This window comes from Gossypium hirsutum, chromosome D13 (genome assembly GCF_007990345.1).
Source record: "Gossypium hirsutum isolate 1008001.06 chromosome D13, Gossypium_hirsutum_v2.1, whole genome shotgun sequence".
Lineage (NCBI taxonomy): Eukaryota > Viridiplantae > Streptophyta > Magnoliopsida > Malvales > Malvaceae > Gossypium > Gossypium hirsutum.
The window spans coordinates 5,174,685-5,243,683 of record NC_053449.1 but is presented as its reverse complement, the minus strand read 5'-3'; the positions used below and the strand labels follow the sequence as shown (position 1 = coordinate 5,243,683).

General features: G+C 31.9%; 10 protein-coding genes and 1 long non-coding RNA gene across 13 annotated transcripts in view; 4 read left to right on the top strand and 7 right to left on the bottom strand.

Annotated features, from left to right (window-relative positions):
* LOC121225682 (QWRF motif-containing protein 2) overlaps window positions 1-5,391 on the bottom strand; it is a 5,857-nt gene extending 466 nt beyond the window's left edge. The window contains exons 1-5 of one of the 2 annotated variants that reach the window (XM_041110084.1): window positions 3,597-5,391; window positions 1,972-2,091; window positions 1,041-1,157; window positions 826-915; window positions 60-170 (exon numbers count right to left, since the gene is read on the bottom strand). In XM_041110084.1, coding sequence (XP_040966018.1) covers window positions 60-170; window positions 826-915; window positions 1,041-1,157; window positions 1,972-2,091; window positions 3,597-5,069 — 1,911 coding nt within the window. In that variant the 5' untranslated portion in view covers window positions 5,070-5,391. The remainder of the gene's footprint in view (window positions 1-59; window positions 171-825; window positions 916-1,040; window positions 1,158-1,971; window positions 2,092-3,596) is intronic. The other variant, XM_041110083.1, reaches the window with a different exon arrangement.
* A 3,643-nt stretch (window positions 5,392-9,034) lies between these two features.
* Window positions 9,035-10,851, top strand: LOC121225683 (uncharacterized). The gene is made up of 3 exons (XR_005923540.1): window positions 9,035-9,171; window positions 9,284-9,371; window positions 10,490-10,851. It is a non-coding gene; the product is annotated as an uncharacterized lncRNA (long non-coding RNA).
* A 1,150-nt stretch (window positions 10,852-12,001) lies between these two features.
* Window positions 12,002-16,891, bottom strand: LOC107943400 (QWRF motif-containing protein 2). Its single transcript, XM_016877153.2, has 6 exons — window positions 14,937-16,891; window positions 13,844-13,963; window positions 13,044-13,160; window positions 12,823-12,912; window positions 12,528-12,635; window positions 12,002-12,444 (listed from the first exon to the last, which is right to left on the bottom strand). The coding sequence occupies exons 1-6, from the start codon at window positions 16,410-16,412 to the stop codon at window positions 12,364-12,366; spliced, it is 1,992 nt and encodes a 663-aa protein (XP_016732642.2). The 5' UTR covers window positions 16,413-16,891; the 3' UTR covers window positions 12,002-12,363.
* A 6,334-nt stretch (window positions 16,892-23,225) lies between these two features.
* LOC107943398 (40S ribosomal protein S29) lies at window positions 23,226-24,557 on the bottom strand. Its single transcript, XM_016877150.2, has 3 exons — window positions 24,310-24,557; window positions 23,946-24,045; window positions 23,226-23,646 (listed from the first exon to the last, which is right to left on the bottom strand). Exons 1-3 carry the CDS (start codon window positions 24,369-24,371, stop codon window positions 23,638-23,640), a joined length of 171 nt encoding a protein of 56 aa, XP_016732639.1. The 5' UTR covers window positions 24,372-24,557; the 3' UTR covers window positions 23,226-23,637.
* A 2,935-nt stretch (window positions 24,558-27,492) lies between these two features.
* Window positions 27,493-29,478, bottom strand: LOC107943404 (FAD-linked sulfhydryl oxidase ERV1). Of its 2 annotated transcripts, XM_016877159.2 has the most exons (6): window positions 29,285-29,478; window positions 28,967-29,041; window positions 28,844-28,891; window positions 28,594-28,658; window positions 27,945-28,022; window positions 27,493-27,727 (listed from the first exon to the last, which is right to left on the bottom strand). In XM_016877159.2, the coding sequence occupies exons 1-6, from the start codon at window positions 29,462-29,464 to the stop codon at window positions 27,613-27,615; spliced, it is 561 nt and encodes a 186-aa protein (XP_016732648.1). In that variant the 5' UTR covers window positions 29,465-29,478; the 3' UTR covers window positions 27,493-27,612. The 2 variants fall into 2 exon arrangements, with proteins under 2 accessions (XP_016732648.1, XP_016732647.1); XM_016877158.2 differs by having other exon boundaries at window positions 28,844-29,041.
* Window positions 29,479-29,656: 178 nt separating this feature from the next.
* Window positions 29,657-31,923, bottom strand: LOC107943403 (PXMP2/4 family protein 4). The gene is made up of 4 exons (XM_016877156.2): window positions 31,416-31,923; window positions 30,418-30,646; window positions 30,113-30,237; window positions 29,657-30,025 (listed from the first exon to the last, which is right to left on the bottom strand). Exons 1-4 carry the CDS (start codon window positions 31,764-31,766, stop codon window positions 29,936-29,938), a joined length of 795 nt encoding a protein of 264 aa, XP_016732645.2. The 5' UTR covers window positions 31,767-31,923; the 3' UTR covers window positions 29,657-29,935.
* A 1,393-nt stretch (window positions 31,924-33,316) lies between these two features.
* Window positions 33,317-35,134, bottom strand: LOC121203626 (uncharacterized protein At2g23090). Its single transcript, XM_041110082.1, has 3 exons — window positions 34,850-35,134; window positions 34,655-34,695; window positions 33,317-33,644 (listed from the first exon to the last, which is right to left on the bottom strand). The coding sequence occupies exons 1-3, from the start codon at window positions 34,923-34,925 to the stop codon at window positions 33,525-33,527; spliced, it is 237 nt and encodes a 78-aa protein (XP_040966016.1). The 5' UTR covers window positions 34,926-35,134; the 3' UTR covers window positions 33,317-33,524.
* Window positions 35,135-35,439: 305 nt separating this feature from the next.
* On the bottom strand, window positions 35,440-38,940 carry LOC107943399 (probable prolyl 4-hydroxylase 9). Its single transcript, XM_016877151.2, has 8 exons — window positions 38,548-38,940; window positions 38,350-38,469; window positions 37,508-37,665; window positions 37,202-37,304; window positions 36,537-36,632; window positions 36,057-36,122; window positions 35,840-35,956; window positions 35,440-35,649 (listed from the first exon to the last, which is right to left on the bottom strand). Exons 1-8 carry the CDS (start codon window positions 38,656-38,658, stop codon window positions 35,563-35,565), a joined length of 858 nt encoding a protein of 285 aa, XP_016732640.1. The 5' UTR covers window positions 38,659-38,940; the 3' UTR covers window positions 35,440-35,562.
* Window positions 38,941-53,284: 14,344 nt separating this feature from the next.
* LOC107894971 (uncharacterized) lies at window positions 53,285-54,344 on the top strand. Its single transcript, XM_041110081.1, has 2 exons — window positions 53,285-53,431; window positions 53,883-54,344. The coding sequence occupies exons 1-2, from the start codon at window positions 53,388-53,390 to the stop codon at window positions 54,160-54,162; spliced, it is 324 nt and encodes a 107-aa protein (XP_040966015.1). The 5' UTR covers window positions 53,285-53,387; the 3' UTR covers window positions 54,163-54,344.
* Window positions 54,345-57,852: 3,508 nt separating this feature from the next.
* On the top strand, window positions 57,853-61,622 carry LOC107944184 (probable E3 ubiquitin-protein ligase RHY1A). The gene is made up of 3 exons (XM_041110080.1): window positions 57,853-58,248; window positions 58,855-59,153; window positions 60,706-61,622. Exons 1-3 carry the CDS (start codon window positions 58,039-58,041, stop codon window positions 61,103-61,105), a joined length of 909 nt encoding a protein of 302 aa, XP_040966014.1. The 5' UTR covers window positions 57,853-58,038; the 3' UTR covers window positions 61,106-61,622.
* Window positions 61,623-63,446: 1,824 nt separating this feature from the next.
* Window positions 63,447-66,573, top strand: LOC107944185 (probable protein phosphatase 2C 63). The gene is made up of 4 exons (XM_041110079.1): window positions 63,447-63,950; window positions 64,668-65,041; window positions 65,649-65,885; window positions 65,977-66,573. The coding sequence occupies exons 1-4, from the start codon at window positions 63,683-63,685 to the stop codon at window positions 66,247-66,249; spliced, it is 1,152 nt and encodes a 383-aa protein (XP_040966013.1). The 5' UTR covers window positions 63,447-63,682; the 3' UTR covers window positions 66,250-66,573.
* The last annotated feature ends 2,426 nt before the right edge of the window (window positions 66,574-68,999 follow it).

Here is a 68,999-nt window from a genome sequence, read left to right as displayed (position 1 = left end):
ACATGAGCAGATGAAAGCTGAGAAAAGCTTGGAACATAAAACAAAAACACCATATTTACCTGAATGGCTGCTAACGAGGACAAAAAATCCTTACAATGTTCAAGCAAAACTGTTTCCTTTGCAGCCAAGCTCGCAAGTTCAGCCACCAAAGAATTCATTTCCTCCACCTGCTAGGGGCAAATGAGACATAGATAATTAGGGTAGATTTGCCCTTTTCAAAGAGCAAGTTCAGGACAAACACAAATAATTTGTTTATTAATGGAAATTACTAAATATCTCAGGATCGGCAGTAATAGTCCCTTGTGACAAAAATGTCTGATCCAAGTTTTAGATGGAAAAAGCAAGGCAAAGAATACAATCAGCTGCAAGGGTTTTTTCCACTAACTATTCCTATTTAGCATTACCTTTCAGTAAGCAGTTTTCTTCTCTTTCCCATGAAAGAAGCCTCCAAAATGGAGAGCGCACTGCTTGTAAAGCGCACTGACAGATGGTAATATATATTTCCATTGCCTATCTAACCTCGAGACTCACTTAAGGTTGAGTCCTATAATCTCTCATTTCAGAGAACCTACCTAATGTGAATGAAGAGCCTTCTCCGGCAGCTATAATCAGTTTATCTAATGTCAATGAAAAGCTTGCTATAGAGCTTATTTTTTTCATCTGATGTCAACGAAAAGCTCGCTATAGAGTTATTACGAAGTCTTCACAAGATACAATTGGTTTGTAAAGAACTCAACGATTACAAATAATTACCACAAAAAAAAACAACTCAATGGTCTTTATTTTGGAAAACTAATCCCACAAGATTGAATTAATGAATTTCACCTTTGATGACAATGAGCATATTGAAGATGCCATTGCCTGCATCATCTCAACTGCTGAACTGATAGCATCCTTCAGATTTTGGATGTCTGCCTATTATGAGAGAACAGAGAAAGGGAAGAGAAACAAACTATTTTAAACTACATTAATACTCATTAATCGAATCATTGACGCATCGTATGTGGAAAATAGGGGAAAAGAGAAAGGAAGAAACTTACTGTTGCTTTTCCAACAATTGGAAGCCGAAGAGTACTAGCCTTTAAAGCTTCAGTTGCTCCTAGCAAAGAGCTAGAGTGGTCTCTCTCCAGGAGGGCCCATGCTTCTAAATGAGCTATCTACACTCACCAATTATTAAAAAAATTTAGTCATGAAGTGTGCTCATGCTATAAAAGCCAGCATCTTGTAACTGAGAATGTAAAGGATAGGTCTGTTCTAACTAGCATGCAGTAAGAAGTGAAGTTCAAAGTATCAAATCACCAACCGCCTTTTTTCTTTCAGGAATGAAATACAACAGTACAAAAGTTTTCTCTTCTCGACTTTCCTTGGGTTCTTATTTGCTCATTTTCTTTCTGACTTCCTTTTAACTCCAGAAGGTGCACGGAGTTTGCAATAAATCAAACATTGACCATTCTCCACAGCAGACAAGAACAGTACATCTAGTTTTCCATTTTTTGGTGTTTTATGTCTTAATTAGCACCAATTTTTAAGCACCTACTCATTTTAATGATGCAAGTGGATTCTGACTACTTCCAAGCAGGTATCTAAGCAGATTATTAATTATTAAAAGCCAGGCAGCCCCGTTACCATTGCAAGAAACTAAAGAATTCCTCATTATAAGACCAGGTCCTAGTTTGATGGTTTCATTCTCATCATACTAATTCCTAACAATGTTGTCTATGAAAGCATGGATATGATTTAATAAATTCGAAGCTAAAACCATGATCAGATAGTTGAAAACAGTTGTCTATGAACGAGTTTGATGATTTCATTCTCATCATATTAATTCCTAACAATGTTGTCTATGAAAGCATGGCTATGAATTGATAAATACGAAGTTAAAACCATGATCAGATAGTTGAAAACAGTTGTATGAACGAGTTACAAGGATTTGGTTCAATACTTTGAGAAACTTGAAGTTTTGAATCTTACTTGTCTTTTCAGGATGGAAGTGAATTTCAACTTTTGCCTAAGCAGCAGCAACTTTACTCTCTTGAGGGTCACAGAATGCCGCAGTTCTGATGTTGTTACCCATGCATTCCACAGATTTTTCTGATACAAAAGAAGGAACATTAGAACCAGACTTCGACTATCAAGTTAAACCTCAACTCACGATTATTATTTTCTTTTTTAGATCAAACTGATAATCACACCAATCAGTTCATAAAATTTCAGTTTATCATATAGCAAAACCCAGCAGACCAATTTTGACCCAACATTGATCGCTGTTACCAGAGAAGTGATGACATCCTGAAGAATATTAGAAGCGGGGCTCTAGTTCTATTCTACCAGTTAATCTTTGAATAGGCCTTTTTAACCGATATAAAGTCAGCATCATTCACTTATCTCTTGCCAAGAACAGATTAAGAGCACCATGTCCAATTTACAACAGACACTAATGGAACCCAAAAACATCCAAATAATTCCTCGCCAGGCATAACTTTAATTTTGCCTTTTTCCAACAAGTCCACTACACATTCCACTAAGCAAATTTACAACAGTATATACATATATAGATGGAATATATATATAGAGAGAGAGAGAGAGATGGAAAGAGCTTGAAAATCTCTTTATAAGATCAGAATTAAGACTAGATTGACACACAAGATCAGCCACAATTCATCTACTTTGACATCACATATCAAATTCATACAGTTTTATGATCATTTACTACTAAACACTCACTCCATGTTGACCCCATATACCAACTGAAATACTCAGAATAGGTTTTCAGTTCTTTCAGATAATTAACCTTTCTTTGCCTCTAAACTTAAAGAAACAAGGACCATTGGGGAAGCGACACAATGACAATAAGGCCAGAGTAAAAATAATTATTGGAATCCAACCTAATGACTATGCAATGTCCATTATGGACGATGGAAACTTCCCAAAGAGCAACCTTATCTTACCCAATGTGATAAAATGTCTACATCTTCAGCCTCTCAGTAACAACAAGAATTCAAAATGTTACTCAGGGAAGTTTAAGCAATTATAGTTTATCAATTAATACTCTAGTAAAAGAATGGTATATGGGAAACGAAGCTGCTCAATAATATTAGTAAGTATGTATTTCTCAATGATTTTGCATCATCTTGAGCCAATAAGTACTGTGCCAAAGCTGCCTAGAGTACTAACTCTTACCTTCAGCATGGACCCAACTCACCAATCATCGATCACATCAAGGATTTTACTATTCAAAAGTATGACAATATATTGCCTTAAGATCCTTCTGTCACTAAATCTAATCTCTTAGCAAATATAAAAAGGACAACTGGCATGCTTTTCTCAGGAACTAAGGGTAATTCATGTAGCACATAAACAAATTATGTGATAACATATTGGAGAAGACTACAAGATACTCTCCAAAGGGTACCATAATGCAGGGACTGAGCTGCCACTTGCATTATTGGCAACCTTTGCCACAAACTAGTTGGGTTCAGCTTGTTTTCCAAACTAATACTGGCGAAATAAGTTTTAGAATTCATAAAATATATGAAAGCATACATGTACGTTGAACATATTAAGAGCAATGAGAAGGAAAGGGAGGATAACCATACCTCAGCGCTCAGTTTTTGCACTATGAAAGTTGCATCTGCCCTTGCATTTGCAAATCTCCATTGCAAGTAACCGTTATAAAAAAGCCTCAATGCATGAGCATCGAAAATTAGATCCTCTCCCTTCTTTCCTCTCCGAATATCAACGGAAAAGCTGAGAATTGAAGGGGTATTAACAGCATTCCCAATCATCTCTTTACCACCAACTGCATTTCTAACCCGACCAGGACTTAGTCCCCTCGATGGAGTTGGAGATGAAGCCGAAGATGTCCAAAGCTTACTAGGAGAAGCAGGTCTTATACAACCCCTAATAGGAGAAGCCACTGCACCATCACAAGAAACCCTTTTTGGTTGACTAAACTTAGCTGGTGAACCAATTCTAGAACCCGGGCTCGAAGACAAAGGTGAACCTGGGTCCTGCAACCGCCTTAACCGGCTATTAGTTTCCTGCCAAAACCTTGCAGACACAACAATATTACGGGGTCCATTCTTCCCTTTCAAATTCCCACTTCTTCCAGTTCCAGAATTGGTGCTCCCAGATGATATACTATCTGTATCAGATGCATTGAGTTCATTAGAAGCCTCAATTAAAGAATTGGAATCTGGGTTTAGCTTATTAGCTTCTTTTAACAACTCGGAGCTACCCAAATCCAAACTCAATCTACTACCATCAAAAGAAACCCTTTTGCTACTCTCATCAAGCATCATTGATTGTTGCAGTGACTTAGCCAGCACTGCCCCAGATCCAAAATCCTTCCTTTCACCACTATAATCAAAGCTCCTAGACAACAGGTTTGAACCCGAACCCGGACCGGAATTCCCTTTCCGGTTTCTGGCCGGCCAGAGTTGCTGATCCGCAGGCTTCGAGTTCTCCCCGTGATCTCTCACCGGAGTAGCTCTACGCCTTTCGGGTGTTGCTTTCCTTATCAGAGTAGAACCGACTTGAGCCTTAGCCTTACTGATCGGAAGCGAATAGGACTCGCCTTGAAACGAAACCGACAAACTTCGCGTTGAAGTAATCAACATCTTGGTAGCTGCTGACAATTCCGTGGAGCCATTAGCATTGCTATTTCCCGGCGGCAATTGACTCCCCGGCCGCCTCCGGTCGACGGATTGAGACCGTTTAGGAAGCGAAGACGACGTCGTACTAGCATTCGTTGAACGAGAAACAAGCGGGGAATGGAATCTCGCAGCTGCTTTGTTCCCCGTCGACATAGTATTAGTGGAACGAGATATAAGGGGCGAAGGAAATCTCGCCGTTGGTTTGGCCGCCGATGAAGTAGAAGAAGTGGAAGAAGACGATGAAGGAGAAGGAGACAAATACCTTGAAGAAACTTGTCGTCCTCTGGACTTTCTCGTAACAGTGGAGCCATTGTCTTTGAGAGGGGGCTTTTGATGGGTACTATTTGTTTCTTTCTGTGGTTCAACAGTGGGGCGTGAAGGAGTTGGTGGACGAGACAAGGCAGCCACCATCATCAGAGACTGCAAAGGAATCTACGTTGTTTTCCACATTGCCTTGAAAGAAACTTTCGTTAATGAGTCACCATTTCCATGGCTGAAAACCTGGGGGAAAAGAGGATTTTTAGGCGATTTTGAGGAGAATGGCGGTGAACACATAAAGGGTTTTTGAAGGATTCTCCATTTTAACTTCAACAATAGTTAACAGTTGTGAAACACACAGAGGTTTTTTCTGGGTTTCCAGAGAAGAGAAGGTTGGGTGTGGTGAGATTTGGGAGAATAACAGAGAAGAGAGGGAGAGAGATTCAGCTGGGGCTATTTTTGGCTTTGGGCTTTTATGAATCTTTTGTAAGATGTTAGGTTAATTAATTAAATTACCAAATTTCTTAGACTTTAATCTTTCTCTATAATGGTACATTATGGTGTAAATGATATGCAAATTCATTCACAAATGTCTTCTCATTTGATTATCTCATCATGGAGTTAGATTTTATATTTTGTTTTCTTTACCAAAGTAGTCCCTCTAGAATTCTATTTCTCCGGTTAAAAATTGGTATAAGGAATAACTAGATAATTACATATATATATATATATAAAATGATCAGTTTTTTATGTAGAATAGACAATATGCAATCAATTCCCATAACATGGGCCTCCTAGTTATTTGTTAAAATTATTGACATTTGATAAAGGATAAGGATGATAAAAGCACCATGGAGACCTTTGTATTAAAAGTCAAATTATATTTTGCCCTCTTTAGTAAAAAAATGGACAAATTAGGCATGTACATTATATCAAAGAACAAGTTGGTCATTCTATTAAAAAATTTTTCAATTTCTATTATTAAGTGATGGCGTATTACTATCTAGTTGCTTGAATTAATCCATCCATATCAACATGAGGTACACATAGCACGCCAAGTGTCACTGTCTAGATGCTCTATCAGCAGCGTCAGCACTTAACAAAAAAAGTAAATGAATTTTTAAATAAAAGACTAGTTTGCTCTTTGACCTAATGCACAAATACTAATTTGTTCGGTTTTTATAGAAAAGGGCAAAATATAATGAGAATCCTAATACAGTAGACTCCATAGTACTTTTACCCATAACAACGTCCTACAAGAGGATACAAGTTCGGTTTTTTTTAAATTATCCTACAACTTTAACTACAAACATACATCATCTTTCCAATTCAAATTTTTTTAAACTTATTTTTAATTTTTTGTTCATCTATCAACCAACAGAATACAAAAGATTAATTACTGGCTTGTTATATCTTGTGAAATAAAATATATATTTTTTAAAAAATACATTTTATATTAACATTTATATATTTAAATTAAAAAAAAACTATCACAAAATTTTCAAAATAAAATGAGAATAAAATCTTTACAACTAAGATTAATATCTTTTGCTACAATTCACAATCTCTCGATCTATTTTACGTTAAATTAAACTTTCATAAACCCTAAACCAATGATTAGGTTCAAATGTTTATTGAGATTAGATTGAGATCTAAGTTCCATATTTTGTAGGGAAGGAAAAAGGGTTTCAATATCAAATTTCATAATTCTATTTTATGTCATTCTATTTCAATTTATTACATTTTGATCCTCTTTCCTTATAAAACGTAAGATGTTTGTTCAATTCGGTAACCTTGTTAAACCTTATCATTAAATCGCTTACATAAAAATCAATAGTTCAACAATCTATATGTAATGAATTAAACATTTCCAATTCGACAATTTATATAAAACAAATAATGAAAATCAGCAATTTAAATTCATATTTTATCGATAATTAGATTAAGGGTAAACTATCAAAATAATCACTTTTGTTTGCCTCAGGTTACATTTTAGTCATTTATATTTGAAATGTTATGTGACACATTAAATCATCATTTCAAATGAAAATTTTAGATTAAATTATACAATTGGTCCCTATATTTTTTTCGTTTTGAGCAATTTAATTCTTTTTTTTATGTTCTTTTAACTTTATTTTTTTTCTTTATTTTCTGTTTTCTTTTGCTTCTTCCTATGTTTTCCTCCCTTCTCCATTTTTTTAAACGTAGTTTTTCTATGTAATCAAGGATATTTTGCTTTAACAAATAAAGAAATAAAAATAAAAAAATTAAAATGTTCAAAAAAATAAAAGTATAGGGACTAGTTTTAACAGATGGAAAACATAGAAAAACTATGTAAAAAGAAATGGAAAAGTGAGGAAAATAGAGGGAGTAGCAGAAGAGAATGAAAAATAAAGAAAAATAAAGTTAAAAAACATAAAAGAAAATATTAAATTGCTCAAAACAAAAAAAAAGTATAGTGACCAATTGTATAATTTAACCTAAAATTTTCGTTTGAAATGATTATTTAACGTGTCTAAAATATTACAACACGATAACGTAAGTGACTAAAACGTAACATTTCAAACATAAGTGGCTAAAATGTAATCTAAAACAAACAAAAGTGACTATTTTAGTAGTTTACCCTTAGATTAACTTCTTAAAGTTTTAAAGTGGGAATGTCAAAATTTTGACAAATTAAAGTATGAGGTTTAACTTCTTTAATAGAGTAAAAAGATATGAAATTCAATATCAAACAATATATATCTATAAACTTTCTCGAGAAACAAACAGCAAACAAGAATTATCAAAGACAGAGTACCTTAGAAAGAGGAGGGACATGAAAAAAGCTTCCAAGCAACAAAGAAGTTGATGGTATCAAATGAAAATTATTGCAAAAAAAACTCCAAATATATTATTATTGTTATTATGAAAAATTAAAGTCAGAAGACAAGAAAAATGGGTTGTGATTATTGGAAGCAAAGTTAAAACCCATTAAATTAAATTAAATTAAAAAATAAAATAAAAAAGATGGAAGGTCTATTTTCAATGTCTCTTAAAATCTCCATTTCCCTTGTTTTCAACGCATATTTGTATAAACCTCCAATTTCAACAGCTACCCATATACCCTTGAATTCTCAGCAGCACGAAGGATTATATGAAATATATATACATTAGTGTTAAAGGAAGTCTCGATTGGACTAACTTGAATGAAAGTGAAGAGTATAGGGTCTAATTTGTAATTGTTCCATTTTACTGAAAAATGACGTAAATGTAATTTTTTACATGAATAATCAATAATTATGGATGACAAGTATGAATTATGGAAATCTTGATTTGTTAAGTGTCGTGAATGGAAATTTAAAAAAATGTAAAAGTGATAAAAGGGTTAAAGTGCAAATTTTCATAAAAAAAAAGTATTTTAATATTTTTTCATGAAATTGTGTTTAAAATATTATAATAATGAGATGTTAAATTGTTGGGTTTGATTGTGGCCACTGGATGAGTATAAAATCATTTGACTTTTGACTTTGACTTTTGACCACCCATTTAAAAATGGGATAAATGAGAACAGAAATATGAGATTTTTTTAGAGTGTTCAAACGGTTAACCGAATCGAATTAATATTTTAACTGAACTAAATTTTTTTTCAAAAAAATTAACTGAACTGAAATATTTCGGTTAACCGAATTAATCAAAATTCATATATTTTGGGTTTTTTTTTTGTTAAAACATGTCTAAAACATATCAAAAAAAAATAAATGGATAATGTTCATTTGACTGAATTTTCTAAATTAACCTAGTTAACAGAATTAGTTATAGTCTAATACATATAATATATAATATTATTTATTAAGTTAAGTTAATTTATTTAATTACTCGATTTCGAATCGAATTAATCGTTTTCAAATCCAATACAACACCTATGGGTACATAAGAAATGTATTGAATCGATTCATTAAAAAGAATCAATCCGATCGCAACTTCGAATATGAAATTTTAAAAAACTTTTAATCAACTGTCTGAACTAAATCGATTGACCAGCCGATTAACCAAATTAGATAAGTTCAATCGGTTAATTTGATTTTAACCAAAATTTGAACCCCTACTAAAGTGTGCCGCCCTCCCTCTCTTGTAGGAGAAAAAAAATGTCTCTTTTCATTCTTCTCATCTCCTCTTTAAATCAACCCATTCCTGCCATCATCTTCTTCATTAAAGTCTAGGGTTTCATGGTTTAGAAAGAGAAAACTTCGACTAGAGAGAGAAAGTTTCGGTAAAGGTAAGAAACATGTTTTTCAGAATTTTCACCTTCTTTATTTAAGGTTGTGTTTAAAACGTGATGAGCATGCTTTGATAACTTGTGTATATTCTTGTGTTGGGTGGAGAAAAAGAGAAAGAAGAGGAGAGAAGGGTTCCAAGCATGGAGAAAGTGAAAATGAAGGGTTAGAGAGAAGCCTTGTTTTGTTAATGATTACCTAGGTAAGTATACTTGAATTTTCTTTCTCTTAAATAACATAATTACGAGTTTGAATAATTAGTAAAATGAAGGGTTGAAGTGATTATGTGTATTATTATGTGAAAAACCATGGCTTGAAATTTGTCATTAATAGCAAGAAAATTCCAGTAGTAATAAGCTTTGACTTTAATTACATAAAAAAAAAGAATTATTAAAGTGTTATGAAAATTTTAATGTCAGTAGTATATTGAGTAAAAAAGGTGTTCTTAAAAAATAATAAAATGTGATTAATTGTCATAAATTAGCAAAAAATTAGCCATGCAATACAACGAAGAAGATGTGATAAATTGTGGAAACTGAAAAATGAGAAATGTGTTACATAAGATGCAAATTTAAATGTTGTATTGAACATTGAGATTTGAGAATGAGATATAGTGATAATATATGTAAAATGTTGCTAGAGAAATTGTGAAGTAATGGCTAAAATACCTTGTTGAGAAATGGATATTGAAATATTTATATATATATATATGAATGTGAATCAGTGATATAACTCACCTAAGTGATAAGTGAATAAGTGAAAAGTGTATATATTGTTAATGAATGGTTTTATGAGCTCTGAATTTGATAATTGAAGAACGATAAGAGTTTAAAAATAAAAATCTGTGAATGTGTGTACGTGATGTGTATATGTGCATGAGAATCATCATGTAATATCGATTTTAATTGATTAAATAAGTTGATCTGGTAAGCTTAGTAGAGCAATTAAGATACAATTGGCATGCCATAAGGATTAGTTTGTGCGCTTTGGAACACCGATGTGATGCCTTACACCATAGCACTTTAGTGCATCTTGGGTCATTAAACGTTTGGTGTGTTTAGTTGGATGCATAATTGGTGCAATATGTGTGATGTGATCATTTAGAATAGTAAATATATGAGTCTCATTCCGCTAGAGTTTACTAAGGACTAAGTGTTTATTATTAATGCAATATCGTTTCATGAATATGATATGTATTAAAATAAGCATAAATAAAGTTGCTTGGTTAAAATGTGAAAGGAATGTTGCCTCTAAATGGGCCTAAATGTGAAATAAAAAATGAATCGATGAATGGAGCTAAGTCTTTATTTCTTGTCGTAGAAGAAGTTTTTCCCATCCGTTTTTGACAAAATCCAAGGCAGATTCAGAATTGAAGAGCGAGATTCCTCTAACCGGGTGGAAGATTAACGGTAATCAAATCCGCACGGCCCTATAAATGTTTGTAATTCTATTGACAAAGCTGTCCGAAATTTTTGGTGGAAGCACAAGGCAGACAAAAGAAAGATTCACTTTCTCAGTTGGAAGGAAGAGAAGAACAACCTACATTCTAACTTAGAAAGAGATGAATACATAAACTTTAGTTTAATGTGTAATTGTATATATGAATTTTAATTTAATGTAATTATACACATGAAACTTTGATTACGGTTCGAATATATACATGAAGCTTAATTTTAATTCAATCATATGCATTTAAAAAAATAAATACATCAATTTATTTTTATATTGAATAAATAAAATTATTTCTTATGCAATATATAAACATAAACTGATGTTATAAAAAATTACACAAAATCAAATTCATGTAAAATAATTGCATATAAAATCAAAGTTCACATATAATTTTGAGATTTATCCCTTCTAGAAACCCATACAATTTAATACTTTATGAAATCATATAATGGGACATTATTATATGTGAGTTCACTGAATTTTAAAGGAAAAAAAAACAGCTAATAAAGTGTGTCAAAATCTTTATTTGAGCATGTCTGAAATGGCTTTATCCTTAATCGACCCATTTTAAAGGTTTGATTTTGATATGGCCTCAAAAGTTGTAGCTAAAGATCATAATACTAATATTTGCTCCACCATAAAACACTCAACCCCATGTAACTCTGCTGAAATATTGCTGCTCAATTAAGCCACCTTTCCTAAACCTTGTTTCTCTTTTCTTTCTATATATTCATTACTCAAAAAACAATGGTGAATCCCTCACCCTCTAAGGCATTATTTGTGTGGTCAACATCAACTTAAGGCCTAACCTTGTTCTTTTACTTTGTGCCATACTAGGTGTCTCTTTCACCTCATTTTGGCATAGAAAAAGTTAAAACCAATGGTCATTAGTACCCCTTTTGACATTCATAAGGAAAATGACATGGTGAATGCCAGGCTGATTGGCATATTTCTAAAGTAAAATGAAATGAAAATGGTAAATCCTGTCAACCAAGGGTTAGGTTGATCCAATTGATTGAACAAGCACCAACATTTGATTCTCATCAGCAATATATCATTTGATGGATACTATGCAAGTACAACTATCAGCCCTCTATGAAACTAGTGGCACGCCCTGATCCTAGATTGAGATAGCCTAAGTAGGAAAACAAAACAAATACCAGCATGACTGAAACACTAATATGGTATTTGCTCCATCCTCTAGACAGAAATTGCCCCCTTCACAGTTCTTGAATGGGGTATATAGCTGTTTCCTCAACAAGGCTTAATCAATTCAGATAGGAAACATGATTTGTTTTTGTGCACTCGAATCATGCAACACCACATCAATGTGTATGCGGTTCAATGACTTTAGAGACGATGGAAAAGGGCAGTATATGATTTAACAGGCATCAACAAGATCATTCTTAGATGATTAATCAGTGTAGATCAAGAAATACATAATAATAGGTTATCAGATGAACTTACATATATATACAATGCTTTCTTTTACCTAAAAAGTGGGAAAAAAAACCAAAAAATCATGGGGTTCTTGTATACAGAAATGAGAAATCAGTTGAGAGGATAAGCCACTTGATCATGAAAGACAACAACTGGTTCTAGAACTGCTAAAATGAGAGAAGCCAAACCTAGATATATTCAGTCTGCCGTGATTTTGTCCGGTGCCGCCTCTGCCTACTGTAAGAAACATAAGCTTGGGGGTAATGTTAGCGTTTAGGGTGAGTTGTCAAATAAGATCAGTTCTACACACGTGTGGTCAGGTTGTTGGTCGCAGGTACACACTTTAGTTGTATTATATGTGACCTCAAGCTACAGTCCTTAACCTGTTGAAAAGACTTCTAATGAGCCACATGAGCAGATGAAAGCTGAGAAAAGCTTGGAACATAAAACAGAACACCGTATTTACCTGAATGGCTGCTAATGCAGACAAAAAATCCTTACAATGTTCAAGCAAAACAGTTTCCTTTGCAGCCAAGCTCGCAAGTTCTGCTACCAAAGAATTCATTTCCTCCACCTGCAAGGGACAAATAAGATTTAGATAATCAGGTTTGCCCTTTTATTGATGAGCCACAATCAAGCCACCACAAGATACAACCAGCCTGTAGAGAACTGAACTATTACAAATAATTACCATATAAAACAACTCGATGATTTTTATTTTGGAAGACTAATGCCCATGAGATTGAATTAATGAATTTTACCTTTGACAACAGTGAGCATATTGAAGATGCCATTGCCTGCATCATCTCAACTGCTGAACTGATTGCATCCTTCAGATTTTGGATATCAGCCTATTATGAGAGAACAGAGAAAGGGAAGAGAAACGAACAACATTTTAAACTATGATATAGTCACGAATTGAATCATCAACACATCGTATATGGAAAATAGGGGAAAAGAAAAGAATAAGGAAGAAACTTACTGTTGCTTTTCCAACAATTGGAAGTCGAAGAGTACTAGCCTTTAAAGCTTCAGTTGCTCCTAGCAAAGAGCTAGAGTGGTCTCTCTCGAGGAGGGACCATGCTTCTAAATGAGCTATCTACACTCACCAATTACAAAAAAGTTAAGTCAAGAAGAGAATTCATGCTATAAAAGCCAGCATCTTGTAACTGAGAATAGAAAGGACAGGTCTGTTCTAACAAGTATGCAGTAAGAACTGAGGTTCGAATTTTTTCCTTTCGGAATGAAATATAAAGTACACAATTTTTCTTCTCTAACTTTCCTTGGGTTCTTATTCACTCATTTTCTTTCTGACTTCCTCTTAACTCCAGAAGGCGCACGAAATTTTAAAAAACTCAAACACTGACCCATTCTCTACAGTCAACAAGAATAGTACATCTAGTTTTCCATTTTTCTGTGTTTTATGTCTTAATTAGTACCAATTATTTGAGCGCCTACTCATTTTATGCAAGTGAATTTTGACTACTTCAAAGCAGGTATCTAAGTGGATTATTAAATATTAAGGGCCAGGCAAAGAAACTAAAGAATTCCTCATTATAAGACCAGATCCTAGATTGATGATTTCATTCTCATCATATTAATTCCTAACAATGTAGTCATTTTTTCTTTTAATGAAAGCATGGATACAGACATGAAATACGTGTATGATATGATAATATGAAGGTAAAGCTATAATCAGATAGTTAAAAACAGTTTTGTCTATGAAAGAGTCTACAAGGATTAAGTTTAACACTTCGAGAAACTTGAAGTTTTGAATCTTACTTGTCTTTTCAAGATGGAAGTTAATTTCAACTTTTGCCTCAGCAGTAGCAACTTTATTCTCTTCAGGGTCACAGAATGCCGCAGTTCCGAAGTTGTTACCCATGCATTCCACAGATTTTTCTGATACAAGTGAAGGAACATTAGAGGCGAACAAACCAGATTTATTATCAACCATCATGTTAAACCTCAACTCATGATTATTGTTTTCTTTTTAATATCAAACTGATAATTACAGCAAACGGTTAGTAAAATTCCAGTTTATTATATAGGCTGTTACCAGAGAATTGATGACATCCTGAAGAATTTAAAAAGCAGGGCACTAGTTCTATTCTACCAGTAAATCTTTAAATAGGCCCTTTTAACTGAAAATACAGTCAGCGTAGTTCACTTATCTCTTGCCAAGAACAGATTAAGAGCACCATGTCCAGTTTATGACAGACACTAATTGAACCCAAAAACATTTAAATAATTCCTCGCCAGGCATATCTTTAATTTGCCTTCTTCCAATAAGTCCACAACACATTCCACTAAGCAAATTTACAACAGTATATGCATACACATATGTATGTGTATATATATAACATTCATAAGTATGTATTTCTCAATGATTTTGCATCATCTTGAGCCGATAAGTACTGTGCCAAAGCTGCCTAGAGTACTAACTCTTACCTTCAGCATGGAGCCAACTCACCAATCATCGATCACATCAAGGATTTTACTATTCAAAAGTATGACAATATATTGCCTCAAGATCCTTCCGTCATTAAATTTAATCTCTTAGCAAATATAAAAAGGACAACTGGACATGGACATGCTTTCCTTAGGAACTACAGGTAATTTATGTAGCAGTAGCACGTAAACAAATCATGTGATACCATATAGGAGAAGACTACATGATACTCTCCAAGGAGTACCATATTGCAAGAACTAAGCTGCCACTTGCATTATAGGCAACCTTTACCATAAACTAGTTGGGTTCAGCTTGTTTGCCAAACTAAAACTGGTGAAATAAGTTGAAGAATTCATCAAATACACATAGGCATACAAGAACATTGAACGTATTAAGAGCAATGAGAAGGCAGGATAACCATACCTCAGCACTCAGTTTTTGCACAATGAAAGCTGCATCTGCCCTTGCATTTGCAAATCTCCATTGCAAGTAACCGTTATAAAAAAGCCTCAATGTATGAGCATCAACAATTCGATCCTCTCCCTTCTTCCCTCTCCGAATATCAACGGAAAAGCTAAGAATCGAAGGGGTATTAACAGCATTACCAATCATCTCTTTACCACTAACTGCATTTCTAACTCGACCAGGACTTAGTCCCCTCGACGGAGTCAGAGTCGAAGCCGAAGATGTCCAAAGCTTACTAGGAGAAGCAGGTCTTATACTACACCTAATAGGAGAAGCCACTGCACTGTCACAAGAAACCCTTCTTGGTTGACTAAACTTAGCTGGTGAACCAATTCTAGACCCTGGGCTCGAAGACAAAGGTGAACCCGGGTCCTGCAACCGCCTTAACCTGCTATTAGTTTCCTGCCAAAACCTTGCAGACACAACAATATTACGGGGTCCATTCTTCCCTTTCAAATTCCCACTTCTTCCAGTTCCAGAATTGGTGCTCCCAGATGATATACTATCTGTATCAGATGCAGTGAGTTCATTAGAAGTCTCAATTAAAGAATTGGAATCTGGGTTTAGCTTATTAGCTTCTTTTAACAACTCGGAGCTACCCAAATCTAAACTCAATCTACTACCACCATCAAAAGAAACCCTTCTGCTACTCTCATCAAACATCATTGATTGTTGCAGTGACTTAGCCAGCACTGCCCCAGATCCAAAATCCTTCCTTTCACCACTATAATCAAAGCTCCTAGACAACAGGTTTGAACCCGAACCCGGACCGGAATTCCCTTTCCGGTTTCTGGCCGGCCAGAGTTGCTGATCCGCAGGCTTCGAGTTCTCCCCGTGATCTCTCACCGGAGTAGCTCTACGCCTTTCGGGTGTTGCTTTCCTTATCAGAGAAGAACCCACTTGAGCCTTAGCCTTACTGATCGGAAGCGAATAGGACTCGCCTTGAAACGAAACCGACAAACTTCGCGTTGAAGTAATCAACACCTTGGTAGCAGCTGACAATTCCGTGGAGCCATTAGCATTGTTATTTCCTGGCGGCAATTGACTCCCCGGCCGCCTCCGGTCGACGGATTGGGACCGTTTAGGAAGCGAAGACGACGTCGTACTAGCATTCGTTGAACGAGAAACAAGCGGGGAATGGAATCTCGCAGCAGCTTTGTTCCCCGTCGACATAGTATTAGTGGAACGAGATATAAGAGGCGAAGGAAATCTTGCCGTCGGTTTGGCCGCCGATGAAGTAGAAGAAGTGGAAGAAGACGATGAAGGAGAAGGAGACAAATACCTTGAAGAAACTTGCCGTCCTCTGGGCTTTCTCGGAACACCGGAGCCATTGTCTTTGAGAGGAGGCTTTTGATGGGTACTATTTGTTTCTTGCTGTGGTTCTTCAACAGTGGGCTTTGAAGGAGTTGGTGGACGAGACAATGCAGCCACCATCGTCGGAGACTGCAAAGGAATCTACGTTCTTTTCCACATTGCCTTGAATGAAACTTTCGTTAATGAGTCTCCATTTCCATGGCTGAAAACCTGGGAAAAAGAGTATTTTTAGGCGATTTTGAGAAGAATGGAGGTGAACCCATAAAGGGTTTTTGAAGGATCCTCCAGTTTTGCTTCAACAACAGTGAAACCCACAGGTTCTTTCTGGGTTTTCAGAGAAGAGAAGTAAAGTGAGATTTGGGAGAATAGGAGAGAGAGAGAGAGAGAGATTCAGCTGGGGCTGTTTTGGCTTTGGGTTTTTATGAATCTTTCCGTAAGATGTTAGGTTAATTAATGAAATTACCAAATTTCTTAGACATGAAAATGGGAATTCATTTACAAATGAATCCTCAATCTTGTATCAAATGTCAACAATTCTCCCCAAAAGCAATTTCCAATTTTTTAAGGCCTCAGGTGTCTAAACATTGCTTCTCATTAAATTTGTAGCTTATTCTAATCCAATTTCTAAAATAGGCCAACCTCTCTTCCAATTTTGTTTCTTTTGTTAATTTGTTTTTTTAGATAAAAGTAGTGATTTGACAATTCCTGTGATAATTCATCTATCCTGATAGTTGTAGGATTTTTTTTAAAAAATTAAATTATTTATAACAACTAATACATGATATTCTTGTTATTCATCAATTTCACAAATTTTTTTTCATTTCTACTAAACATTTAAACTAAGTAATCTAAGCCTTTTAAGTACATAAAAGTTATCTAAATTTCTTTGGGTTTGTATTAATCATCCTCGGAAGATTATTATCCACTCACGATATTAGGAATCCCATATAAAATTAATAATCTCAAACCCATTCAATAAATAATTATGAATTTTGAGATTTTAGTGAATGGAAAGAGATTCATTTATTTTTATATAAATAATTTATTTTATAAAATAATTTTTTTCAAAAACTTTGGTGGGTTATTTTTAAATTTATGTGGGATCAAAAAATTTTGTGAGGTCAATTTTAAATTTTTTTTTTGTGGATTAATACATCAATTGTATAAAAACAAATTTGAAAATTTATAAGTAATATTTTTTTTTGTGGGGTCATCATCATGGCTCTCCATTCTTCACGTCAACCTCATAAAAATTCAAAAAAAAATTCAACAAATATTGAAAAATATTTATAGAAATTAGAAAGCATATTTACGTCTATAATGAAGTATACGTAAACTGTCGTATGAACTGTCACTAGACCTGTCCTTGGGTTGGGTCATTCAGCCCGAAGGCCCGTCCAAAAAGTGAGATAATTCAATAAATAATTTTTATTTATTTAATTTTATGGGAATAATATAAAATAATAGGATGATTAATATTTTCGGATCTTTAACTTTGCTTGTATGGTTTAAAATAATAAGGATTACATGTTATATTTTAATTGAATACTATTTTTGACTAAATTGACATAAATTACCCATAGTCTCTCTCTAACACATAAATAGAAGGATAATGCACTTCAACGCACTTAAATTTACGTCCTTCTATAATAACAACAATGCTCATGTCAAAAATTAATCTTTACGAGTAAAAGATATTCCTCCCACCCTTAAACCAATCTTTTTTTGAAATAATAACTTTAAATCACAATTTTTTTCAAACTGTAACTTCAATTATATCGTAAAACTATTTATATATCATATCGTGTCAGGTCGAGTCAAGTCGCAACTCAATATCAAAAAATCATGTTCAAAGCTAAAGTCTATTTTTGGGTCATCATCAATATATTATTTCATCATTAACTTTTTTTCTCAAAAACAACTCAAAATAAAAATAGGAATACAACTAAGATCAAGATCTTTTGCTATAATCACAATCTGTAGATCTATATTACGTTAATCAAAACTTTCATAAACCTTAATCCAATGATTAGCCACAACATGATCCAAATGTTAGTGTGATTAGATTGAGATTTAAGTTTGATAGAAAAAGGGTTTAATTATGAATTTCTATAATCACAATCTGTAGATCTATCTTTTTTTTTTACTAAACTTTCTCGAGAAACAAACAGCAAACAAAATTTACCTTTGAAAGTGGAGAGACATGAAAAGAGCTTCCAAGCAACAGAGAAAAAGAAGTTGATGGTGTAAAATGGAAAATTATTGCAAACACACTTCAAGTTTTTAAATACATATAATCATTACCGTTAGGGTAAATTACATCCACGATCACTCTAAAATAGGGTTTATTCTATTTTGACCATTCTAATTTCTTTTCTCAATTTAGTCATTCTAAATAAGATAATTGTGTGAATTAGCCATTGACGTTAAAATTTCCGTTTTCTTTTAACGGATTGCTGATGAGGCACATTAACACATTGAGTGACTGACACATGATATTTTTTGTCGACTTTTGACTAAAGTTTAGGGACCTCCGTATAATTAGTCTAATTTTTCCCCTAAACTTTATAGAGAGGTCCTTAAACTTTAGTCAAAAGCAAACAAAAAATGTCACATGTTAGTCATTTAATGGGCTAATGTGCCACATCAACAATCTGTTAAAAGAAACATAAATTTTAACAGTAAAGATTAATTCGCACAATTATCTTATTTAAAGTGACTAAATTGAAAAAAATTAAAGTAAAAAAGACAAGAAAAATGGCTTGTGATTATTGGAAGCAAAGTTAAAATCCATTAAGTTAAATTAAATTAAATTAAATTAAAAAAGATGGAAGGTCTATTTTCAATGTCTCTTAAAATCTCCATTTCCCTTGTTTTCAACGCATATTTGTACAAACCTCCAATTTCAACAGCTACCCATATACCCTTGAATTCTCAGCAGCACTAGTTTTAGCTTGAAATAGTAGGGTCAATTATGTTACAAGTCATTGTACTTTTCATACATTTAGAATTTAGTCTTTCTGATTTCCGGATTTAAAAATGCAAGTATCATTGTTACTATTGTTAATCTTTTTTGGTTAATTTCAATATCGTTACAACGCTATTTTTGTTGCATGGCTATTAAGTGAGGTGTTTTGTTTTTAATTTAAAAATACTACACCAATGGATTTAAGAAAAAAAAACTTTAATATGATTAATAATTGGACCTGAATTTTGAAATTTAACGAGCGAAGAGAATAAACTCTTGGAAATTAAAAAATTTCCAAATGTACAAAAAAGTAGTGGGGACTTAGAACCTATTTTAGCCAAATATTAACTTTAGGGGAAAAAAAGCCTTAACTGAAAATAAGTACAATTATGCAAATATTTTTGTTTTATTATAATTTTCTTATTTGCATTAGAATAGGTAGATATATATATACATATTAAATTATGATACAGTTATGATGTGAGTGAAAAAATATATATATCTATAAAACTAATATAAAAAATAAACAGAGGCTTCGGTTAAAATTGTAAAGTTAAGATATTAAAAATCAAAATATTTTAAGCTTAAATACATTTTTTACATTTTTTCAGAAATTTACTTAAATATAAAATTATAAAAATATCCTCATAGTAAAATTTGATATTTTATATAAAGAATGTTTTTTTTTGTAATTTTTCAACTGAGTGAGATCCATTAATAAGCAACAACTCAATCAACCCTTTAATAATAGTATAGATATGTATACTGATAGGAATAATACTTTATGTACCATCAGTGCATGAATTTTATGCACCATCAATAAGTAATAACATGATATTGCATAATTAATTATAAATGTGTGGAATACTTCTAAATAAATATTAGTAACTTTCGTGTTTATGGTGTTAATATTTATGTGCAATCGTTTTTTAGTTAATTATGTTTAAATAAAATTGTTTTTATTCATTTCTAAGTCCTCCACCACTTTTTGTTCTATTCAACAATGATATTTCATATTATTATTTATTGATGATATGTGAAACTCATACGCTGGTAACGCATCAAATATTATCCTAAACAGCAAATTTCCCATAATTTTGTTAATTTTTATAAGATCAAAAAAGTATAAAGAAAGTGACCCATTTTCATTTTCATTTTCTCTTCTCTCCCCATAAATTTTCTTCAAATGGAAAGTACCTTTATTTATTTATTTATTAGTATATTATATAGTAAAAAAATGATTTTTGATCCACCATGTGTTTAAAAACAAAATGCTGTTTCAATCATATAATTTCCAATTTTTCTTTTTTCATTCTCATTGGTCCTCCATTTGGTTGCAAGGCTTACATCAAATGCCCTCTGTGTTTTGTTCTATTGTATATAACTCTCTTTTACTTATTTCCCTTTTGATTCTTCAATTTGTACTCAAATATAGGTAGAAGGGTTAATTACCTTAAGTGCCCCAAAACTATAGTTTTATTCTAAATTGATCCTTAAAATTTCAAAATATTCACGTCTTTGTTTACTGCGTAAATAGCTTGGATGTGACATTTTTTAAAAGAATAAAAAATATACATAGTGCTATTAAAATTTATGAGGAATATATTTTTCATATGGCACGTATGATCCAAGTTGCTTACACAATAAATATACACATGTTTTAAATATAATACACATAAGATCTAAACCGATAAAAATTAAAGTATTCTTATGCATTTAACCCTTAAAATAATAATGAATCTTTACTCTTTTTCCCCTTTTAGGACCTATATTGAATGCAGCACTTCAAAGAAGATACATATAGTTATCACACATATGCTATTCTTTGCATGTTTTTATTTTTATATATCAATTGATGTGTCATTAATAAGTGCTGTAAAGTGTAGTATATGTAGAGAGCCTAGTAATAACAACAAATATTATGAATACATAAATAATAGAAAGAACCCCATTGTTAGGTTGTGGATATGGTATGAATGGTTGAGGATAATAAATTTTGAGATCCATCTCATCTTATGTAAATGTGTGTTTAGTGCGTATAATGAGTGACTCTTATTGAAACCGTCGGTATAATTGTAAGTTGAAACAGTAATAAAATAAGGGGATAAATAATGAGATGATGCTAGTTAAAACTTTTGTAGCCATGTGACTTAGAACATACTCCATAGAATAAATTGGTGTAAAAGGAAGAACAACCCATATAAGTGATGCTTTGTTTAATTAGGGGGGGTTGGGCATCACTTATCCCACTTTCCAAGTGATTATAAACTTCAAAAAAGAGAATTCTTTTGTCTGCACCCACACCTTTCCAACATTGCCTCTCCATTCCACCATGTTCCTCACTTTTCCTTTTGATAAAAGTGGCCACAATCTTGGATAAGAATGAGTTCCAAATATTAAAATTCAATTTCTAGATTCTGAATTTGTTAATTAGACAACTCAAGTTGGTTTTAAATTAGATTATTTTAATACTTAAAATATTCAAAATTCTAGATTTTAGTCATCAAAATTCTTTTTTATATAATTTAAAATTCGGGTTCATTTTAGGGTTTAATCATTCAAGTTATTTATTCAAGCCTTAATTCAAAATTTAATGTACTTCATATTTGCCTCATTTCAGAGTTCAGATCTATTGACTTTTTATAATTAATTAGATAGTCATACTCGAGGTGAAATTGATTGGATTAGATTTTAAGGTTAGAGTCAAATTGAAAGGTTGGTCAGTCCTGCATGGTTCGATTTTTTGGCATGATTTCATTGGACTACATTTTTTCTTAGGAATAACATCAAGGACAAGCTTTGGTCGGACTCAGTGCAGGAATATAATGAAACATATTTTGACGAATAGGAACTTGAAGTGCAACGTCTAGATGAATTCTTAGAGCTATTGATCTTCTAGCTTAATTGAGATTAATTACGGAAGATGGGATAAAGCTTGAAGAAGAAATCTAGACAAGCAAGTTGGTAACTTGGATCATTGCAAGACTTTATGTGTTGAAAACTTAAGCTCTTTAACTAGTATGATTTATTGGTGAAGCTGACTTATCACCATGGGTCTAAGTGTTCAGTACCAACATTCATAAACAATGAAAATAGAATGATGATGATGAACCAAGTCCAAGTCCAATTGGCAGAAGGCCAGAAATAAATACCATGTTAAAAATAGAAAATAAACTTTTCTCCTAATGCCATACTATTAATATGCAAAATAAATTGAAAACATGGAAGTGGCTGTACAAGAAAAGGATGAACAAGGTTGAAATAAAAAAAAATGCCAATGCAAGCCTAATTGATTCTCATGTTTAGTTCACAAAGCATTACTAAAATTTGGATAACTATGGGCTACAACATGCGGGTCATTAATTTACTCAAAATGCAGTGAGCTGGTTGATATACAAAGCAATTCCTTCCTAATTCTACAAACATGATACTTCATTTTTATCTGAAACACACACCCACATGATAATAACAAGGGTTAATATAATTTTTTGTTTTAAACTTGGCAACTATATTCACTTTAGTACTTATACTTGGCAACTACGCCAATTTTGGTCCCTGAAAAACTTTTTATATTTTTCCAAGTTCAAGGATCAAAATGGATTTCCAAGTTCAAGTACCACAGTGAACCTAGTTGTTAAGTTGAAGGGGCAAAAATTGCATTAACCCTAATAATAAAAACAAAGTTTTATTTACAAAATGATGCTTGCCATGATATAGCCTATACAAACCATACTTGTTTATGGCAGTATACTGGTTATCCAGCCAAACAATGACAAGTCTCCTAAGACACTTAGGAAGCAAAATGAAAAGCATACTGATTATATAAACTCAATCTGCATTCATTCCTTTTTTTTCCCAAATCAATGAAAATGAAAAGCCTTAATTGAAGTATATAAAAAGCAAAATCCAATATACAAGTTTGAACCCCAAAAACAACAACAGAAACAAAAATGGAACAAAGCATATTTCAAACACCAGAACTACATTGGAAGATGCATTGAATCCACGTACAACCAGTCCTTGGAGCATAATAAACAAGACATAATACTAAATAACAAGAATCAAATGTGAATGTGGACAAAAGCTTTGCCCCCAGGTTTCAAATGTATAAAAGACTCAACCTCTAATTCCATTTATATTAACACATGAAATGCTGTAAATCAAACAGGACCATCACATTACATAGACAAATTAATAGCAAGCTAGCATTAACCTTTCATTGAAAAACAACAATGTACTCCTTGTAAGACACTTCAATGTCCCATAATAGATTCAACAAAAACATTTTCTTAGAAGTTTTTCTTTGAATTCCAAAACCTTACTACAATAGCTCATACTTGGACAAATTCCTTTCCTACTTCACACCATATAAATTCTTCAACGGTACTGCAAACAAAACCAAAAAAACAAAAAGATACCCAGAGGTCAAAAAGCTGATATGAGAAATCATTAATTATGTCACTAAGACTAGGATGTGAGTGTCAGTTATGGGTATGTATCCGACAAGAGTATAATTAGACTATTTATGGCTTTACATATGTTGGAAGATCATCGGAAGTCATATACTTGTAATCATTTTATCGGGTACTTCGAGAAAAATAAGGGATCCAAGCAACATAGATAAAGGGCCATATCCCCATTTAGTTGTATGGGACACAATTACTTCAAGAAGTCGTTAATGTTACCTTAATGAATCCAATTTCCTTGGCATTGCTACGGAAGCACTGTCTGCAACACATGAGCCCATACTTCCTTATGATGGCATGGGGGTTTCCACACACGCGACTATATTTAAAAACAAACAAAAAACCCAATAAATTAAAAAAAAACTAACCAAGGCAAAACCACACAATTCATAACACAGAATGTTAAATCGTTACACATAAAGATTACAATGTTTAATCGTTAGATCAGGCGCTCAAAAATCAATAACCCAGAATTTTATTGCAGTTCGTTAAACGTAAGTGATACACAATAAAGTGTCGACAATGAAATAATCTAATTTGAAATCTGGAAGCAATCAAAAGAAATGAGAGAAGATGAAGTTACCAGGCGCGAGAGCCAGGCCCGTAGGTCTTAGGGTGAGAATTCCAGACGTTTGAGTGACCCATGATCGATCAAAGCTCTGAAAGGCAAAAGGAGGCTTTAGAGCTTATTGAAAACCTAGGAACTTGACGATGGAGTTAAAATTGTGGGAAAATAAGGTATTTATAGATGGGTTCCAAAAAACCCTAGTTTCAACATTTTGACCCAATTGTTTTCTTTTGGTCAAATGATGGTTTTAATCCTGATACTATACTCAGCTCATGGATTTAGTCCTTATATTTTAATTCCACATAATTTGCTTCGGTTATTGTACTTGATTTTGATTTTAATGTTTAATTTTATACCTGAGAGTTTTTTTTCAATTTGGTACCTAATTTTTTTTCAATTAGATACTTGAGTTTTTTTTATACCAACTAAGTACATAAGTTTAACTTCAACGTTCAATTTGATATTTAAGTTTTTTATCTCCCAATTCAATACTTATATATATATATTTACTATAGCACGCGTGTCAAATATTAATTGGGCTACATGATACCCTTTGCTCTAGGCACCAAATTAAACCTTGAAGCCAAACTCATGTACCAATTTGGAACAACAAAAAAACTCAGATACCAAATTAAAAATTGAAACCAAACTTAAGTACTAAATGGTATGTTAACCCACTTGCTTCCACTACTACTACTACTAATATTACCTTAATTCAAATAATATCATTAAAAAATTAATTTAATCAATAAGGGTTAGACGCAATAGTTCGACACATTACACTATCTAAGGGATGATTCAAGTTTAAACTTTAGAGATACTATCATTGGGAGGGACAACACAAATCCCGATATGATTAGTTTTTATGGACGGTAAAACGGACATAGAACATATCTTGATTTTACCCAAAAGAATTATTACTTTGCTCATATAAAACTTCTCTAAAAAATAAGCCCAAAACAAATTAATGACAAATAACTATTTTAAGTAGATTTAATCACACCCAATGAAAAAAAAATATTTTATGTTGAAAATATTTTCTTTTAAAATTTATTCAATACTGAATATAGGTAGAGTAATAATGATATAAAAAGTATAAAAAGATAAAATGTTATTATAATAATATTGTTTATAACTTAAAAGAATGGATAATTTTATAATTTCACAGTTGAATTTAAAACTCAATTAAGAGTGATACTTACTCGATAAAATGCTTAAATATAATTACTAAATAATTAAAACTTTACCTTTAAACAACTTGGAAAATGTTGAGTTCTAGGTTCCAATTTTTTAAAAATTTTATCACTGGCTAATGAATTTTTTAATGAAGTTATAATGACCAAATATAACTTAAAAAGGTATTATAAAGATGACAATTATAACTTTAAATTTGATGTTGGTTAAAATTTAATTTTCACATTAGTTTGTCGTTTGTGGTTTTAATGTGAATGGTCAAAATGATTAAATTATGTAATGTGGATGTTTAAATTGTAATCTAAAATGAATTTTTTATTGTTATAATTGAATGACTATTTATATAATTTACGATTTTGAAAATATAATCACCAAATATAAATTTAAATATGTAATGAAAAAAAATCCTAAATTAAACATATTATAAAGATGACAATTATAAATTTAAATATAATGTTTATTCAATTTTAACTGATGAAGAAAGTTGTTGAAACACAATGTTTAGTTTTAAATTAATTGTGTATAGTAATTAAAATATATTATATTAAATTATTAAAAATTGATAAAAAATTTGATGAAAATTTAAAAATAATATAAATATTTAATTTTAATAACGATAGTTTAAATCTATGACTGAGTGTGTACATATTTATTTTTTTCTGTAATCTATAACTAAATCAATTATAGCAATGATTATTGACAAATATGATCCTTGTTATTTGAATGGGTATTCAATATAGATATATTTTTATAAAGAAATTATATTGAAATAATATTCATTTTAAACTTTAATCGACAAAGACACGTAACAAATAACTAGTGTGTCAAATGACAGTTTCTTAATTGTGTCATATTGGAACGCTTTCCTTAGTTGTAACTTCAAATTGCTATAGTATTTATATTAGATTAGGATAACGGATGAAAGTCGCACGGTTTGAAATCGTGTCCAACAAGTGTCTACAAGTCAAAATAACTTATTTAATATCTTTTAATTTTAAGGCTTAAAGAGTAGAAATGTCACTAAACTTTGACAAAAAAAATTCAATTAAGCCTTTCTGGAAAAAAAATGCACTTAATTAAGCCTTTAAACTCTAAAATTACATCAATTAAGCCATTTGATTAATGTTTTCCGTCCTTGACCATTACGTAAGTGATGTGGCCATTAACAACGCTGGCATGATGATCCACGCTAACAACAATTGTTGACGTGACAGAGTTACGTCATAAAAAAATAAAAAAAATATTTTCTTTAAAACAAAATTTAACCACCTGTCGTTTTTTTAAAATTATAAAAAAATTATAAAATTGTAAAATATTATTAATATTTATAAAATTGTTAATCAAAATTAAAAATTAAAAAAATAAAATTTGTCTAGAGTTAGAGTGAATCTGAAAAATTATATGTCCAAACTATATAAAGTTTTAAAAAATAATATATTTTTTTTAAACGAGAATTGTAACAATGTTTTTATTCTATTAGTATCTTTTAGACTATATAAAAAATAAATTAATAAATATATATATAACTTTTTAAAAAAATTTATTAACTCTACTCAAAATTTAGGCTATATAAAAATAATTTAAAAATAAATAAATAAATTTTATTTTATCAATTCTACTTTAAAAGTTAAAAAAATGTGAATGTATACAATTATTTGTATACCTAACCATAAATAAGAGTTCTCACAATTTATTAAAATAAAGTAATAAACTGGTTTTATGAATTTTTTAATTGAATATATTATCATACAATTATATGTCTAGATTGAATCTAGAATTAATTTTTTAATATATTCTAAATTTTATTTAACATTATTATATTTTTTAGTAATATTTTATAAATTTATAATTTTTTTAAAAATAAATTGCGTCTCAAATAAATCTCGACAAATGATTGTTCAAGTGATTTCAAACATAAAAATTTTAAATAATTTCTATATTTTATATTTTATTTTTTTTGGTGATGCGACAATATCAGTGTTATTAATAATCATGTCAACAACATAACAGTAAAAAATGAAAAACTTTTGCAATTTGAAAGTTTGAGTACTTATGCATTTTTCGTGAGAGAGCTAAATTGATTTTTGACGAAGTTCGTAAATTCTTATAACATGTCGTATCAATTCAGAATTCAGTATGGTTCATTGTAGTTCCCTGTAAATCACAGGCTCGCTGCTCGCACTCAAGCTTGCCCCACCTCGCATCAACTCGCTCACATGGGAATGCCACTTTGCCAAGGCTGTTGGAAATGACCAATGTCAACTAACTAGGATAAAGCTAAGGAAAAAGGGTCAATCTAATATGGTTTGGAGCTTAAGAGTTAAGGTACATGCAGTTCGGAATAGTAGGTAGGGCACACCGGCACAGCCGCGAAGGCAAATATGCCAATTGACATGCAAGCATTGAACTGTTATTTTATATTGGTGCATGCATAACTGAGAAGATAAAATTTTTACCTTCGGTTAATGACATTGTGCACATGACAGAGCCATTGAGAAAACTCTTCATGTGATCCAGCTTGTACCGGGTTTGCTCTGAGAAGCATTCATGAAGAAGATATCCATCAGGAAACATTAATATCATAATATCACAGGAGTCTTTGCAAACAACACTTATAGGAAGAACCTCCAATCCAAAACTTTTATTGATTGAAATCAGAGCAAATCTGAGACATTGCAGAACATTATGAATAAACCGGACAATGGTTAAAATGACCGACAGCCTTCCTCTCCTTTCCTCACAAATGAATGACGGAACAACTAAATGAAACCAACAAATTTATCAATTATAACAGCTAAAACAACTGTAAATATTGATTTAATGAGGTCTTGGTTTGGAATACTTCATATTTCATTAGGTCGTCCCAATAACACCATGACCGGATTATGCCTGTTTTCTTCTCCTTTTAGTTTTAGCTTTTATTGCATGCTACTTCAAATATCAAACATGGATGGGGTGGGAAAGCAGAATAGCTTCCTGGTGTTACTTAAAAAGTCCTTTTTGATCATACAATCTAAAAGAAAAAGGTAACATAAAATGGTAACCGGAATTCTTTTCCCGGCATCTACTACCAGAGAAAGGGCTGTGGAGAAGACAAAAATATACCTTAAAACTTCTTTGAAATGATCTGCACATTCATTGCAAGGGTACATTCGGGATAATATTGACATCTGCAAGCCAAAAACCTTATAGTTAAGCTGAGCAGCAGTTTGACATCTTTTAACTCAACTCAGTTCATTTTTAACCCAAATCTATAAAACTTGGAACTTCATTGAAGCTTAAAGATATACAAAATAAGGAGATTAAGATATGAGAATATAACAGATTTTAAGCAAGAGTGGGTGAGGCAACATACCAGCTGTTTTACATCCTTCTTTTGCTGCCTTGTTGGACGTTCGGGATACTGAGAAAAAACAATGGTTAAATCATATAGACAAACAAACAAAGAAAGAAAAGGCAAAGGTATAGATGTGAAGACCTGGGCGGCAAGGGTGTGAAGAAAAGTCCAAGTTGCTCTTCCAAGTTCTTCTTTAGTCACCGGTGCAACAGGCTTCTATTTAATAAATAATTCAACCAAGCGTTTTAATTTCAGAGAACTACAAAATGGGTGTCCGAAATGATAAATAGATCGTCAATATCAAGTTTGTCCACTAAAAAACAGTGTGACATTGACATTTTATCAAACAGTTAGTGAGCAACGTCATTTTTAAAAATTTAGGAGCCTTCGAGATCGATAAGCAGGTAAATAAGCATGTAATTGATGAATATATTGGGGGAAATGCAAGTAGGGAGATACCTTGACGAGAAGATGGGTAGTGGTGACAGGTGAACCGGCGTTTAGTTTCGACGGAGGAGGAAAGGTGAGAGGGGGTTTCTCGGTGGGTGATGAATGGCTAACCTTTCGGACGAAATTGGCGATATAGAAACTTTCAACTGTTTGGAACAATGGTTGGAATGGGTTCGGATTTTCAGTCATCTTCTTGCTTGACTGAGAATGCCAATGATGGCGGAAAAAAAAAAGCAGGTCGGAATTTAATTTTTATATTTTGAAGATTCTTAACAATGCTTTAATAAAATTTAATCATATATATATTGAATTTAATCTTAATACACAATCGATGTGAGATTGATGGTCGTCTTCGGACCGAAACAAGGCCTGCTAGAGAAATGAAAAAGAATTTTCGTAGAATAATACTCTCCAAAGTTTATAACAACAAATGAGTCCTTACAAAATGCTTCATATCCTTTCTATTACTAGATTTTGCACCAAATTTTAAACCGAGGGGAAACAAATTTTCACTACTATAACATGATGCTTCCCTAAGCCTGCTTGCACTACAAATATCGGGACCGGATTCCACCGAATGCATAGTTTTTTTATTCAATCCTCAGTTCACCGTGGAAAAGCCAGGATCTTGAACACGGGAAATCTACGGTAGCAAATCACTCAGCAGGTAATTGACACCGGTTTCTCTAGACTTGCCATGTATGTCATATAGACAGTCCATAAATATGAGAACGAATTGCTCACCAACGGCTGTCAAAATGAATGCCACTGCGAATAAGTTTCACGAGGAAGAATAAAAATAAAATAAAAACGAAGAGGGAAGGAGATCAACCATACCTGCAAATGAACTGGGACGAACCTGAAAGTGATGAAGTCGCAAAAGGGCCAGTACATTATACCATTTAACATCGTAGGAAGTAAGTCACGCTTTAATCTGGAAACAATTTCATCACCACTTTCACCTGTACCATACAACCACTCACAACGGCTCAGTGTGGATCCAAAAAGGTTATACATGAGCAATAAAAACATCATACGTTGATGCAGTTCGATATACCTTGCAGTACATCATAATTCAGTAGCTAATGAACTGCAAAGCCGTGTTCATCTAGCAACATGTAAGGAAAGATTGTGCTCTTTACCTTGTAGACGAGCGTTCAAGGAGAAGAAAACAGCAGTCATGGTAGGTCCGTAAAGTAGTTGCCCCATGGCCATTTTCTTCAAAGTACTGATCAAATCTCTCTTAGGAAAGAGTTTCGACATCAAGTTGAACCAAAGATGCAGTGATGGTCCTAATATTAACAACCCGTATCCCGCCATACGCGAAGTCCTCACCAAATCGTAAGGTTCTGAAGATGACTTCGAAATCGTCTGACCATAGAATTCCATATTAAAAACATACACAAACAGGATTTTGCATGTATCCAAAAGTGCATATATATTTCATAATCAAATGCAGGAAAACCATGGTTCATAATGTTTTTGCATACACCAAAAACACCGGTACAAAACCGAGACATTTACTCGTATGAAGAGTAGTCCATAGTCCATGACATTAGGAACAATTTACCCCAAACCCTAAAAGTAATCACCAATCTCATTATGAGCAGAGCATGATGTGCAAGTGAAATTTAGCAACTGAGGAAAGAACTAGAAGTGAACTGCAATGAAACAAGTTTAAACAGGCAATAATGCATGGTCCATGAAGCATGCATTTACAAATTGCCTAATAATGGTTCATTTTAGAGCTTGGCGGGTTCACACAATGAAAGCACCTCATAGTGACAGAACAGATAGAACTATATAGACCATTAATAGGAGAGCATAAATGACTTGAAGTCTTGAATAGAAGAAACTATGACAAAATTGAAGAATTTGTTCATGGTCTGACAAACATGTTTGACTTGTCAAAGAAACATTCAAATATAGACTCCCGTGTATTTGGTGTGAAAAGGCATCCTTCTCTTTAAAAAAATAAAAAAAGGTGAAGTTTCCAGAGAACCCCAGAGGATTTTCGTTCATTTTTCTCCACTTTCTCACCAACCAAACAGAAGGCAAAAATCAAAATACAAAGTTTTCAACTTCAATCAACCAAAAACGAAAAACGCTCTTTAAATTAAGAACCAAAAAAAGGGATTACCTGAGAAGACAAATCAGCAGCTACATAAATAGCCGATGAAGTAACGCTCTTGGTTAAAACGGGCCACGACTTCACCATTCCTAAATACCACCCAACAAAACCCAGCTTCCCAAACGACGCCGTTGAAGACGAAGAGGAAGAAGAGAACGAAGAACTGAAAAGGGAGGGGGAGATCTCATATTCTCTTACTTTCCGTACAACATTTGGGAACCGAACATACTCCCTGGCTTGGGTCTTGGTTCGGTTCTTTAGAAACGGGTGGATTCTGTTGATCGGGTCAGCCAAGTCGGCGAACGGTTGCTTCTGTGACAGGCGGGTGATGGCAGCGAACCTACGCAAAGAACCGCTCATTATGTCCTTTCTTTGGGTTTCGTTTTCTTTTCCCTCTTCCAATGGCGTCTCTCAGCTTTGAAAGGGTTTTGGTGTGGTTTTTGATTTGCTTTTAAAGACAAAAGGGAAAAGAAAAATGTGTTTTTTTTTTTAAGTCCTAACTTTTATTTATTTTTGGTGGTCGGAAATTTCTGGCTTTCTTGTTTTGGTTTTAAGACTGTTTTCGCGAGTACCAATTGATACTGTACTCGCACCTGTAGCACTTGAGGTATTGAAAATGGATGGACAAAGCAGCGAGTAGATGGGAAACGGGGTGAAGCGCGTAGAGGAAGGGGGTTGGCGTGTTTGACATATAATTCGAATACTCTCCAGAATTTTGGCATATTTTTATGTTTAATTAATTAATATATTTCCGTGACACGTCAACGTCTCCTTTCTTTGAACGCCACGTGTCGTATAAATTACACGTAGCAAGCCAGTCAACCTTCAAAATCCCTGAACTTTTGGCTAGTTGTCTCCATAAAGCAAATGATGATGATATTAATCCATCGAGTTAAGATAGAGTCAAAAAGTGAATAAAATTTGATTGGATTTAAAAAATTTAATAAAAATTAAAAATTAAATTAAATAATTTTAAATTAACCGAATAAAAAATTAAAATTTTCAATTCATCTTGAATATTAATTATACAATTTGAATTATCTAAAATTCTGAATAATAAAAAATAAAATTATATCATTCAGATAAATATTTACTCATTAAGATAAAAAAGATAAAACTATTATATTATTTATGTAATTAAATAATATGTACTTTATTTACTAGTTAAATAATCTATCAATATAAATTTAACATTAAATATTAATAATAAAATTCGTTAACTCCAATTAAAATTTTTTAACTCAATCCGATCAAATGCTCAACTCTATTTCTAATAACATTTAGACTATATATATTTATAAATAAAAGAATAATATTCAATCTATTATATTAGATTTTGTCTATTATATTTATTCCGAATATTACTTATATAATAATTTTTTCATTTTTATTATTATTTCAATCAAAATTCACATTGAACCCATATAAACTCACTGTTTTAAGATATATAATTTTGAACCATTAACATTTTTATATATTTAATTAGCTTTTTTATAATGGTCAAAATATTATTTATGAGATAATAATAATATTTTTTTTGAATAATCTCATTACAGATTCTAACCATATCAGTTGTTTTTTTAACACAATGTCTACCCATAAATAGAAGTAACAATATTGATGTTCATTAAAATCTTGAGAACTCATCAATGGAAGTAACAATATTTATATTAATGAAGCTCCATGTAAATCACACACATCACTGTGAAATTCAAGCAATTTTTAACTCTTTTTTTCTTTTCATTTTTCAAATAAGGGGTGAAGGTAAAAGTTGTTTTAAAAGAAATGAACTTCTTCCAATTTTAGGAAATGGTTTTCCTTATAATCTTTTTGTAAGCATACACGTCACATGCATTTAGGAATCATTGGCAAAGTGGCAAAGAGAGGTTAAGGAAAAACAGCACCACAGATAACACCACAAGCTTTACCACATTAATCATATCAAAATCAAGCAACAAGCAAGTATCGAGACAGAACACGACACGACAATTGCATCATTGAAATCACCAAGTGAGAGCTTATAGGGCTTTTGTGAGAGAGATTTTAAGAAGTTACTCATACAGTATCAATGGGACAAGATAGATGCATGCTACAAGCCATCTACACTTCCACAGTGTGCTACTTTTTAAGGTGAGGAAAACATGTGTATAGGTCGGATTTAGGATGCTTCGCCTCGGCATGCTCCCGGCATTTCACTTCTGTTGTAGTACAGATGAATGTTTGCATGCACACCTTGCACTATACACAAATCACCACCATCCACCAGGTACAATATCAATGAAGCGAACAAAGAAGATAAGGCAAGTAACACTTCCATCAATGGACTTAATAAAATGAGTCTAACTCGATTCAATAATATCAAACTAAAGATATATAGTGACTGAATGGAAAATCCAAAGTCTTCTTTTATCACCATACATCACACAAACCGAACAAAAACATGGTTTTTGCTATCAATTATCTTTTCAAGAAGGCTACAGATTGTTGTCATCAAAATCGACAATCGGCAATAGCTCATGCAAGATAAGCTAACACTCAAGTGTCAATTCCACAGGGTTTCCAAAAGGAAGAAAATTGAGAAAAACCTTACAACAATGCAGTACTGATAGGTGATAAACAGCAACAACCATAACTATAAGTTGGTTAAAATGTGCCATCAATCCATATACTAGAATGCGGTTTGCGATTTAGTCCACATACTTAAAAGGTTTAAAATTAACCCTCTTGATTTTTTCCATTTAAAATCTTAGTCCAATCATTAACATTGTTAGTATTTTCTATCAAAACTTGCCATCAATACACATGCAATCATATCAACTTCATAAGTAAACATGATGGTAAACAACTTTTGACCCAAAAAAAACCCAGCATCAACTATTGGACTAGAAATCTTAAAAGGAAAATGACGAGTATTTAACTTTTTTAAGTAAATGATTAACTCCCAAACTTTGATTTGGACATCAATTTTTAGCAGGGAATCCAGGCAAATAAGTTCCAGTAGCTGTACAACTTAATGTAAGAATCTAGAAAGCATGTACACAAATCAAATAGTGAAAACCAACTAACAAGAAATGAATATATTAACCCAGGAAAAAAACAGTGAAAATAAATTCAACCCAATTTGTCAAGTTTGATCTATATGTACAAGGAAACAAAATAATCATAAATCATTTGATCAAAAAAAAAGCCAACAGATCGAGCAAAAAAAAACAGAGTGTTGAACCTAACAAATGAAGCAAAGATACTACCTGGATGGTCATGGCCTTCTTGTTAGAATCAAGCTGGCTTCCTATCAAAAACCCAAAAGTTAAAACAAAGAAAAGGATCATGATCAAGAATAGATCTAACTAAAAGAAAAGAAAAGAACAAAACCCAGAGAGATAAGAGATGGCAAAAAAAAAGATTAAAGGAGAAAGGTTTGCAAAAAAAAGGAAAAGAAAAACCTTTAGCGGCAGCCTTTTGCTTTTCCAAGTTCTTCTCACGAGCCATCTTGGATTTTTGGGCATTTCCTCCTCCCATGGTGGATGATAAAGATTTGGGTTCTTTTGATCGAATGGGATGTGAGGGTTTTGAAGAAGAACTTGGAAATTTCTAGAAGGGGAGAATTAATAATGACGAAAGTAAAACAATGGAGAACAGAAGAAGTAAATGCTAATAAAGAACGTTAAGTGGGTCTGAACTCTGAATTGGAATTTGGTGCTTTTAGATTAAGATTCGAAATAGGATTGCTTTTTTAATAATATAATATTATAATCTTTTATATAAAAAAATTAAAAGTAAGATTATATTTTCTCATTTTTATTAAAATAAATAAGAATCAGTTAAAAATTAATCACATGTATGTTACTTAATTTTTTTTCTTTTTCAAATTAGTATCTTAACTTGAATTTTGTTCAAGAGCAAAGACATGTTATTCTTTTATATCTTGACAAAATTCAAGGATCAAATTAAGAAAAACTGTCAAGTCCCAAATTTTATGTGAAAAAAAATTACCAAATTCAAGGACTAAATGTTACTTTATCTGGAATTTTTGTTTTGAAAATGGGCGTGAATTCATAAAGAATTATACTCTCCAAAACAGAGTTTATATGATGATTAACAACAACAAAAATAAACACCGATAATCAGTGATTTTTTTTACGGAAACACTGAATAGTCAGTCATTTTGGTCTTGGTCTCTAATCCACTTTGTAGCAACCCATTTCTCCCCTTTGATCACTGGACAGCTTCCATGCAGAGATGTCTGCAAATAATGGTTTCAAACAGACAATACATCAGCCACACACAAAAACAACAATGTTTTCGAGCATTATAACAGCAATAAAGCATCCATATTGATAACACGATGGACTTCAGAAATCCCTTAAAACAATGGACTGGAAGCGAGAGCAATGCAATGCACATTAAGTTTGATTTGAGAGTGCGAAAATTACCGGATCTATCGTGCCATTCAAAAAGAGTGAATAGAATAGAAGTCCGTCCCCTTTTCGTGGTTTTATTTTTAAACCAGCGCACTGTCTGTAGTCGTAACCTTTGACTCTCATGTCATTCTGCAACCGGAATAACAGGGTGAGTACCAAAACTTGACAAATAATACTTGCTATAACGAAATAAAGGAGAGATAAGGCAAGTTGGCATTTCCGTATCTACCTCAAAAGGGAACATTGTTTCTCCACCTTCTTCTACATCCGATAAATACAACAAGAACGATGCAACCTGCGAGAGACCGTTCAATGTTGATACGCACAATGTTTTAGTCCTTTGGCATTAACACACACACAATGGCTTGATCAAAATACAGAAAATGCAATGAAGGGAACAGTATATGTTATCAAAAAAACAAAAACCATACTAGAATAATCCAGAATAAACTGTCTTTAACTATGAAGCATAAAAAGAATATCCTATACATGGGGTGAGGCTAGCACAAAGGCAAATGTCGGCACCATGCCATAGAAGAAAGAACTAAATAGGGCTATCTATGGAGACACCGGCTATAATATTTACAGTATTAACCTATAGGCAGACAGAACAGCAATCATTTCAGTTTGCCACAAATTGCACATAAAAATATCCAGAAACCAAGATTAAACCAGCATGTAACAATGAAGTTCACATATAAGACTGTACCCTTTGGCTTGATTGTGGACCGTATTCAGACGGATTGAATGCATCATAATGAGAATCATACTTCTGCCCAATCTCGTACCTCAAAATATTAAATGCCTACAATAGGAAAGATTTGCCATTTCAAAATTACAACACAAACAGGAAGTACATCAAGATAATATTAGCAGAGTGTTGATTTATCATTAGTGTGTTGATGTATATCATTCCAAGAATCTCTCCCTCTCTATGTAAACTATTATACTTCCACTGCAAGTAATATACCAGATTCGCTGAACCATGGTTTGATTAACATGATCGTCATAGGTTACAAGTATTGCAGCAGACAAAAGTAACTCGTGTCAGATGCCAAATATGACAGAATCTATTCAAGGAAAATGATAAGACTTTGCTGTTTTCAAACACAACCAATAGGGTAGCAGATTTATATGCCTTAACAATTGGTTTGGCGGATGATTAAACCATCATTGGAAGTTAAACCGAATCAAGTTTTCTTCAAAGGTCAATTGACAACACCCCGTGGCCCATTTCATACAGTTGCCCTAGGTTTATAATTGCCTAAAATTTCCACCATATTTGCTTAAACTTTCTCCAATAATGTCATGTATACTAACTGAACTTACAACATGAGATGATAATAATAGTTTCAGCAGAAAAAGAAAATGTACCTCTCCATGGCTCTGTGGGATGCTTGTAACCTTTGCAATTTTTTTCTCGATTAAGTCCAAGGTCCCGGTTTCATCTTCTGATGCACTAATAAAAGTTCCCGAACTGTTTCCAAGAAAGCATCATCAAGAAAGCAAACTATCAGCACTCACCAATTCAAACAATTCATGGACACAAAGGAAAATGCACCATCTGGTCTTGATGCTAATTTAAAGCAGTTAATAGAATCATTGCCTTATAAATAACACTCAACTCAAGATCAACAAGAAACCGACAATAAAAACAGAAATGATTGCCTAAAGGGGCACCTTGTTCTAGTTCCTTTTGTGCTTTCTTCAGTTTCTCCCTCGCGCAAAGCCAAACCAGATGGTTTAAGGTTCACCTTTGCCATTTCTATTACATGTTCACATTGTTCTGAAGTTGCAAAGTTGGGAAAATAGTAAGCTCGTGGTTTCCAACTTAAAACCTGCATTCAACAATAAGCAAGCATAGGAAGTTAGTTCTTCAGTCAGCAGCACCCCGAAGAAATGCTCATAAAAAAGATCCAGACCATTGTTTCCTAGCATATATCAACCTCGGAATTATGTAAAACATTTGCATATAAAATCCTTGTTCTGCATCATTACCGCTCTTTAATATCCAAAAGCCCCTCTTTAAATCAGCACAAACACACCTTGATAAAATCTTAGCTCTCAAATACATGCAAACTCGAATATTCTGACTCATAGACTAAACCAATCCTCCAATTTTTCTGGCTTTTACCATGGATTACTACGACTTTCTGTTTTCGGCTCAAGGCCCTATCGCACCTACAATTTTATAAATACTTTAACTAATGAGTTAACTGCTATCAAGTATCAAATCCTAAAGCCAAGTATTATAACCGAAGTAAAAAAAGTATCCCAAGAAAAAGCATTTATAAACAAATCTTTTTCGACTGAACCACAGTGGAGTGGCAAAAACTTGTGTTAAAATCTGCCATTAAAACCTGTCTCGGGTTCAACACTAGACAGCCCCTACTACACACTAAAATCTTTATACTAGATTTGCCAAAAATTATGGCACCAATCTAACAACAACTAAGCTCACATGATGAACCAAGCCATCATCATTCAAAAGTCAATGCACTAAACCAGAATGGAAAAATGACCTGAAATGGAATAGATTCAATCGAACTCTCCCCAGTTACTCCATTTGGCATCGGATCACGATACGTCTTCTCCTGCACTGCCTCGAGCATTCTCGGCTTGGGTTTAATGATCGGAACATCCTATTAAAAAAAACCCAATAATTAAACACAAAACCCAAGTTATAAACACTTGGAAATGAAAGCATTTTTACGAATTACCTGAAAGAAAAAAGTGGGAACAAACAATCCAGCAAGGAATGAGAGTGAGCACAGTAGAAGGGCAGCTGGCAACCCTAGTTTTCTCTTCGAACCTTTCCATTTCCCTTTCATCTATGGGTCTTTTCTTCAAATTTCAAATAATTGTTGTTGTCCCGATGATGCGTTTATTCTTCTTTTCCAGTTGTCTTTTTAATTATTCGTATGCTCTGCAGGTTTCCAATGCTATCTTAGACTTCGAACTTTGAAGGAGTCGATCTACGAATGAAATACACTGTAATTTACAAAATAAAATGAAAAATGAAAATTTTTCTCCATCTTTCGGTGGGATTGTGAACAGTTTCAAAATGTTTTTTTAATAAATAATTTTGGTCAACAATTTTAACCAAAATTATTTTTACTCAAATATAATTTATGAGTTATTTTCATATATACGATTTCACAATTTATGAGAAAAGAATTCTTACAGAAGTAAAAATAATACACTTATCTATAATTAACATAATATCTTGCCTCCTCAAAAACTTTAACAGATAATTTAATGGATAAAACTTTTGTTAAAGAAAAAGAATAGTACGACGCGTATTTATTCTCACTAATGATAATTTCACGTGATATCTTAAATTCTACGTATTTCAATCTTGAATATTAATTTTTCAAATGATCACTTCAACAAATTCACTAACTTTAGAGAAATATATTTTGATTAGGAGTTCCAACAATAATCATAGTTGATCATTATCATTGTATACTAATACATATGTTCAAATCAATTCATATAAATATTTACACAATTGTAATAAACAATTTCAGAAGAATTTCAATATAAACTTACAGTATATAGTGATTTCTATAAATGTTATAGCAACAATCGTTACATGCATATCAAATCTTTCATAAACTGCCAAAACTAAAAAGATATCTAGAGGCTATTGCATCCACCATAAGAGAATATTATACCTTTCATAATTAATGCTAGGACTTCGTGAAAAACTTCATATTTCTTATTTCGTTTTTGCAGAACCACTCATTTATACCTCATTGGCTTTATACCTTTAGACGTTTAGACTATTGATCCACAAACTTTTAGGATTTAATTCCACTTGAATTACATCTTCCCATTTTGGTCAATCTATTTCATGTATATATTTCTCAATAGTCAAGAACTTCATTTTTCTTTCATTATCTCAATAATATTATTGCATACAAAACCGTTGTAGACAACTTTTCTATTTTAAAGTTTCATGATTTCTCGTATTAACATAACTTATATTGAGATATCTTTATTTTCACTATTTTCGTATTCAATTTCAGGCACCTAAATATCTTTTAGAGTTTTAATAGTTAGTTGTGCCTTTTGGTCTCTTCAGGAGCACCGCCTCCACTATATGGTAGTTTTCAAACACAAAATTATTACTCAATATAATAGATTCAATTAATTGTCTCCTCATCCATAATCTTAATACGATATCGATTTCAACGTATATCCTTTTAAAACAAAATAATTTATTTGAGACTAAGAGAATATAGTGTACTAATTATCGCTTTGTTTTTCGGATAACAATGTATTATGTAACAACTCATTTTTTAGTGGTGTCGGAAATGATAGTTTCAGAACCTCATTTTTTATATTCAGGTCTGTAAATATTATTATTTGATATTTACGAGGATAGTATAATATTTAATTAAATTTTGGTCCTTAATTTTGACAAATAGATAGATAATCAATCTACAAAGACTAAATTGTAAATATGGTACAAATTAATTGGTATAGAATTTTAATTAATTGAAGGACCAATTGAGAAATTTGACCCTTCATGTTATGTTAATCGGTGGTGGGGAGTAGTTGTAACCCACCAAAATTGTTAACTAAATTTAGCTTTAATTAAACTTAGGTTAATTAAGTTAATTATAATTAATTGGTAACTAATTAAAATATATAAACAAAAATTAAAAAGAAATGAAAGTCATTTCTTATCATCTTCATCTTCTTCACTATTAGAAAAGAAATAGAGTTTTATGTTTCAAAGCTTTCGGTCATCCATAGGTAAGTTCGATTTAGTTTGTTTCTTGTAATTTTAATGTTTTTGAAGTCTTGTAAGCTTGATTTAGCTAGCCCACATATCAACTTGTAAAACTGTTAAAATTTTCAAAAGTTTTCATTGTTGATTTCTTGAAGTTTTTGATACTAAATTGTTAGACTTTGAGCTTAGAATTGAAAATGGGCCAGTTTGTAAAGTTCAATTGTTAGTTTTCGAATATACGGACTAAAGTGTATGAATTTCAAAATTAGTATAATATTTCTACATTTTTTAATAATAGAGGGTTATAGAAGGATGAAATTGAGTTCAATTTTGAAATCGAAGCTAAAATTTGAAAGTTATGGTAATTTCGGTTTTAGGAACTAAATTGAATAAAATGAAAAAATTAGGAAACATTTGAAAAGTGAAATTGAACTGACTTATGCTTATAGTAGGATGACATAAGGTATTTGAAATTGATAAATTGAAATGAATTATGGTATAGATCAGGAATTAAATCAATCGAAGGATAATCAATGAAAAGGCAAAATTGTGAATTAGTCCTTGACGTATTATTTGTTGTTGTTTTTTCCAAGTAAGTTCATATGAGACTTACTTTATTAATTCATGATATGTTTGTATTGTATTGTTTGGCTTTCTAAATTGAATTTTTATAAATATAATGTCTGTTGGCATCAAATGGACTAAATCGTAAAATATGAAATATATGAAAAATACGAATAGGTATATGGTATCGGATGGATGTGAAATTGTTATATGATTGAACGATATGTATATGATGATGTTACAAAGTTTGAAATTATACGAAAACGGTAACAATGGCCGTGTGAATTTAGTAAAGGATTAGGATACAAATAACATGTCATTAGGGTCCTGAAAAGGAAAACGGGTGTTTGATCAAGGATTAATACGATGGATTGAGATCTAACATGTGTTGCGGATACTCTGAAGCTTGTGTGAGCAGCACTGAACTAAGATTGTATGAGCAACCTTGGTCTGAAGCTTGTGTGAGCATCCCGAATATGTCAGCTTGTGTGAGCAAATTAGTCTCATGAATCCGATTTCAATTTACTATAGTTCTCTCGGTCGAAAACGGGAATTAAACGGAAACGATATTGGATCTGTTGGGAAATGTTCTCATATTGTAGTAGACAAGTAACTATTTTCTATTTAGTTGAACGATGAATAATTAAAGTTAATTTCACATTTCACTATTATATCTTTTGTATTTATGTCTTTTATATTTTGCATGCAGAGCGAAATTGTAACAAGAAAATATTAGCTTATTGATTGTTTAAAATTCAAACTAAAGATAAGTGGCATTATAAAAAATGTTTACATTACGAGAAATACAACTTACTTCAATAGATAATCTAAATGAGTCTGTTATCTCATTAAAAAATCAAAGTGAGCATTTGATTCAAATACTGAGAAAGATTATTATGTTGTCTACAATTCCAATTGGGGAGATGTCTAGTCATGGCTATCGCATCAGTTGACTCCACAAGTAGAGACATAGATGTATTCATCGGTAGAATGATACATTGGACTGAACCCAAGATGAATTAATTCTAAATCCGTTTATGAATTAATTTACTTGTGACGTTCATGGTGTGATTTACCTAAATCCTAAGTTAGTCACTGACTATGCGTATACAACTCATCTGTTTTGATATAAGTGGAGGCTTATGCTTTAAAGATGATCAAGCTCATAACCAGTATATTGGGTACATGACTTGTGTATGGCATGACTTTACTAGCAACAATAGAATTCATAGCTCAATTAAAGAGTTAATGATATCTTTTTATTGGCATTGTGTGGATAGATAAATATGGAACGTGGCCATGGGATGCTTATTCTCAAACGAACAATTTATCACAATCATTTGCTGACAGTAATCATATTAATCATTAAGAAGACAAAATGGTGACAATGAGATAAAATAGAATTGTATTGATTGAACGGACTTAACTCAAATGAATCAAGTATATCATATGAAGGTAACACACACATAACGAGGTGATTGGACAAAGCAGTTGAATGAATTGCTTTCGTAAAGAGTATACAATAAGGAGCTTTCAATCATGGTACTTCTTGTGGATTGACTCCATGATCAAGTAATTGCGAATTATCGGAACGGTGCTTCTGGACATAATTACAATCACTAGAGCCTAATTGTATATGTCTGATTGGTCCCTCCACTAACTTAACAAATGTTTGATCAGACTGCATTTGGATCAGAAGAAAATTCTACGACTTTGGGAATAATTGAATTGAGTCAATTTATTCGACATGGAATTAAATTAGGTGGTCCTGAGAATTGTTCAAATAGAGAATTTGATTAAAGATTTTTCTTAAAAAATTAATTTAAAAAATTTAAGTGAATTTTGGAAAAACTAGTTTTAATCAAGTAAAATTAAATTAATCAAATCAATTAAAATTGATATGATATTTTTGGAAGTTAATTTTTAAGTCAGACAATTGGCTCAATAGGTAATTGAACTTGAAAATTGGATCTGAGATGTAAATTTGGACTAGGAGCCCAAAATCGAGACCAAGACTCAAAAACTGGTCGAACTGGGCCAAATATGTGAAACTGGACCGACAGTCCAACTGGTGGCTAGATCGGACAAGTTGGGTCGTCATTGACCCGGATCGAACCGATAACAGTCGAACCGGCTCGGGGTGCTGTAAGGGTGTCATACTTGCATCACTGAACACAGCGGTATCGGTAACTACGATGGCGGCGTCCCAGTGGCCAGCAGCGGTTGGTCGTCGGTGGTTGAGCAGCGGAAGAGTTACACTCCTACTGGGATTCTACCAGATAATTTGATTTCAGATCAATTATTCCAAAAATAATATTATTTTAATAGTTTAATATTAAATTAAATTTAATACTTATCTTAATAGTATTTTATTAATTTAATATTAAAGTAATTATCTTAATATTAAATTTAATTTAATATTTATCCTATAAATAAACATTCTATTATTTTAATAAGATTAAATATTAAATTTAATCTAATATTTATCTTGATAAATATTATATTTATTTAATATTAAAGTGATTAAATTTAATCATAGTTGAATTCTCTAAACTCTCCCTATATAAAGAGAGCATTGGGTCATTATTTACACACACTTTAATTCAAGAGAAAGTTGTAGAGAGAAAATTCTCTGAAGAGATTATTTAAAAAAAAATTTAAAAATATTTTTCTGATTTACAACTAAATCCAAAAGTTTAAAGAAATAGTAAAATTATCCCATTGGTAATTTTTGTGAAAAATTTTCTGATTCGAAGCGAGCTCACACTCTACAGACGTGAGCTTGAGGATAGAGGAGAAGACTACTTGGTCGAAGCACTCATCCTAGACGAATTGAAAATGTACAATTTTAATTAAGTGTTTATTACCTTAAATATTATAACCAAGATCTTATTTTGGAAAAAAATTTAAAACTCTGATTTTTTCCTAAATTTATTTTCCGCTATGTTTTACAAACCCATTTTTCTAATAAGATCTGGTGTCTTGAGTGTAGTGTATTCGTTTGTAAAATTGTAATTTTCCGAACAGATTGATTAATAAATTTATTCATAAATTAAATTAAATTACTTTGTATTATTGTTCTCAAATGGTTTTTGCACGAAAAGTAAAATAGAAGCAAATGTTACTTATTGGTTATCTAAATGTTTAACTAATACTAAGCAGTATTACGTGGTCAGATCAGTATTACGTGGTCAGATCGTAGTACAAAAAGACAACTTGTATTAGTAGATGAACCTAAACATGCCCTTAGTCTAATAAAAAAATGAGCAAACCGATTGAAAGATTAATATGTCGTCTATTAAGTCCAATTTGGGAGATGCCTTGTCTTAAGCATCGGAGTGGATAACTCACAAAAGGTAAAGACATAGATGTGACTGACTGGACTGGTAGTACATCGGACAAAACTCAAGCAGGATAGATCCTGAATCCGTTTATAGACTTATTTACTTGTGACGTTCATAGTGTGACATACCTAAATCCTAAGTGGATAGCGGACTATGTATGTGTGACTTGTACACTTTGATGTAAGTAAAAGTCTGAGTTCAAATAGATAAGGAATCGAAAGCTGGTGTGTTGGATGTACAAATTTTTTTAGTATGTAGCGTCATTCATAACAATGGAATTCATAGCCCAAAACATGGGTAAATGGTATCCTCTCATTGGCATTACATGATTGATGAAAAGTAAACGTCGTCACAGGTCGTCTATTTTTCTGATGGATTACTTGATCACTATTTGATAGTGATTGACTTTTTATGAAGAAAGATATAATGATTACCATTAGATAAAATAATATAATATTAAGAGAACGAATATTATCCCAAAAAGATCAATGATATCCTATGAGGGTATCACACTTATGATAAAGTCATTGGACAAGTACTGAGTAGTTGCTTTCGTAATGGTATGTCATTGAGGATAGCTCAATCACAATATTATAGTGGAATGACTTCATGACTAAATGAGTTTATAATTAATAGACGAAAAGCCAAAACTTAATTATAAATCTTTTGATCCTCAACTACATATATCCAATCAGTCCCTTTGTTAGCTTGTTGAAACCATAAATGAATTGTGTCTTTGAATAGAAATGAACAAAATGAATAGAAAAAGAGAAATAGGAAATATTCATGAATGATTATGTTCTTCTTCGAAATGGAGAAATGAAATCATTTGGAAGTGAATGTAGGTTTCCAAAAATAGAAATGAAAATAAATATAAAAATATAAATTTGCAATCCTATATGGATTACTTAGAAAATAGCGGAAGAATGAGTTTATATTTTTGGACTATTTTGAAACCCGAAAATTAAAATAAACCATTCAGTTATAGTGAACATGTTGAGTTGTGAAATATTGAACATATTTTCTCGAAATTTTACCAGGGGCAAAATCATTAAAATTTTACCAGTGGCAAAATCATCAAAATTTTGGTAAGGGTAAAATAGGAATGAGAAATTTGTTTATATATAAATATTAAAGTTTATTTTGGGAAATAGAAAAACTAAATCAAGTTGGATTACATTACAGAGTACTGGGTCAAAAGGGCCTAAGAAGTACTAGTACTTGGACCCGATGTAAGAGAGGCCTAAAACCTTTCATGTGACAGGAAATGGATGACAACCTAGTAGGAATACTAGGGTGTGTCGTCCACCCGTCTCCTACTCTAAGTAGAAAGTTGTTTTTCTATTAAAAATAAACCATTACAACTTAACAAAGGTTCTACACTCTCCTCTTATGAATAAATGGCACCGGTAGAGCTATTTAGACAACTTTAAGATATTATTATTATTATAAAAAAATACAAAGTTTATTCTCAACTATTACATATATTTTTCCGGAATAACAATTCTATCATATTCTATTAAGAAGAGAAAATTTCCGTTTTCACCCCAAAAGAGAAATTTTTTTATAGTTCCGTGTTTCGATTCAATTGGTTCAAGCCCACACTGTAATACCCCTAACCCGAATTCATCTCTAGAACAGGGTTACGAAGCATTACCAGAGTTTACAAATTAAACATACAAAAAATGCAAACATTTCATATCATATAGCATTCATGTCAAAAACCGATTAAAATAATACATGTTGTCTCTTATACGAGCCCTCGAAGCCCAAAATACACATTAGAAACAAATCGGGACTAAATCAGAAACTTAGAGAATTTTTCAGAAACACTTCAAATTTTCAACACTACAGGGGTTACATGGTCGTGTGACTCATACGTGTGACCCAAGTTAGTATACTCACACGGGCTGGGACATGGCTGTGTGTCCCTATTTCGAATGCTCACACGGCCTAAGACACATTTGACTCGTAAATATTATTATTTAATATTTACGAACTTACTCGTCGAATTTGGTGGCCCCAAAACCACTATTTTTGACACCACTGAAAAACGAGCTGTTACAATATATTTTGATTTAAATCTCATATATTATTTTCCAATAAATTCTTAACTTCAAGTACCCAAATTCAAGATTCACTATACACAATTATATGTGTGGGTCTCCAAATCCCACAATGTACTGTAATGATACTATAATTATTTGATTTTATATTTATTTCATTCTCACTAAGATAAAAACAAAACCCTTTACTTATGTAGTAGGCCCAATTTGCCCGGTACCAAATAAATTAAACCAAATAATTAACAGTCCAATTACATGCCAGACCCAATACATAAAGCCCAAAATTAAACCAAACCCAAACCCAACTAAACCCAACAGGCCCAAAAGGCCTAAATCAAAACTTAGCCCAAAACATATTTTCAGAAAAAAGTAACCCTAGCCCTAGGTGCGCCGCACCTAGGGTCGCCCACTTGCCCTGCCAGTCTCTAGCGCCGCGCGTCTGCCACCGCCACGATCACATCACCGTCCCCCACTTGCGCCGTCACTTGCAAGACACGCAAACAACAGAAACGCAAGAAAAATAGCAAAAATAACATGTAATTTAGGCTATAAAAAGCCGAATATCTTACTGTAAAAGGGTTCGGTTTTGTATTTTCTTTTTCGAGCATTTTAGAAAATAAAAAAGCAAATAGTACTTAAGGTGATTTTTATTTTTCAGTTTGAGATCTATTTTCGTTTTTATTTTTTTGTTTTTCTTCCTTATTTTTATAAACAAAAAACGAATAGAAAAAAAAAAGAAAAGAGAAGGTACCTGAATCTGTTTGCACTGTCGGAGACCCCTTGTCGGCGTCGGATTCGAGCTCGGAAGAAGTTTCGAATCACCCCTTTCTGGCGGCCCATCGGTTTAAAAGGACTTCGCCTTTGTGCGCGCCGAAAACCAGGGTTGAATCGCCCCTTTTGCGCAACGCCGGCTACCGGCTACGGCGGCGTTACGACCAGAAACCTTGGCCAGATTTGGGGAAGAGAAAAGGGGGAAGGGTTTTCTTTGATTTTTTTTAAGTGGTAGCTGAAATGATTTTTTTTTTGCTTAAATAGCCTAAATAAAATGGTGTCGTTTTGCAACTAGGGGTCAGGTGCCAAAACGACATCGTTTTGGCCCTAACCCGCAACCCGACCCGTCCACCCTCAGGATCCACGTGTTTCTGCGGTGAAGGGGATATTTGCGCGCGAGGTCCCTCATCTTTTGCGCCTTAGTGCAATCTGGTCCCATTTTTACTTTTTTATTTGGTCGCGTTATTTTCCGCGCATTTCATTTTAGTCTGCGCTAAAACGCTGCGCATAGGGCTTGGGATATTTTCCAAGTCAGCCCTCTGTTCTTTGTGCGCATTATATTTAGGTCTTTGGGGACCTTTTTTTGTTTATTTGTGTTTTAAACCCCGAATTTTGTTTTAAAATTGGATTTAGCCTGTTTGTTTTATTATTTTAGTTATTTTATTAATAATATTAGAAAATTAGATATTATTATGATTATTATTATCATTTGTAATTGTTATTATATTATCATTTATGTTTACTTATTTAAACTTCAAATATATTGGTCTTATTATATATTGAAATTATTACTTGCTTGTTTATATCTTTTTTATTTCAAACTTTGTTATATACATATATGCATTCTTATATGTTTATAATTTTATTCATTTTCTTTATTGTTATCATTGTTTTACTTAATATTTCTTTATTTATTCATTTATGTGTCCATTATTATTATTTTAAAATGTTTAATTTTTATTTGTTTATTTATTATTATATATAATTAGTTTGTCTTTTTTTATCATTATTTTTTATTTATTTTTGTTTTTGCTCGTATTATTTTTATTTACATTATCGTATTTATTATTTCATTATGCATGTTAACACCATACCTCAAAAAGGAAAAATTTTCTAAATAAGGTAATATTTTGCGTTTGAAAATTCGAGAAAACGTGCCCTAACGTGCTGGGTTTCAATTTCTCGTTTGGCCAAATAGTCAAATATCCTTTTAAAATTTCAAATTATGGGTTTTGGGAACCATAAGGTAATCTTGGTTTCGAGGGTTTAAAGTATCGTATCCTAACGTGCTGGATGTGATATTCTTTCGAAACAAGAAGATCCTAAATTTCAACTCATATTATTCGAAAAAATTTTTAGGATCGTATTTTTTAAAACTCTTCAAAGTTTTCAATCTTCGACACTAAAACGCTAATTAATCAATTTGATACCAAATTTGGGCGTTACGAGGGTGCTAATACTTCCTCGTATGTAACCGAATCCCGAACCTGTTTTTTTGAATTTCGTGGACCAAAATCGTTATTTTAATAAAACCAAATCATTTATTAAAAACAACCACTTTTCGAGGTGATCCGATCACAGCTCATAAAAAAGGATTGGTAGCAACTTCATTTTTGTTTTTATTTTCAAAATTCAAGTCAACCCCGTTTTACAAAAAAAAAAAAACGGTGTCAACAACTTACTTTAACGCACGGTAAAATCCATATGTTTCCTTCAATGTATTACAATGCATGATCATCTCTCTAAAAAAACACTTGATGAGATAAAAGTTAATGAATGAATTTTTGTAATCATTCAAAGTCAACTAAACATATAAACATTGTAAGTAACAAAAGATTTGATTTCTACTTCTAAATTGTTCGAGACCTCTTAAAACCGACCAAAGATCTCATAGTCATATATGATTCAATTTAAAGAGTAATTCTATTATGACAATTGTTTTTCTTTAAATATTCTTTCCTTTTAAAAAAAATTTATATTCTACAAAAAGTTTGGTTTTTTTCTTTTTTAAAAATTAATATATTTTGTTAAAATCTAAGTTCTTTTCGTGATTGACCAAACCAAATATTATATATATTCTTCTTGTTGGGATTTGAAGATATTTTCTATAAAATTATTATTATTTATTTACTCTTTTTATAATATTCAATCTCCTACTCAATTGTGAAATTGATTTTCTGAATAATCTCATTATAAGTTTTCATTATATCTGCTCTAGTCTCTCTTCAATCTATAAACATGAGGATAGTACACTTTAGCGTACTCGAACCCACGTCCTCCTACATTAACAATAATATCTATATCAATTGAGTTAAAACTCAATCGACAAACCATTAATGATTTAACTATGAAGAAATTAAATAAAATAAAAAAATATATGGAAGGGAGCTTTCGATTAAAAAAAAAGTACTCACTGGCTTTGTCTTTGAGGTGCTACCCTTTTCTACTAAATATTAGTTATTTATTGCTTAAATTCGTTGGTTGAACTGATTTTATTAATTAATATTTTAATATAAATAGCCTTTATAATGTTATTTCATATAATATAAAATAGGATAAATTGTTAAAATAGTTACTTATATTTCAATTATTATATTTCAGCCATTTATGTTTGAATTGTTACATTTTAGTCACTTATGTTAAAGTGTTGTAACATTTTAGTCACTGGGCCGTTAATTGTCATTAACGTTAAGCTGATGTGGCACGTTAAATCATCATTTCAAATAATTAAATTATACAATTGATCCCCATATTTTTTTATTTTGAGGAATTTAATTTTTTTACTTTTATGTTTATTTTAACTTTCCTTTTTTTTCTTTTTTTTTTCATTATCTTCTACTTCTTCCTCTATTTTCATCCCTTCTCCATATCTTTTAACGTAGAAAAAATACATAAAAGAAAAAAATGGATAAATTTTAAGAAATGAAAAACATAGAAAAATTAAGTTAAAAGAGACGGAGAACGGAGGAAAATAGAGGGAGAAACAGAAGAGAACGGAAAATTAAAAAAAATTCAAAGAATATAAAATAAAAAAATTAAATTGCTCAAAAAAATATAGGGACCAATTATATAATTTAACTTAAAATTTTTGTTTGAATTGATGATTTAACGTGTTACATTAGCTTTATTGTTACACTGCTAACGGTAATTAACGCTCAGTGACTAAAATGTTACAATACGATAAACGTAAGTGACTAAAACTTAACATTTTAAACATAAGTGACTAAAATGTAACCTGAAAGAAACAAAAGTGACTATTTTGATAGTTTACCTTATAAAATAATAATTAACTGTAATTTTTTTAAGTAGTCGACCGTAATCTATTAAAGAAAGAAAGATAATAAAACTTAATGTTATTCATAATTAATTAAATTGGTGTTACGAGTTATTAGGCACTAATTCAATTGAACAATGACTAAAACATCATTGCATTATATAAAGTAAATTTGAACTTTATCATTGTAATTAAAATTTCATTTTTTTTACAAATATAATTGACACATAATTTTGTTTTTTATCCATATAGTGGATATTTCATAATTTAATTTTTATTTAAATCACAAGTTAAATAAATAATTTTAATGTTTAAATGATATAATGAATTTCGAGTTGTGTTGATGTTAGGGATTTAGACTAAAGAATAACACCGATAACAGTAAGAAAGTTAGATTACGTCACATTAAAGACTAAAGTTTAAATTAAGTATAATATAGGGACTAAAACTCGAATTTAACCAACAATCAAATGTGTAAGAGATAAGTTATTTGCATTGAATATGAATATGTTCTGGTGAAAGAAGGGAAAAAACAAGAGGCATATGCTGAAGTAACGATTCACAATGTTTCTAAAAATTTAGAGCTATATGTTAAAAGTGACCTTAGGTGTCACACCAATTTGCCACTCTTTTCACTAAAAAAGTCTCAATATTCCAAATCCCCTGAGCGAATTAAGATTTACTTTTGAAAAAGAGGTAACGAGAGGAGGCGGATTTTTTGGGGAGAAATTTGTTAATTCTCCTTTATTTGGAGTAACAGAATGTACATTTGTTTTGTGAACCCGTTAATTCTTTTAGCACTTGAATTCTCGATAGAGTTAGGAGACAAAATTTCAATTGAAATAATACCGATTTATTGAGGAATTCGCCAGCTTTAATGAATGATACTTCGGCAACTTCTTTTAAAGAAGTTGACCTCCCCTTAATAATTGGGCTAAAAGAGATTAAATTGAATTTTTTAAATGTAAGAGGGTCAAGGCCACAAATTGTCCCCAAACTTCGCGCTAAACTTCGTTCATGACGTAAATTGTTAATGACAATGACGAACTCAGGGCAGTTAGAGGCTTTGCTTCCTTGGTAATGGAATTGCATCTTAGCCCCTCCTAAAATTTAATATTTTAATTCTTTTTAAATGAAAATTTTCATTTTTGACCCCTCTTAAAAAATAATAATTTAATTTAAACCATTTTAATAAAAAAAGTAAATATATTTTTGGGTACATATGTTTGATTTCAATATTCATTTTTTTTCAAATTGGTACCCATGTTTGACTACTGTTACACAGAATGGTACCTAAGTTGAATGATACTAACTTTTATTTTGTGGTCCAATGATCATTTGACATGTGATGATGATAATGTCATTATCCAAAAATTTAAAGATTCTAGAAATACAACATATATATTTCACGTAAGAAATTGTAATTCTTTTTTGTAACTTCATGAATATTTTCATGATTTTGATTTAAATTTTTAATAAAATTATAAAAAATGATTTTTATAAAAAATTGATTTTTATATTTTCATAAAAAAGATACCTTTTTATAAAAATATGAAAATATAAAAAATTTATATCATTTTTATTTGGTATCAAACATTAGAATTTTTTATATTTTGAATTTTTAATATATATAAGTTTTATATTTTTTATAATTTCCCAAATGTTATTATGACATCATCATCGACATATATCATATACTAAATTTGATACCATTTTGTGTAATTAAAGACAACATAAGTACCAATTTGAAAAAAGAACGTAAGTAGGAAAATTAAGATCAAAGCTAAACATAAGTACCAAAAATATATATATTTATCTCTTTATTTTCCAGTTTGATAGTCATATAATAAAAAATTAATATTGTAACGAACCTAAATTTAACAAACGAATTTTTATGATGTTAGTTGGGAGTGAGCATTCGATCGAATGAAGTGAAAAAGTTTCGAGTGAATCGAGTTGACGAGTCTCATTTTGTCATACTAACTCAATTAGAAATTTTTTTGAATCGAGTGAAATTAAAAAATTAAATATGTCAAATTAAAATCTTGTTACAATATAACTAATTCAATGTTAGAGCACATAAATTTGAAAACTTTTTCAAAGCAAAATAAGAAAAAAAGAAGATATTTTAGTATGATAAACTTAAATAGTTAATTGTCCCAAAAATTATTATTTAAAAAGAATAAGTTTTTTTATATATTCTTTAGAATTTTTATAATTTTTTAAATATAAATTTTTTGAATTTTAAAAATTATTTAAAACTTTTTGAAAATTATTTTAAATTTTTTTTTGTAAACTTTGTTGAGAGAGACAAATTTGTCCATTTTTTAAATTGGCAGGGACCAAATGAGTATTTACATTAATCTGTTATTCGAATTGTAAAATTTAACTCGACTCGAAATCGAATTACTTATTCGGGTCGATTCAAAAAAATCGAACAACTCAATTCGATTAACTCGAAATTCGAAATATTTTTTAATTTTTTAATCAAATCACTTTTAATAATAATTGGACCTGTATACTTAAATCTGAAAAATATAAAATGATTAAATTTTTTAAAATAAAAATAAAAAGAGGAAATTACGAAATAGCATATTCTAAATTTTTAAAATTGAGAAGACCTTCGCAATCGAACTTATTCCTCAAACCTTTATTCATTCGTTCGGATACAATTTAAAGTACAAAAACTGCACTTTCGAAAGCATTATATAAATCAAACGATCAAATCCTAGATACTTGCATTGGAGTCCTTTGAAGAGCTGCATTATACAATTTGAGGGGTTTCAAAGAGCTGCATTGCATGGGAAGAGCTGCTTTTACCAAAACCAAGATTTTGATGCTAAGGTACGTAATGTTGTCGTTATTCTTTGGGTTGATTACAACAGACTTTCTTAATCTATAGATTGATTTTTTTAAAAATTAGTCCTTAAATTTTAAAACGGTTTAATTGGGTCCTAAAAATATTAGTATGGTACCAACCAAATTTTTTTTGTCATGTCTATCTGGGTGTTAAATGTTAGTTTATGTTTGATGCAGAGCATATTTAAGACGTGTTTTAAGTATGCTCTATGTTTAAGGATTCAATTAGAACATTTGAGATCGTTTTAAAGTTTGAGTCATAGTTTTGAGATGTTTTTGTTTAGTTAAAAATGAAATTTGAAATTTGTTTTGTATTTAGAAAAGCCGAAAATTAAATTTTTTACCAAAAAAACCATGCAAGAATACAAATTTTAGAAGCAAATCATTATGAACTTAATAAACATATTTGACTTTTGGAAACTTTATTCGGGTGTAGGGAAGCAAAACGCGTTGAGCGACCATTGAGCAAAATTGCAGGCGCAGATCGAGAGATCAATAAGAAGTGCAAGAGTAACAACGATATAAAAGGTTCATCGAGTTGGGTTCCACATCCAAAGAGTGGGATATATTTCCCCAAAGGCCATGAATGGGTGATGGATGACGTTCCGGACCGGGCGGCTTCTTTCAGTTCAAGTTACTGGGTTCGAAGCGTCGACGGTGTTGATAAACCGGAGTCTTCGGTTCATGATGAACACTATTCCCATGCAAATATGTGATGATCAAACAAAATTAGTCATGGAGACAGGGGAAGGGGTTTTTATGAAATTTGAATAAAATATTTTGGAATTAGAAGCTGCAACTATCAATGCTAGTGTAATCTATAATCTATGAATTATGTAATTGTGTTAGAGTGGTATTTAAAATATTTTAAATAAAAATTTACTTTGTTAATAATAAACTATACATTTAAATGATTTACACAAAATGTATGTACAAATCATTAAATTTAATACCTCGATTCATTTAATTCTGAGCCTAAAATAGAATTGAATACGAATTGATCCAAAGTTAAAACTAATCGAAATTGAAATAATTTGAAATTTTTTAAAATTCAAATTGACCAAAAACATATTAATCTAATCCAAAATCAATCTGGCAAAAGTATTTGGTTATTGGGTCGAACTCTTTTTTGATATCAATATAATAGCTATGAATAATCATCAACTCCCTAAAATGATAGAAGAATGAGACATATAATGCATTAGAGGTATATGATCATTATACGTTAGCTGAATTATGCTATTCCACCTCTCAGAATAAAAAGAACTTAAATCTCAATCGACATATTTAAATACTCTAAATAGTAAATAGCTCATGGGCAATTTATATATTTATATTTATATATATATAAATAGCTATTTTATAAAGTTGTCCATGGATCGAGTTAGGTCGGTTCTGATAAATTTTTGGGCTCAAATTGGCCCAAAAAATGAGCTTAAAATTTTGCTCAGGCCCGACCTAGATAAAAATGCTAAAACCCGGGCATGGTCTGGCCGTATTAATTTTTTATATAAAAAATTTTAAAAATATAATACGCTAAAAATATTAAAATGAATGTTTCCCAACAAATTGAAACAACATAATAGTGAAATTTTAGCAAAAAAACAATTTTTTTAATTGCAAATCTGGGTAAAGCCAGGATAAAAAAAAACCTTACTCGAGGTCCGACCCATTTTCTAAACGAGCCTTATTTTTTGTCCAAGCTCATTTTTGGACATATATTTTTTTGTTAAAATCCTTCCATTTTTCGGATGGGCCTTCAGGCCAGACCAGATGACCTGGCTCATAGACAACTCTAGTTCATATCTTGAAAATTGACTTATCTAACCTAAATATGAAATTGACTCAAATTAATCCAAACTTGAAACAATTCAAATAAATAACTAGACATGACCCCAATAAATAACTTAAAATGTCTTAAACTCAAAGTGTTTATAACCTGAAATTACAATTAAACTTAATTGACTTGAATAAGAATTAACCAAAATTTAAATTTAATCTGAATCCAAAATTTACCTAAACCAAAATTCATTTAGTTTTCTATTTATATTCACCAAAGCTTAGAAATTTATTATGTCTATTTCATTTAATATCGATTTTTTATTTTATTTCTCAAGATATCTATTAGAGTAAACCCAATAATTAAATTTATTCCATTCTGTAGGTTCATTAAGAGATAAAACTCTTGATACCCATGATGAAAATCAAACTCTCGATAGTAAGAAAGAAATTCTCTTGGAAGGAATATATATCACTTTCAATAAATAATTTGATTTATCGTTTTTCCATGGTCAACAGTCAACGCAAAAAATCTTGTTGAAGGAAAAGAAATTCTATCGTTGGTGTAATGTAACACTTTGTTTAACGCGTGGTTACATCTAAATGCTACTCTTTCAACTAACACATAAAAATATACCTTTTTTTTTTCACGGTAAATTTCTGGGTTTAGTCCCTCTAATATATTGAAATTCAGATTTAATTTCTCTAATTGATGTTCACCGGATATTTTCCCAAATCATCAAATTTCAATCACTCAGTCGGTTGATTAATGGCTTAAGGGTGTAAAAAGTCTTCGAGCTTTTTCAAGAAAATTAATTAACCCCTGCTCTCTTTTTTTTTTGCACTCAATTAGGTATTTGAATTGTCAAAATGCATCAAAAAAACTCTCAAACTTAAAAAAAAAGCAATTAAACCCCTGCTTTTTTTTGCATTCAATTGAGTATTTAAACTTTCAAAATACATCAAAAAAGCCCTCAAACTTTTCAGAAAAAAGCAATTAAACCTTTTTTTATACTCAATTGGGTACTTGAACTGTTAAAATGCATAAAAAAATACCATTTGATCGTTACCTTTAATAGTCAAACCGTTAAAGTTAACTGACCCTAATTTTTTCAGTTAAAGTCATCCCGTGGCACAACATGGCGTGACATGTGGCAAAACAATGATAAAAAACAAAAATCAATAAAAGTTATAAACATTATTAAATTTTAATAAAAATATAAAAATATTAAAAATTATTAACAAATTATAAAAATCAAAAACAATTATAAAAATGGTAAAATTTTATAAAATTGTAAGAAAATTATAAAAAATGTAAAGAAATAAAAATTCATTAAAAAAATATAAAAATTATCGTATCAAAAGAAGCATTTTATAATTTTTAAAGAAGCATTTTATAATTTTTCTATAACTTTAATTGATCTTTATTTTTTTATCATTTTTTACCACATGTTACACTATGTTGTGATACGTGATGACTTTAACTAGAAAAAAATAGGGATTGTTAACTTTAACAGTCAACGGTTAAAATTGATGGTTAAATGGCCTTTTTGATACATTTTATAATTATTTATTATTTTTATAAAATTTTACAATTTTTAATAAACTTTATATTTTTATTAAAATTTAATATTTTTTATAACTTTTATTTTTTATAATTGTTTTTCCACATGTCATGTCGTGGTTGTGACAAAGGATGACTTTAACGGAAAAAAATTAGAGACAGTTAATTTTAACGGTCAAATATTAAAGTTAACGATCAAAGGTTATTTTTTATGCATTTTGACAATTCAATTACCCAACCAATTGAGTGCAAAAAAAAAAAGAGAGAGCATGGGCTTAATTGCTTCTTTGAAAAAGTTTGAAGGCATTTTTTTTATGTATTTTGAAAGTTCAAGTGCCCAATTGAGCGTAAAAAAAAGTATGGGCTTAATTGCTTTTTTTGAAAAAGTTTGAGAGCCTTTTTATGCATTTTTGAAAGTTAAAATACTCGAGTGAAAAAACAAAGACTTAATTGTTTTTTTTAAAATTTGAGAACCTTTTATACCCTTAAACCGATTAATTTAACATGATTTAATTTTTTTATATTCTTAATATTACTAATTGTTATCGAGAATTTGTATTAAAAAACATATATTATGGCTACCTTGACCATAACAAAATTTTCAATAAAAGATTTCACATCATCATTTTAATGATAGAAATTAATAAAAATAAAAATAAATATTTGATATATCGTTGATGTATAAGTTTCGTCAACCACGACATTTCAATGCTAATGAAATAAAAAATGATGAATGGCTTATAAATAAATATTAATAATTTTATTTAAATATATCTAAAATTCGAAATGTGAAATTTAAAAATCAAAACACTAAATAAAATTGTTAATATTTATTGATAAGTCTTTCACTAATTTTGTTTTTCCTGAAGTATCATGTCATTGTTCGATGATAATGTATTAGCGGTGTATCAAATATTATTCCTTAAAATCAAGGATGAAATTATATAAAATTAAAATATATAGATTAAATTTTAAATTTTAGCATAGGAGGGGGACTAAAACCGGAATTAAACCATTTAGGGTTAAAAAACACACATCCCTTTCCATTCATTTTCTTTGAAGCTAAGGCTATCGATTTTCATTCGCAGGAATTTCTCCCGCGTTTCTTCGTAGGGCTCATCAACATCTCTCCTTTATTTCTTAATCCAAATTACAATTTTCATGTTTATTTAATTGTTTTTTGGAGAAATTAAAAATAAATTTTAATTGGTAAGATCAGATCAAAACACCATTTGGGGGTTTTAGTTGGATGACAAGCGCTTCGGAGTTATTCTACACACGAAGGTCAAGAGTGGGTCGACCCGATCCGGATTTAGGGATTGGGTCCTCAATTGAACGGAATTACCATCGCCGGAATCATCTCAGTCATCACAATCAGAGGCATGATTTGGACGGCGGTGATTCCCTCCGCCGGTCTCCCCACGTGCGCCACTTCAGCTCCCGTGCTTCCTCGCTCTCTGTACGCTCAATTTCTCTTTTACCTTTTTTTTTCAAATTATTTATTTCTTGTTAGGTATTTGTTTTTATTTTATTGCTGAGAAAAAAAAGAGAAATTAAAGGAAAAATGGGGGTGGATTAAGTATTATTTTTGGAAGGGAAAATAAACCGCACTTTTATTTATTTATTTTTAATTTAAAAATTGGATTTTCAACCAATTTATTGGTACTTTATTCGTTGTCTGTTTTATGCTCCAATATTGAACTTTGCTCCGAAAATTAGTAGTTTTAAGCTAAATTTATCAGTGAAATTACTGAAGAATAGGTATTTTCTTGACAATTTTCTAAACCCTAAGGCTCTGCTTGTTATGAAGGATGGAAAGGAGTGAATTGGAAAATTGTTTATCTGATGGTTAAGTTACAAAGTAATAAGGTGGATATGAATCTTAACATTTGATGAACAAATTTTCCATGTTTCCGTCTTTGGTACCAAGCAAAGCCTAAGCTCACTTGCAGTAAGTTTTTGTCACATATACAAGAATAAACAAGGAAGTTTGATATTATTACCTCGTCTACGTAATTTATTTCTCCTCGCCTGAATCGCTTATATTTGGATATTACTTTTTCAGGAGCGTTCATCAGTGCGGTTTGATGAAGGTACCAGCGAGCTTGTATCGAGCAATGGGTTAAATGCAGTCAGTGTAAGCAATGCAAGAAGGCAAAGTTTGAGATCAAGTGAGAGGCTTGCTAGAGAAGGGTTTGATGAAGGTACTGGCGAGCTCAGTTCGAGCTATGGATTAAATGCAGATGGTGTTAGCAGTTCAAGCAGGCAAAGTTTGAGAGCAAATGAAAGGCTTCCCGGAGCTGTGCTGCTTGCAAGAGCAAGGCTTGTTGAAAGACTAAGAGGCGTGTCTGTTTCTGCAAACAGGTTACCTAGTGCTCTCTGCAAATTTGCCACTCTTAGTGTTTGCATTTCTTGTCCATGTATTACGTACAGCATTATTACTGGTCAAACTGCAAGAACAAGTAAATATAATAGCTATTGAATCATGTTCTTTCTTATCTGCATGATCTTTGACACCAATTGGAAGCCACTTTTATCATTGATGGTGAACTTGCCTGTGGCACTCAATTTGTTTTGCTACTCTAGTTGGACCAAATTTATCCCACTATTCTTGGTCTGTCACAAATTTCATTTTTTAAAGACAGCACAGCACATCTCTTCTCTATTACTTATTTCTGAAGTTTGATGATAGGATAGACAAATCATGTGGAACTCTGTGTCTGTGAAAGTTTTACCAAAATTCAGAATGATTTTGCTCTTGAACTTTGATTTTGTGGATCTGTTGAGGGTGCAATATGATCAAAAGAAGTGTCTATCATATGAGCAATTTGCATCGTAACCTGTAGGAAGATTCAGTGCCTTGCAGTTCATTGTGCTACCTTATTATTAGTGAATCCAAATGATAAATATGTAGTATTGTATTAGGGGCACTAGGAGTCTGACTTGGTTTAGCCGTAAGAATAGAGATACTGTATCATATGATAGAGCTGTTAGGGATTGTAGTCAGTTAATGTTGAGACTAATTTCACTCAGTCCAAACTATTTTCTAACTTACCATGGACTTTTCAGCTGGTCAGTCGGGTGGGTTGTCACTAGTGAATTTGAACTTTCTTCTATGGAATTGCCTAACATAATCATCATGTTTTGGCAGGCTTTTTCTTTTTTCCTTGAAAATGTTTAAGTTGAATTTAGTCTCATCGTTTAAGTTGAATTTAGTCTCTCTCTCTATATATTTATATATTCTTGAATAGATTGAATTTATGTTTTTATGCTTGAAATTTCTGTCCCATTTCTGCTAATACATTCAAGCTGATATTGCTTTCGTCACTCCTTACCTACCAGTAGTACCTTAATTTCCAGGCCCACTGCTGTTATTGGTGCTTTCTGCCCATTAGTGCCTGTTGTTCTCGCATTGCTAACTATCAATATGGTCCAGTCCCACTGCTGGTGCTTCCTATTCTATGGTAATATTAGTGGTTCTAAGCTATGTTGCTTGGACTCTTCATTTCACTCGTGTCCGACACACAAATACGAGGATATGACCTCCAAGGATCTTCTAAATATATGGAAAAACTTAGAAAAAGTAATCATACCTGTATTGGATACATATCCATATCTGAAACCCATGCCCGAGTCTGAGTAACATAGGTTCTAAGTAGTAACATCATTAGCCACTATGACTAGCCAGACCACTTTTGCTACCACTTCATGTACACAGCGAATTAGTGTTACTCGTTTCCTAACTACCATCTACTGCTTGAGAGAAGCATGTGGACCACTCGATCCTGAATTTTACTTGGTGTGGCATTCAATAATGGACACATATATGTTAGGTCTTGCATTAACCGCTATTTAAACATTTTGTACATCTTTTCTTTTCCTTCTCATTACGGTTTCTTCCTGTTGTTTTCTTCAGGCGAAGCAATAGAGCTCCACCTAATGCTTACCACCGGGAGCATGTAACGGGCGATGATTTTAGGATCATAAGTGAACTCTCTACAGGGTTGGCAGCTAGGGGTTCCCCATTAACCTCTGAAGCAGAAAGGTTCGAATTGTTACGAGAAACAAACAAGAAGCCTCCTGGACTTACTCAGGAAGCTCTGGACCGTTTGCCACTGGAAATTTTCGGCAGCCAAGACGTCAATGTTGAAAGAAAGACATCAAGGGAATCAAGAGATTGCAGTATATGCCTTGAAAGCTTCGGAGAAGGAGATGTGCTTACTCAGCTGCCGTGTGGGCACAGGTTTCACTTTGCTTGCTTAGATCCTTGGCTCAGAACGTGTGGGGACTGTCCTTACTGTAGAAGTATACTATAAAACAATCCCCAACTTACGCGATAGAACATATACATGGTCTAATTATGATTTTCATCCCTTACTTTATGAAAATTGAGAAGTTGGTCCCTCTACTTTAATTTGTCAAAATTTAGTCATTGTAGCTTATGAAAATTGGAAAGTTAGTCCAGGTGTTATTCAAAACATGAACTTGAACAAATGAGTTTTGTTAATTTGTTGCATATAAGTTGTTAAATTACTGGTTTCCAAATAAACAATCCAATAATAAGGTTTAACAATATTACTTAATTAGATTAACTTTTCGATTGTTATAACTTACGTGGGTCAAATTATAACAAGTTAAAGTAGAGGGATTAATTTTTTAATTTTTGTAAATGATGATGCTCTTAATTAGAGATATGTAAGTCTTGGAATTTTGACGGGTGCAAAAACAAAGGAAAAGGTTTATGAATGTTTTTCGGTACTTCCGTTTGATTTTAATATCGAATTTTGTATTTGAGTTTTTCTTTTTAAATTTCAATTTGGTATATGAGTTTAATTTTAGTGTTGAATTTGATACATGTGTTAGGTAAGTTGCTATCCATGCCTCACTGTCAGGTTCAGAGGAAGTAAGATATTCTTGAATGGCGGCCCCCTATAAAGACATGTTATTTATACTGCTACCCCTTTCACATTTATTGTATGGGTGGAGATCATAAAGAGAATTAATCATGGCTGTAAATACTAAATAAGATTTCAAACTTTAGTCCTCCATTTTCTAGAAGAGGGCAAATCCCTATTAAGGGTGTGATTAACGCGACTCAATCCCAAATCACCCTTGAAACGATGAGTATCTTAATCGTTAGGTTAACTTACGGAATTCACGTTACCCCTCTATTTTAATCATATATACATACATTTAGTAAGTGTTTATCTTGTTTTGTGTCTAATTAAATTTGTGGATAACTTTGTGGACAATGCATTGTCCTTTATTTTTGGTTTTATCTTATGGATATATATTTGTAATTAGATTCTAGTACGCCTATTAATTGTGACCCAATTTAATAACATTGATATTATTCAATTCACTTTCTTTTTATAAAATTATAATTTGAAATAGACCCAAAAAGATTTGACTCAAAAAATTAAGTGTCGAATTTGAATGATTTAAAATCAAAACAATTCAAACTAACGGCACAAATACAAATTAAGTTAAACTTGAAATAACCCTTAGTGTTTTTGAATCAAATCAAATCAACTAATCGAACTAGTTGAACCAATAAATCGATTGATATATCAATTCAGACAAAGGGGCTGAACTAGAGCTATCCATGGGTCAGCTGGACCGAGATAAAATTTTAGGCCTATTTTCTAGGCCTGAGTCTGACTCGAAAAATTGGCCTAAAATTTTACTTAAGCTTGACCTGGATAAAAACGCTAAAACCCATGCCTGACCCGACTTGCTTGTATTAATTTTTTTATATTTTTATTTTTATATAAAAACAAATCTAAAAAATATAATACATTAAATAGACTAAAAATATTAAAATAAATGTTTCCCAATAAATTGAAAATAAATTTTTAAAAATATTTATATTGAAAATAAAATTTTAAAAAATATTTATACTTAACTAACACTAAGATACGTGCAACTTAGCAAGCAAATGCCTTTAAAATAGTAACAAAATCAATAATAAAAAAATAGTTATATAATATCTAAACAAAAATAATAAAATAGTAACAATATAATAGCGAAATAACAGCAAAATAGTGACAAAGCATAACAATTTTTTTTGGTAAATTCGAGCCAAGTTAGGTTGGGCCCGAACAAAAAAATATTGAGACTCGTTTACGAAATCGAGTTCTTTTGGGGTTATAGTTGATGGTTGTTGTTTATGAATTCCATCTCTACTACAGAACTGGACATGAGAGTTTCTTCTCATCCAGCTCCTCGCAAAAAAAAAAATACTAAAAAAATATTTAATTCTTAATCTTAAGATATACGGGTAGTTAATGAATAATTGAAACTTGGGATTATTTGCTTTGCGATTTTATCTGATCTATTAGAAATTTGTATATCTTGTTTGGATCTATTGAGACCCATTTAAAAAATGTACCTTATTTTTTTTATTAAAATTTATTTTTTAAGCTTATATTTTTATCCAAATTCTCTCCTCTTTCGAACAAATCTTCAAATCGAACCACCTGAACAAATCTAAGTTAAACTAAATTAACAGATTAAATCGAGAATAATTCAACCACCGATCCGATTCTTTAAAAATTGAAATATTAAATTAGACCTAACCTTCTCCATTCAATAAATAAAAAATAAAAAAAGGATTTGGGTTTAAAAGTCAAAAAAGAAGAAAAAGGGTATTAGTTAACGCGTAGAGTGGGAAGTAATTACAGCAAGTATCGGGGGTCGTTGGTCATCATCTTCCTCTCTTTACGCGGCATTTCTTTTCCATTCACTTTACCCCACTTTCTACTCTCTCTTTCCCTCTTAATATCTTCCCATTTTCCTCTTCCCCCAAAGTGAAACCCCCCATTGAAACCATCGAAGAGGTTTTCATTTAATCAAATTCCCTATAAAGGGATTATTATTATTTTTTAAACACGATGATGATGATGTTACGGTCCCTTTCCAGGCCGCTCGAACGTTGTCTTGGCGTTAGAGCTGGTGGGGATGCTCTCATGTGGCACGCTGACCTTAAACCCCACGCTTCCGGTGATTTCTCCATCGCCGTCGTGCAGGCTAACAACTGCCTCGAAGATCAAAGCCAAGTCTTGGCCTCTCCTTTTGCTACCTACGTTGGCGTCTACGATGGTCATGGCGGTCCCGAAGCTTCCCGTTTTGTTAACAAACATCTCTTCCCTTTTCTCCACAGTAATTCCCTTTTTCCCTCTTTATTGCAACATTCCTTTTTTCCCATTCTATTCTGTATGTATGTATGTATGTATGTATGTATGTATGACATGAATGAACATGTGATCATGTATGTATATGGATACGACCTTGTCAGGAAAATCATAAGCTGTCTATGGAATCATCAAATATGTATTTAGTTTGATAGATTTCGAACTGATGACTCCAAATAGACTTTCTTTTTCTAATTTTTAACAGTAAAAGAGGGACCTATGGGGCACTTAATTTTGATATTTGCCTTATTCTTATTTATTTAGCTTTTAAAACGAGTAAAAATGTATATATTAGGTGAGGTATTGATAGATTATGCATATTAAAAGTAATGATATTCAAGTTTTAACATTTACGGCGAAGCAGAGTGGGGTCGAGGCAGATCATGCCAACAATGGAACAGTAATGAATTTGACAATATCTATCTTGCCCCGCTCCATAGTCATGTAGTACTATGTCTGTTTTGATGGGAAAAGAGAATATGAACTATTTGTCTAAATTTGTATCTACTTGGGGTTGTTTGGACTTGAATTTTTCAGAATAATTAGTAAGTGTAGTTCAAGTTTTGGCATTTTTCAGGTCATTTATTTTTCTTTGTTTTGCATCCTTTTCAGTGATAAGCATGCACTTGGATTCTAAAAAAGATTGATGGAGACCCTTAATTTTTTTTTTCTTTATTCATTGTAGAATTTGCTACAGAACAAGGGGGATTATCTGCAGATGTGATAAAGAAGGCATTCAATGCCACTGAAGAGGAGTTTTTGCGTTTGGTGAAGCGATCATTGCCTGTGAGGCCTCAAATTGCTTCGGTTGGATCATGCTGTCTAGTTGGTGCAATTTCGAATGATGTGTTATACGTGGCAAATCTCGGTGACTCGAGAGCTGTTCTTGGCAGGAAAGCTTCGGGGGATAAGGAAAACACAGTAGTGGCAGAGAGGTTGTCAACTGATCATAATGTTGGAGTTGAGGAAGTTCGAAAGGAGGTCGAGGAACTTCATCCAGATGACTCACATATAGTGGTTTACACCCACGGAGTTTGGAGGATTAAGGGCATAATCCAGGTACAATTTTATTGACAAGTTGATTTATAATCGTTTAGTTCAAAACTAGTCTGCTTGAGGAATGATCAATGTGTTGATTCTAGAAATAGTTGCCAATTAACTTCCTCTTCGTAGGCATTGCTTGCAACCCATTTGTTTCTTTTTGCTTGATGGAGAGGTATAATATAATTATGGATGTATACATTGTGCATTAGAATGAAAGTTCATTCTAAAAAATGGTTATAATTCTGAGTTTTTCGACTTTTCCAAGAATATTTTGGTCTGATTTCCAGTACTGTTTCATGCTGCTATTTTCCATATAGTATGCGTTGTATGCATGAGATGGACACATGCAGGCCCCTGAAGCATAAAGCTAGGCTTATGTAACTGCAGGGAATCATTGCTCTCTCGTTTTTATGTTTTTCTTCTCTTTTTGTGATGTTGTTCCCCCTTACTTTAGTAGGCAAGTTGAGCTTTATACTTCGATCCGTTCAGTATCGAGAGAATAAGATGCATTAGCTTTTATCGTACATTGGATTGTAGAACTGGAGATGATTGATTAATACATGATCTTTGAGCATGTGAGTGGTCATGCTGGTCTGAGCCATTTTTGTTCGTCTTATTTCAGGTGTCAAGATCTATAGGTGATGTTTACCTGAAGAAACCTGAGTTTTATAGAGATCCGATCTTCCAGCAGTTCGGAAACCCCGTTCCTCTTAAAAGGCCGGTTATTACAGCAGAACCCTCGATCCTTATTAGAAAGCTGAAGCCCCAGGATCAATTCCTCATCTTTGCATCAGACGGCCTATGGGAGCAGTTGAGTGATGAAGCTGCTGTAAACATCGTTTTCAAAAACCCGAGAGCCGTGAGTATTCGTGTTCTTCCATTAACCTAATGAAACGTATGGAAATGCAACGCATTTCGGTATTGATATTTGTTTGCTTGAATGCTTGCAGGGTATTGCCAAGAGATTGGTAAGAGCTGCACTTCAAGAAGTTGCAAAGAAAAGGGAGATGAGATACAGTGACATCAAGAAAATCGAAAAGGGGATAAGGCGCCATTTTCACGACAATATCACCGTGATTGTAATCTATCTAGACAAACACCGAGGCTCCTCCCGTAATAAAAGAACCAAGCAGAACGCCATGGGTTGCACGATGGCCCCCGTCGACATCTATTCCTTCAATGCAGATGGAGGAGATGAGGATCTGCTTCAAACAATTACGTGAAATACAATACAATGACTTGGTTCCAAGTAAGCTTTAATTTATGTATAGGAAAACAGAAAAATCATATAGGTGGGATTGGTTAAAATATAGAGTTTTTAAGGTAAATTATGTCAGTCAAGGATATAGGATTGATTTAATCTTTTGTTTTATCTCTTTATTCTTGTCTTTTGCCTTTTCTGAAGCCGATATCAAATGTCAGTGGAAGAAGAATACCATTTTTGTATTGTTTAATTCAGTGTTCATAGTTTATGTATAGAAACTTGGGAGATGAAAACGCTATTCGATTCGATTCTATATGTTGATAAAGGTTTGAGTTTTTGAGAACATGATGTCATAAGTACTTAAATCTATGATTTTAAAAACCACACCAACATCGATTTTTGGTTTCATCGTCGATTTGGTTTTAATTAAATAAATTATTAAGTCATAAAATTATAAAAATATAAAAAAAATTCTTTAAAAATTATAAAATCGATACAATCGATTTCTGCCCCAGTTCAATTGATTCTAAGTGTTTGCTCAAAAATAGATTGAATTTTTTTGTTTGGATCAATATACCAATCAGTTGATCCGATCTAATTCCTACAACAATACTTAAATCATGAGTTAATTATATTTAAATTTATTCTAACCTAAATTCATTTTCATCCTCCCGTTATTTGATTTATTTTTTGTGAAAATTTAAGGCATATTTTGACAAAAATTTCTCAGTTGGGTGTTTTGGTTAAAACTTATCAACTATATTATCTAAACCAGTAAATATAAGTTGTTGAATTGAGCTTGTATTATATATATATATATAAAATATTTAGTTTATTTAGAATGTATTAATATAATAAAAAGAAAAAGAAAATAGAAAAGGAATTACCTATCTGTGTGGGAAAAGGAAGAGGGTAGCAAATTTTGATTTGAAAAAGAAAATTCCAAGGACAAGTTAATGGGCAGTTACAATAAGAATTTTTTAAGTATTTAAACTACAATATAAATATATGTTTGAGTGATTATAAATATTAAATTATTACAATAAAAATTATTCGAGTAATCATAAAATAGAATCAAACAATTATAAGTATAAATAAATTAAAAATTGGTATAATCTAGAGTAAACTTAACAAACTAACAGTACAGCAAAATAGGCTTTCAGCGGCATTTTTTAGGCCTATAAGCGCCGCTAAAAGTATTTGCGGCGCTTTCACAAGAGCCGCAAAAAAGCCGCTATAGACCATGCCGTTATTTTTTGTGACTTTTTTTCTCACATAAATGCCGCTAAAGAACATGATATTTAGCGGCGTTTTTACCACAAACACCACTAAAGATCATAACCTCTAACGGCGTTTAAAGATAAGCGCCACTAAAGGTCATGTTCTTTATCGCCGCTTTTATAGCAAACGCCGCTAAAGGTCATGTTCTTTAGCGCGGCCTTTATAGCAAACGCCGCTAAATGTCATGTTCTTTAGCGGGGCTTTTATAAGAAACGCCGCTAAAGGTCATGTTCTTTAGCGACGCTTTTATAGAAAACGACGCTAAATGTCATATTCTTTAGCGGCGCTTTTATTGAAAACGCCACTAATTTTGGCAGATTTCTAACATCCAATTTTCATCCATATGCAACCCTTCCTGTAACATAGAAACCAACCAAAAACAGCAACCTAAATGATACTTCAAATTCAACGAATGATATATGATATAAATTGATAAATGAAGTATAATACAATAATGTTAAAAGCTAAAATGTTAAAAATATTCATACAATAGTCTAAGATGGCAGATTTTGCGACTGCTGAAACATCTTCATCATATTCTGAAGCTGTAGTTAGAGTGCGTCGTACTTTCTGCTCTGCTCTGCTTCCCTCGCTGCTGCCTCTTCATTAAGTTGTAGCTTGAGTTCTTCATTTTTTCTTTGAACCTCAGCTTCTCTCGATGCTGCATTCGCTTTAAGTTGAGTAATTAGCTCAACTGTGTTCGCTTGCATCTGAGTCATCTGGTCTCTTAACCTCTGAATTTCAACTTGAGCTTGACTCCCCGAAAGCATGTATTGCTGCGAGCTGGATCCAAAATATTGGGTTGGATTAACAAAATATCCTTGAAATCGAACCTGTCCATACCCTTCAGGACCCAAAACTTCAGTAATAACCCGATTATCAATGTCGTGAGCATTAACAAAACTATCACTCGAAGTAATCGCTTCATACTCTGCCTTTTTATCCTTTAGTTTCTTCTAATAAATTAATCAAAGAGTTAGAAACGAAATATATAATAAAAACAAATGCAACATAACTTAACATTATTTGCATTACAAACGACGAATTAAACCATTATAATTAAACACTATAAATATTTAAAATAATTAAAATTTTATTAACTAAACATACCATAATTTCTGCAGCTTCAGAAGTCATAGGAGATCCATCTTTCTTCCCATATGTAATGTCAAAAAGTTGAAGGCGTCTAACTTTTTGACCAGACGACAGTTCCTACAATATAGTAGTAAAAATATTATTTAATGGAAAGTAATAAATATTTTACACTATTTATAAATTCAAAAAATCTCGGCCTCATCTACACAAACAAAACTTTTCGACCCAGCTGTGTGAGTGAATTTCTGTTTTTGCCTGCTGCTTGTTCCAACTCGTTCACGATCCCACATTATGAAATTATTATTACGTATATAGTAAATACTATAAACCGAAATAGTTATAAGAGTTTGGAAGTACGTAATACCTCTCATTTCTTTGAATTCCAAAATCTAA

What these genes read in the sequence shown, in the direction of transcription:
- LOC107943400 (XM_016877153.2), bottom strand. Translation starts at nt 16,412, where the DNA reads ATGGTGGCTGCATTGTCTCGTCCACCAACTCCTTCAAAGCCCACTGTT. An exon ending in TGCAAAAACTGAGTGCTGAG is followed by an intron (nt 13,964 to 14,936) that starts GTATGGTTATCC and finishes CACTTGTATCAG; the next exon opens with AAAAATCTGTGGAATGCATG. An exon ending in CTTCCATCTTGAAAAGACAA is followed by an intron (nt 13,161 to 13,843) that starts GTAAGATTCAAA and finishes TGGTGAGTGTAG; the next exon opens with ATAGCTCATTTAGAAGCATG.
- LOC107943398 (XM_016877150.2), bottom strand. Translation starts at nt 24,371, where the DNA reads ATGGGTCACTCAAACGTCTGGAATTCTCACCCTAAGACCTACGGGCCT. An exon ending in GGGCCTGGCTCTCGCGCCTG is followed by an intron (nt 24,046 to 24,309) that starts GTAACTTCATCT and finishes TTTTAAATATAG; the next exon opens with TCGCGTGTGTGGAAACCCCC.
- LOC107943404 (XM_016877158.2), bottom strand. Translation starts at nt 29,464, where the DNA reads ATGACTGAAAATCCGAACCCATTCCAACCATTGTTCCAAACAGTTGAA. An exon ending in CTACCCATCTTCTCGTCAAG is followed by an intron (nt 29,042 to 29,284) that starts GTATCTCCCTAC and finishes TTTATTAAATAG; the next exon opens with AAGCCTGTTGCACCGGTGAC. An exon ending in AGAAGGATGTAAAACAGCTG is followed by an intron (nt 28,659 to 28,843) that starts GTATGTTGCCTC and finishes TTTGGCTTGCAG; the next exon opens with ATGTCAATATTATCCCGAAT.
- LOC107943403 (XM_016877156.2), bottom strand. Translation starts at nt 31,766, where the DNA reads ATGAGCGGTTCTTTGCGTAGGTTCGCTGCCATCACCCGCCTGTCACAG. An exon ending in CTGCTGATTTGTCTTCTCAG is followed by an intron (nt 30,647 to 31,415) that starts GTAATCCCTTTT and finishes TTCTATGGTCAG; the next exon opens with ACGATTTCGAAGTCATCTTC. An exon ending in CTTGAACGCTCGTCTACAAG is followed by an intron (nt 30,238 to 30,417) that starts GTAAAGAGCACA and finishes TGTATGGTACAG; the next exon opens with GTGAAAGTGGTGATGAAATT.
- LOC121203626 (XM_041110082.1), bottom strand. Translation starts at nt 34,925, where the DNA reads ATGGGAGGAGGAAATGCCCAAAAATCCAAGATGGCTCGTGAGAAGAAC. An exon ending in GCAAAAGGCTGCCGCTAAAG is followed by an intron (nt 34,696 to 34,849) that starts GTTTTTCTTTTC and finishes GGTTTTTGATAG; the next exon opens with GAAGCCAGCTTGATTCTAAC. An exon ending in AGAAGGCCATGACCATCCAG is followed by an intron (nt 33,645 to 34,654) that starts GTAGTATCTTTG and finishes ATTTGTGTATAG; the next exon opens with TGCAAGGTGTGCATGCAAAC.
- LOC107943399 (XM_016877151.2), bottom strand. Translation starts at nt 38,658, where the DNA reads ATGAAAGGGAAATGGAAAGGTTCGAAGAGAAAACTAGGGTTGCCAGCT. An exon ending in TTGAATCTATTCCATTTCAG is followed by an intron (nt 37,666 to 38,349) that starts GTCATTTTTCCA and finishes TGTTGAATGCAG; the next exon opens with GTTTTAAGTTGGAAACCACG. An exon ending in TCCCACAGAGCCATGGAGAG is followed by an intron (nt 36,633 to 37,201) that starts GTACATTTTCTT and finishes TTCCTATTGTAG; the next exon opens with GCATTTAATATTTTGAGGTA.
- LOC107894971 (XM_041110081.1), top strand. Translation starts at nt 53,388, where the DNA reads ATGGGAAGAGCTGCTTTTACCAAAACCAAGATTTTGATGCTAAG. An exon ending in ACCAAGATTTTGATGCTAAG is followed by an intron (nt 53,432 to 53,882) that starts GTACGTAATGTT and finishes ATTCGGGTGTAG; the next exon opens with GGAAGCAAAACGCGTTGAGC.
- LOC107944184 (XM_041110080.1), top strand. Translation starts at nt 58,039, where the DNA reads ATGACAAGCGCTTCGGAGTTATTCTACACACGAAGGTCAAGAGTGGGT. An exon ending in CCCGTGCTTCCTCGCTCTCT is followed by an intron (nt 58,249 to 58,854) that starts GTACGCTCAATT and finishes TTACTTTTTCAG; the next exon opens with GAGCGTTCATCAGTGCGGTT. An exon ending in GTGTCTGTTTCTGCAAACAG is followed by an intron (nt 59,154 to 60,705) that starts GTTACCTAGTGC and finishes TGTTTTCTTCAG; the next exon opens with GCGAAGCAATAGAGCTCCAC.
- LOC107944185 (XM_041110079.1), top strand. Translation starts at nt 63,683, where the DNA reads ATGATGATGATGTTACGGTCCCTTTCCAGGCCGCTCGAACGTTGTCTT. An exon ending in GGATTAAGGGCATAATCCAG is followed by an intron (nt 65,042 to 65,648) that starts GTACAATTTTAT and finishes GTCTTATTTCAG; the next exon opens with GTGTCAAGATCTATAGGTGA. An exon ending in TTTTCAAAAACCCGAGAGCC is followed by an intron (nt 65,886 to 65,976) that starts GTGAGTATTCGT and finishes GAATGCTTGCAG; the next exon opens with GGTATTGCCAAGAGATTGGT.